Genomic DNA, 60,345 nt, shown 5'->3' with positions numbered 1-60,345 from the left:
TCAAAAGGAATTTTATATTCTTCACAAACGAAACTTGGAAAGGGGGTGGGGGGTGGGGGTATAGGAATCACCTTGTTCAGCCATCCATAAGTATGTAAAATTTTGACTTGTCCATAACATTTCAATGAAGTGCCACTGAAAGTTCATACTTGTAATTAAGATTGCTTATGATCTAGAGATGTGTCCAAAACTTGACCTTAGGTCATTCGAACAAGGTCAAGGTCATTGGTAGTGCAATCTGTGCCCATTTTGTAACATTCTAATGAAAAGTTTCATCTCGGGGATTACTTTTGAGCTGTGGTTTAAAAATGTCATGACCTTGACAAAAGTTCATTTGGACATGTTTGACCTTGTATCATGGACATAGCTTTTTCAAGGTCACTGCAGTAAAAGTGTACTATATGAGTTTAGCACATTTACATATTTAACTTCGAATGAAGAGAAATTGGAAGTTTGTGCTCAACACAATGGTTTTACTACCTATGACTTGAGTATATGTCATAGTCATTTGGGTATGTATATATATCTGCACTAGAACATTTTAGAAAGGTTTTAAATTAATATTTGGACCTTTTTGTAATAAAAAACATTTAAGGTAGTCCGATCCTCAGGTTCATAAAATTAGTTGTTAAGTAATTGAAAATACTCATAAAAATATCTCTGAATCCACAAAGTAATGTGAATTTACCCACAGTTTTTCTTTATAGTTAAACATTAAAGATAATCATGTTACATAGGGAAAATTGTCAAATCTCCAATATTTATGCAGAAAAGGCGATTATGAATATCAGTTATGCATTTTCTATTTGCATATTGATCAACAAATATATTTTAGGTTAAAAAAACAATAGGTATCCAGACATTCAGAGACATTGTCATGTTTTTTATACTTATTTGACATTCTATGTCTTCTATTTCCTTCATGTATTATACAATACACAGTGTAAAATGCTTCTGCTATCATTGCAAAACATTACAAATCACTTCTAATTCCATATCATGCTAATTAGCATTGGTATCTAAGGCTCAATTCAAGAAATCTTATTTCTCTAAAACTGTATTTATTTTTTCCTTTTATAGAATTAAAGTAAAATGAACTAAAATTATTAACTTTTGTATGACCTTTTCTAAGACTTCCAAAAAACCTTGAATCATATAAAGATGAATAAAATGAAAATTGTTGCATGAAAAAATTTCATTTTTAAGCTTCATAATTATGCATTTTAAATTTAATATTAATTTTTAGGAAATTTTTAGATTGAGGATCGGATATCTTTAATGCAATAGCAGGAGGGTGGGTATCATTTTATTAGCTTGCTCACAATAACTCTAATTTATGAAAGAGAGTCACTATATATGACAGCTAACATAATTTTTAAGTTAAACCATATCAATCAAGCGTGTAGCATCAGGTTTGGCTTGGGTAGGGGGGGAGGGGATGACATCCCCCATCCACCTTTTTTTCAAAATAACCTGATGTTTAACCCCCTCCCCCCCGAGTTTGGAGAATTTCCCCACTTTTTTTCTTGCAATTTTTTTATGCCTATCCCACTCTATGCACTTTCAAAAACGATACCATGTCTGTCAAGAACGAATGACTTTGGTCTTGAACCAATGATATATTCTCCTGCTGTCTTAATTAAGGAACAAAATGGCAAAACAGCTAAGGCCTCAGTAGCTACTGGTACCTAAAATAAAAATCTGGAAGGGCTATATATCTATATATATATAAATGTCTAAACTTGAAATGACCCTAAAAAATATTTCATAATAACCCTTATAGGTAATCTTTTGAATGGCATATAAAGAAATTTTTGTTGTACTTATATTTAAAAACATTTTGAAAACAATGTAGAAATCAGCAGAGAATGACAAAAATGAATATTTCTTTAAAAAATACCTAGAGATACAAAACATAAATTTGAAGATCGTGTCATCTGACTTTAAATTATAGCCCTCTTTTTTTTCTCCGAAAACATTTTGTCAGTTTTGAAATTAATTGATTGATCATTTTATATTGACATTGTTTTAATTATGATATTCAAAATGCAGAATATAAAGATATGTTTCAGATTCTTCTACTATCTAATTATGAATCTACATGCCAAAAATTGATGGTTCTTAGATTTACATCAATAAAAAAAAATGCTAACAGACAAACAAAAACGTTACTTTTAGATTGATCATTTTTATTAACACTTTCAGCATCAATGGTCTGTACTGTAATCAGGTATTCTCATGATCTGAAAAAGTGATAAAATTAAAATGTAATAATATTCTACAGCTTTGCCTTCATATACTAGGAACCATTTCTAATTGAGCTTAAGCAATGATGATGAATGCAAAGCATGTTTATTGGAATCAAATAAATTCCAAGAAATCTCAATGGTTTATCATTTTATTTTAAAAAGTTATCGTTTTTACTAAATGTATTATTTAAATGTTTTTCTTGTCTAATTTTATATCAGGTCATCCAGATCTGTTTCTGCTTCTTTCCGAGTTGGATTCAAAGTTGAGACCGTATTGATTTTAGATACTCTTTAAATTTAAAAACTTGTAATAAAAAAGGTCAACTGGTTTTAGGTTTTGTCAAAACTCTAAATTATGTTTTTTTATTTCTTTCCAATAACCCCCCCCCCCCACCCCCAAGAAAAAATGGAGTAAAGATATTCATTTTTATAAATTTACGTGCTTTAAATCTAATGTTTCTTATTATTTGAACCTAGGTAACTTAAAATTAGCTCAGTGGTATCGGAGAAAATGTTAGCTGAATATGAATTTCCTTTTATTAGTAAACACTGGATGACATCAGCAATTTTTTTTTAATTCATTATGTTACTGTGGTATATATATATAAAATTCAGTTACCACTAGTCCACTACATAAAACAGTTGTCTATATCACAATACTTCCAAGGTAATCCCCTTTCCTAAACTAAAATAAGTACAGAGTTAACCATCTGCCCCTTTTTCATTTTTTTACGGACGCCATAACAAAGGTCAATCCATTTTTCAAATATTTCATAATGGTGTTGGTTTTCATAAATTCATAATTTTTCATATAAAAGCAGGTATTATCTAAAATGGTAAATAAAGATATCTACTATACAAAATTTTTATTTACCCGACTATCAGTTATAATCATTATAGCTTGTGAGTGACTTTGGTTACATACACATACCGTGAATACAACAAATTCAAATCAAACTAAATTCAAATCAAACTTGATAATTTGGGATACAGTTATGTGACCGATCATGACCAACTTTTTCACGTTAGGCCTGCAGAAACAAGTTGGGGGGTTTAATTTCATTTGCTCAAATTATATAGTTTAATATCGGCAATTTTATAGGGGGGAGGGGGGCATACCCCCCCCCTACTTTTGGTTCCTCAGGCCATGCATAATCTTTTTTTTTTAGTTATAAAATACTAAAATATTGCTAACATATATAATCAATTAGAATTCAATTAAAATGTGCAAAAACACTTGCCAAGTGTTATATATTATCAATTTATGCTATACATTCTTCAGTAACTGTTGTAATCGCATATTGTAAAAATTGCAATCACTCACCATAATTAAGACCCATGAAAACGCCAAAACTGAGGCTCAGATTGCTCCAAATTTGTTATTTGCTGCTAGTTTTCTGTACTTTGTTATTGCAAACATTGTAAGCAAACTACCGTTTATTCCTCCTATGTTAGAGAGCTATACCAAAGGGGTAATTTGAAGCAAAAGTGACAGAAAATTATGGATTTAAATCAGTTATCATATATAAATGCGTTAGTTGCCTGCAGATTTTTTTTCTTGATTTTTCTAGAACAAATACTGCTTAATAAATATTTCATGTTGATATGCTTTAATGTGGTTGTAGATTTCTTATAGAGTACTTCAAATTCGCTGTTTTTTTAAAGCAAAATTAACCTCCAAAAACTAGTTATATTTATCAAAAGGTGAAGAGAATTTCAATAATCAACAGTTGCTAAAATAGAGTGTATTTATATAAATAAAATAATAGTTTAAAAAGCTTTTTTAATGACTATTAATAAAAAAGTATTTGTTTAACCATAAATTCAAGTGTCATGATAAAGTACAAAACACGCCATCTAAAAGGCGCGTGGTTTCCATAGCAACAATGAGAAAAATTATTTTTGCTTGCTTTTTTCTATCATACCCTTTGTTCTGAAAATTTATTTATGAGTTTTAACCAAATCTGTTTCTATGCCACTTTCCATATTCTTTAACTAAATGCTCGATGCTTGCTGATTTTGACTTTTAATAGCAATTGTGAAACATATTTTTTTTTATTATTAATACCTTATGTTTAAAAATGCATACGTTACAAACAGAAAGTCTAATTTCGATGCTCTTAATTTGTTTATATATAATAAATGAAAAAAAACGATTTTATAAAGATGCATGTTTACTTTACTATTTATAAATATCGAATTTCATTTTTACTTTCTCTGCAAGAGGAATCTCTCCATCCATCTGCACACCCTCTAGGGCAAGTACCATCAGTTTTATTGCATGTCATATTCCCTGCACAATGTCCACTGCAATTTCCCCTACAGTAGTATCCAAAAGTACCGGCATCACATTCTGAAATAGAACATATTGGTGATTTTAAGATTAAAAGCATAGGTTTTTTTTCAATCGTTATGTTGTAAGAGTAATAATAACTTCATTGGCATATATACCTTCATCACATTTCTTTTCATTAAATTTATACCCTGCTTCACAATGTCCAGAAGGACAGTGACCTGTCACGTGATCACAGCTTGTTTTGTTCAAGCAATGTCCACAGGGAATATTACAATTCTTGCCGTAAAAACCATTTGGACAGGCTGAAAGATATAATTGAAAACTTTCATCCAAGGTATGATGTACTTCTAAATATCAAAATTCTGGACTGGTCTTTATTTTTTTCAGATTTTAAGAGTAAACAATTATGCTGATGACACATGTAGGAAAATCATAAAGGTTTTCCGAGAAAAGTGTACAATATGTCTATATAAAAAACACAGTCGCAAAATATTGGAATCATAACCATTTAGATTGTTCTGTTAGTAATGCATTCAACAACCTTACTTTCATTGCACCGGGGTTTCATCCACCCATCTGCACATACTCCTGGACAGGTACCGTCAGTTTTATTGCATGGCACATTCCCTGCACAATGTCCACTACATGCTTCTCTACAGTTATTGCCAAAATATCCGTTTTCACATTCTGAAAAAAGAAATAATTGAAAATTATTTCTTTTTAATTATTTATTTTGATTGTCACATCTAGTATACACTTTACATGGATCACAATATTTACCTTCATTACATCCCCTTTCTTTATATCCTGGTTCACAGAGTTCATTTGGACAATAACCTGTCACGTGATGACAGGTAACTTTGTTTAAACAATGTCCACAGTGACGACTACAATTCTTGCCGTAAGAACCATCAATACAGCCTGTAAAAAAGTAGTACTATTTTACGGAAGATACCCTGTCATTTCAATTATACAAATGTTTGCTCGAACAGCATTTTCTATATAAGAAAGAAGGCAGATCTATGTCGTTGGAGTCAGAGCAGCGGTGTTTGACGTCACAAGAGCGGTTAAGCTTTTACGTCTTCATAAATGAAAGAATTTGTAGCTTATGTTTGCATTTCTGTGCAAACATGCGGTTGTACAATGAAAGTAGCTAGGCTTTTACACCTGTATCACTAATTGAAATATAACCATGTTTTTGTTGTAACCTAAATTATATATGTTATTGTAACTTGGGTTTTGAAGTACATTAATTTCAATTTCATATAAGATCAGAATGAAACTTTCTGTAAAGAGGAAGCTGTCAAAATTTACTAAATTAAGAACTCAAAACGGCTTTGCGCGTAAAGGTGTGGCCAAATGATTTTCTACAATGTTTACATAATTAGATAGCTCAAATATAAACGATATATGAAATAAAATGTACTTGCATTTATAATGTGTATAAACTTGTCAAGAAATGTCTTATGCGTGTTAGATGTCGGTTTAGGGAAAGCCTCCATACATCTTTTGAAATATTGTACAATTATATGTGGCAGAGTCATATTTATTTAAAATAATTTTTTATCTTTATTGAATAAATTACTGAGCCATAATTTACTTTATGCCATATTTGGTAGTAGTCTCCATTCATGAATTCTACTCACAAAATCTCATTGGCCAGTAAATGTGTACCGTCTTGTTTAACCGGTTTTTCTGCTATAAATACTGAGGCATGGGCCCATCCCTGTCAGTGCGGGAAATTTAACTTACCTATTACCAGCTGCCTGTTGTCACCACTTGAAAGGTAATTTTCTTAGTCTATTAAATTTTTGTATTTTATCTATTAAGTCCAAGTTATAATCTCAAGTATTTTTCATATTTTTGAGAGAAAGGTATTTGAAACTATGAAATTGACGTTTTGGGCTTAGTAAACTTAAATTTTCTTATTTTTGAAGTGAATAGGAAATAAAAGTATTTTGTCTATGTGTATTATGATATTGTATATATATGTTTTTGTATTTGTAGATCTGCCATTGCTTTTTCATTTCCAAATAAATCTATCAAACTGAACCTGCGTTTTCCATCTCCGCTTGGTTACATATATATTATTTCATCCGATTCGATGATTCGCAGATTATAAAGCGTAAACTGACCCAAAACAGATTATCATCGAATAATTTGGCCAAAAATTAGAGTCATTCCTTAAATATTTCTCTGTTGTTTGCGTATGAAGGGTTACTTTATTCTTTATCAAAACATTGAGAAGACAATCTCTTCAAAATATATTAATAACGAAAATTTAACACAAAGATTGTTTTAATATTCTCTTTAACCATAAAGTAATTGCAAAAAAATACTGCAGGGGAAAATAGAGTGACTTTTACGTTGTGCAAGAAATAGCAAGATGTCTGAAACTGAATGTAGATTATTAAACCAAAATATGAAGTTAAACATTGTTTATAATATTTTCCCCTGCTGAAAGTGGGGGATAATAATATCGGTCCGTCCGTCTGTATTTCTGCCTACTTTTGTTTTCGGTTGATATTCCGAGAAACCTTTGCGCTTTTTAAATGAAACTCTACAAAAATTTTTCATGACCTAAAAGGATACCTTTTGATTTTGAAGTAAAAAAAAAACAAAGACGAATTCATCAATTCAAAAATATTGTCCGTCTTAACACATTCGTTCCCATGCAATATCTCGAGAAGCCTGTCATTCTTTTGAATAACATTTTATACCAAAACTCCCTATAATTTAAGAAAGACTTTATTTATTTGAGGTCAAACGTCAAGATTATACATTTTTGCACTTAGTGGCGTCTGAGTAAAATTTTCATTTTCGGGCAACAAAGGTATTGAGACTTTGCAATCAAATGTTTAACCATATGATCATAGCTCTTCTCGACCGTTCAAAAAAGTATCCCCTTGCCTTACCACCTCCCCCCTCAAATCTGCGCATTCTTTTTTTTCTTTTTTTATTGACTGAGAGCAGATATTCCCTGAATAAGCTTGTTTTTGTTTAATTCACATCAAGTAAAGAGACTCAAGATTCTATGAGTTATTAAACAAGAGGCCCACAGGCCTTATAGGTCACCTGAGTTTCATGTAACAACTTTCCAACAATTGAATTTGGATTGTGTTTTAAACCAGAGGCCATGAAATTCACAATTTTGCAAAGAGGCACTACTGCTTATCATAATTATACACTTAGCAATGCTTACTAGATAGTCACTTAACACCCATAATTAGATCAGAGTAACTAAGAGAAAACTGCACTTCCATTCTAAACCATGCAATTGTGCACCCCATTCCACAGAAACCATGGACCCTGGCGCCACATATTTCAAAATTTTATCATCATAAATGTTATTTCATCAAATATGGTTGATTAATACTAATGAGTAAATTTCATAGCATTCATTTATTTTCAGACTATGTACCCCCCCCCCCGATACCCCTGACCCAGGGGGGCATGAAATTAACCTTTTTGCTAGATGCACCTCTCCTCATCATATATATATATATATATATATATATATATATATATATATATATATATATATATATATATATATTATATATATATATATATATATATATATATATATATATATATATATATATATATATATATATATATATATATATATATATACTTAGATCATTGGCATAATATCCAGGAGCAAAGGAAAAGATTTTCAAAGAATTTATGTAATGTAGAGCCTCCCTCTCCTTACACCAAATAGCTAAACCCCTGACATAGGGGCCATGAAATTAACATATTTGGAAGAGGCACTCTTGCTCATTATAACTATGTACTTAGTTTGTTTATTTAATACTCAGGATCAGAGGAGAATTTTTTTTTAAAAATAATGCATTTTCACTGAATAATCTATATAGCCCCGCCCTAGCACTAAAACCCCTGACCCCGGGGCCAAGAAATTCACAAATTTGGAAGAGGCACTCTTGGTCATCATAACTATGTACTTAGTTAGTTTATTTAATATCCAAGAGCAGAGAAGAAGATTTTCAGAGATTTAATGCATTTTCATTATATAATCAATAGAGCCCCGCCCTAAGACCAGGACCCCTGACCCTGGGGCCATGAATTTCACAAATTTGAAAGAGGCACTCTTGTTCATCATAACTATTTACTTAGTTAGTTTATATAATACCCCAGAGCAGAGAAGAAGATTTTCAGAGATTCAATGCATTTTCACTATATAATCAATATAGCCCCGCCCTAACACCAGAACCCCTGACCCTGGGGCCATGAAATTCACAAATCTGAAAGAGGCACTCTTGCTCATCATAACTATGTACTTAGTTAGTTTATTTAGTACCCCAGAGCAGAGAAGAAGATTTTCAGAGATTCAATTCATTTTCACTATATAATCAATAGAGCCCCGCCCTAACACCAGGACCCCTGACCCTGGGGCCATGAAATTCACAAATTTGAAAGAGGCAATCTTGTTTCTCATAACTATGTTCTTAGTTAGTTTATTTAGTAGACCAGAGCAGAGAGGAAGATTTTCAGAGATTCAATTTATTTTCACTATATAATCAATAGAGCCCCGCCCTAACACCAGAACCCCTGACCCTGGGGCCATGAAATTCACAATTTTGAAAGAGGCACTCTTGCTCATCATAACTTTGTACTTAGTTACTTTATTTAATACCCAGGAGCAGAGAAGAAGATTTTTAAGGAAATAATGCATTTTCACTATATAATCAATAGAGCCCCGCCCTAACACCAGGACCCCTGACCCTGGGGCCATGAAATTCACAAATTTGAAAGAGGCAACTCTTGCTCCTCATAACTATGTTCTTAGTTAGTTTATTTAGTACCCCAGAGCAGAGAAGAAGATTTTCAGAGATTCAATTTATTTTCACTATATAATCAATAGAGCCCCGCCCTAACACCACAACCCCTGACCCTGGGACCATGAAATTCACAATTTTGAAAGAAGCACTCTTGCTCATCATAACTTTGTACTTAGTTACTTTATTTAATACCCAGGAGCAGAGAAGGAGATTTTTAAGGAAATAATGCATTTTCACTATATAATCAATAGAGCCCCGCCCTAAGACCAGGACCCCTGACCCTGGGGCCATGAAATTCACAATTTTGAAAGAGGCACTCTTGCTCATCATAACTTTGTACTTAGTTAGTTTATTTAATACCCTAGAGCAGAAAAGAAGATTTTCAGAGATTCAATGCATTTTCACTATATAATCAATAGAGCCCCGCCCTAACACAAGAACCCCTGACCCTGGGTCCAAGAAATTCACAATTTTGGAAGAGGCATTCTTTCTCATCATAACTATGTACTTAGTTAGTTTATTTAATACCCAGGAGCAGAGAAGAAGATTTTTAAGGAAATAATGCATTTTCACTATATAACCTATTCAGCCCCACCCTAGCACTAGAACCCCTGACCCTGGGGCCATGAATTTCACAATTTTGGTAGAGGACTCAATTCTTATTACATTCATGTCAACAGTTAGCCTGCTTGATGTCCAGGAGTAAAGAAGATTTTTAAAGATTGCACTAATTTAAGTGGTTTTGGCCCCACCCCTCAGGCCCCAGGGGGGCGGGGACCATGAAATTCAAAATTTTTGTTCCCCTTCACCCATAGATGCTCTATACCAAATTTGGTTGAAATTGGTTGAGTGATTTCAGAGAAGAAGCTGAAAATGTTCAAATGTTAACACACGACACACGATACACGACACACGACGGACGACGACGGACGAAAACGGATAGCAATAGGTCACCTGAGTGACTCAGGTGACCAAAAAACACTCAGTATATATCAGTTATAGAGAACCTTCATTCAAACATAAGTAGATAAAAATGAAGGATTTTAAGTTTTAGATTTTGTGTTTTAAAAGAAAAAAAATCCTTTACTTTTACTGCAGTTGGGATATATCCATCCGTCTTCACACCCTCCTTCACAAGTACCGTTAATTTTGTTGCATGGCTTACTTTCTGCACAATGTCCACTGCAATTATATCGGCAATCTAAGCCAAAGGATCCATTTTCACATTCTAAAATAATTTTAAACACGCTTTTGTTTAGGAATGCATTCATGTGTAGACGTGAAAGCAGTTACATTCATTTTAAACTTTCACATTCAGAGTAATTTTCTTCATGGAATCATTTAAAAATGAACTGTGTTCAAATCTCTATAACACATATGAAAAGTTGTCACCGTTCGCTGTTCTGTTTGTTAGATGTTGTTACTTATACATGTGAAACAACCCCCCCCCCCCAAAAAAAAAAAAAATCAATGATTAAAATAAGTACATTAGTTAGTAACGCAGCAATCTTCCCAGATCATACTGGAGCAATTTTAACCAAAGTTCGATCAAGAGTATTTAAGTATTCAAATGAAGGGTCATGCCCTCTTCCTATATTTAATTAAAATTTAGTTATATCTTTAGGTCAAGATCTAGTAAATAGCTTTAGACTAACGTTTTGGTGCTAGATCCATTATGACGTCATAATCAATTTCAACTTTCTATTTCACGTACTTTACGGCTTTAGCATAATTATGTAGAAAATAGGGTATTTTCATGACATTCAAGTTGAAATCACGTGAAAAGTAAACCGGATACCTATATTAAATTTGATATTAATTTAAAGAAGAGGTCATGAACATAGTAAATACCGTTTTCTAAGAGACTGTAGGCAATCTGGATACATTTCCTTTGTCGAATATGAAAAAAAACTCCCATATTCATGAATGGTTTTCTTAATTTTTCATTGAAAATGACAGTTTAAAAAATAAAGTTTTTCATCTTGTTTATTTACTAATTATGCCCCGAAACACCTTATTTGACCTTTAAAATCCTTTTGCAAGAGTCAGTGTGTGAGAAAATTTTAAATTACAGATTAGACATGCGATATGTACTGATGGACGAAAATATTTGCAGTGAGAGTTGGTAAACATTGTCGCCAGCGACAATATGAACAAGAAGACAATATGTACAGTCATGAAATTGCTACAGGAATTGGCATAAGGGACACATCACTATTATTTACACATGACTATCAAAAAATCATTATATCGGTATGGCGACAATATGTGCAGTGAGGAGAAGACACATAATGTCGCCAGCGACAATATGTATACATGTGTAACTTTTCAGCCGGCGACTATATGTACCGATGAACGACAAAATGTGCAGCAAAGGTAGGTACATATTACCGCCGACGACAATACGTTCAATATAATATATACTGTCACAAGGTATCGATATCAACTGCACAACATATTTTTTTGTTATTGAGTTTAAATGCATACCTCGATTACATTTCCTGCCTCTTGTATTTTTCCACCCAGGTGCACAGTTTCCAGGGCAGGAACCAGTCGTGCTATTGCATGTAACATTATTTGCACAATGTCCACAGAGATGATCACAATCATTACCAAAATGTCCATCTTTGCATTCTTGAAATAAACAAGCATAGTTCTATACGTGTTAAACGTACAAGGACATATATACCCACGAAAGTATTTTTGCTACAAGATTACAAGGATTCAGTCAATTCTTTGATATTTATCACAAAGCTTCAATGTTCTTAAAGGATTAATTTTATTGCTTTTTTGAGTTCTATTTTCCCAATTCTGCCTATAATCCTTATCAGTAAACCATGTATTTTCAATTTAAAGGGAATTCACATCTATTTTGGATTTTTAATGATAACTAAATGAATGTCATTTTGAAATACAATATTTCATTAAGACAACTTCCAATTACCGGAATGCTGGTGGCAAAAGCAAAAACGCAGTTTATTTGTTTTTGACTTTTGTGAAAATGCTGTTGTCAGAAAATATTGATCTTTCATTAAGGAGAAATTTAGCTTATAGGTTCTAGTTTCTTTCTTGACGTACAAATTAATCAATCACTTAGTGATAAAAACAAAGCTAATCAACCTATGGACTTATCTTTTTACAAGGAGGTGGTTAATGAGGTGCGCCTGAGGAAGTTGATTACTAGTAACCTGAAGAATGTCTATATTATCACAAGTTCAACACCCTTTTCCCTTATAGTAAAGATTTTTTTTTTCTTGTTAGACTGGAATTCTGAATTCAGTAAAGTATGGGAAAGTTAAACAAAATTATAATCTTATAATGCATTACTTTTATTTCAAATGCAGATATTTATTTATAGGTGTGTTTACTTACCTTTACAAAATGGAGGAAGATAACCATTCATCATACAACCCTGTTCATCACATTCCCCATTGTCATTGCAGTCATTCCTACACTGGTTGCAACGCACACAAGGCCCACTACTTTCCTGGTACGAACAACCTGTTATTTAGAGGAAAGTAAAAAAAAAATATTTATGAAATGCTGCTGTAACTATTTATTGTGAATTGTATTTCAAGGGGATTTATGACACGATGTACAAGAACTGACGTTCAAAAAGAATTTGTAGATAAAATGTGAATCTATTTATTTACAGGCATAGTTGTTTTTTTTTTATTCTTTTAAGAAGACCGCTCTGAGGTTAGAGCGTCTCCTTTAGAGTTGCAAAGTAAGGAGTTGATCCTTACGTCGGGTGTTTAATTGAATCCCACTGTGGGACGTGGATACCGGTCCTTCGGTCCTGTGTAGCAGTAGATGCTGGCAAGAAAAAAAATCTGTCCCACCTCTATGACCCTGCATGAAACTTACTGTAGATTGAAATCCCAGCACTAACTAAACAAAAGTTATAGTCAAAAGTGTGGGAATCCAAAGGAATGACACGCGACAATAGATATGTGAAGTAAGTGGAAAGTCCCAGCAACAAGTGGGGCATATAAATATTTTTTATTTTTAGTTAAAACAAACATTTTAATCCTATAAATTAATGGCAAGTCAAATAATCAGGTTGTTCTTAAAGACCTTCAAATAACTTTATTATTAACAAAGATGAAAAAAGGTTGCGTTCAAAAATCCACAATCATAATTATATTAATATGACTGTAAGCCAAAGGTGAATATCGTTTACATTAACATTAGGGTTCTCCATATCTGAAAATTTAGACATAACTAAAACTAAAACCTGATGGCAATAAAAAACCTAAAATAATTGTTTGCTCTAGCTTTTAGACATCGGTTACATGTAGTCAATGATTCGCATAAATAATATTTCATTCATTATTATAACAGAAAGCTGTGATATTAAAACTGATCAAAATTCCAAAGCATACTAGAAGTTTAATCTAAAAAATGTAATAATGCATTGGATAAATCCTTTGCTCTAACGTTGTGAAGAAAGTAGGTGATCCTTTCGTCGCTAGTACGAATACAGCTATTGGTCTTGAAGACCGGTCCTTCTGATAAGACCGTAAAAAAACGATGTCCCGTGTCGCGGTAGGTGCTGGCAGAAAAGATCATACATGCTTAATGGCACGCAGTGCCGAGTATAGGACAAGATGTGCCGCTATCCTACAAGTAATTTTAGAGAGGAACTTTGAACAACATTTGTAACGAATTTTATAAAAATCAGTCAAACACTAGTTGGGCTTTCTTCGTGGGTGCCAGTTTTTTTTCTAACTTGCTTCTATTTCATTACTCTTGGTCAAATAGCTATTAATCTTGTCAAATTTATTTTTTTAAGTGTACTCTTCTTCTCATACAATTCGTTGAACAAGCTACCATGAAATCATGTTTACCAAAAAATCGGTTTAAATCCTTCCAAATTCTAGACGGACGACAGCATCGAAACATTTTCATAACTTCATGTATTCATTCATAGCATTATCCCTCAAAATCAATAGTATAATATTTCAATTTATCTACCCTTCACTAGAAAGTTGGTGTCAATATTTAAACAAACAAAATATAGCAATGGTTAATGCCAAATTTGACTGTTGTGCAAATCCTTATACATGTAACCATGGCACAAATAAATATAACTATATGACAAAAATGATTTAGAGGGCCTGTATGTTAAGCATACATTGCATTGCCGCCTTGGATTACGTAGTACACTGATTCCGCGCCTACTGTGACGTTTACAGCTCCTTGCTCTTATTTTTGTATACAAGTTGCAAACAAGGACAGACGTATTTCTGCCAGATATGTTATATCTAGAATTGTATTGTTTTTATCATTGGCCAATAAAATCTCCATTACCATATCTGGATAATAATGATTAATATAAAAAAACCGATAAAGATACTCTTTAATGGTTTAACATCTTGTGGAAAATCAAGTTTTATCAAATATTTCTTCTTTGCAGCAATCAGATTTTGAAGCCATGACAAAATAAAAAAGTAAAATAGATATTTGTTTTCCAAAAAAAAAAAAAAAAATAAATAAATAACAATAATAATAAAGTATAAAAAGTATCCCTAATTTGGCTTTAAATATAATTTGTGTGTATTTTACGTATAAAGACATTTGCTTTGCTTGTACAAAGTATCAACATAGTTTGAATGGTTATACCCGTTCAATAGATTAGCGAACATCTAAGTATATACGAGGGTTGTTCGTTAATTTAAATAGGTTTTAAAAAACTCAGTGTTAAACTTTGCCTGACGGTATAACATGAGAAATAAAACAACTGCATTTTTAATGGAACAAACAGCTTACCAAAGACCTGCACTTCACATATTTCCAGGACTATTCCATCGGTGAGACTTTTATTAGTGTAAATCCATACGTACTGCGCTTCTCCTTTGCAGTTGTTTTCGATAATTGATGGAAGGGTTTTATTTCCAGCGTCTTGAAAACATATTTGCTGACTGTTACTTTGGGTTGTGTTTGAGAGACGCATGTTATACCCTTGTATCCTTTTTGTTTTTGCTGAAACATTTTATACAGAATTTTATGTTCAACTATATCACAGATAGAATAAAGCATTTTTAAAACACTTATTGGTACCGGTGTTGTAGAAAGTTTTGGTGAAGGCAAAATTGTAGTAAGTAAATAATATAACTTTTTTGCACATGTAATATTTGAGAGGTTAAGCATTTGACCGTGTACGTCTACTTGTACGTGTAAACCTAGACGTGAGTTTACACGTACGTATAACTATCATCCTGTTCTGTTTAAAAAACAGCACGTGTACCGGTACGTGTAAAACGTCATTTCACCAAGGCACTTTACAATCTATTTGTATCAAGTAATTCTATGACTTGAAATAAAAAAAAAAATGCATTGGATGTACGTACTAAATTCTAAACTTCATACCAAACACCGGCTGAAAAATATATATTCTGTAGTTTGAGTTTAAAAAGCTACAAGTTCTTACCTACGTGTGCTTGCGAATCTACACATTGTGTACAACTTGTAGAATTACGCGGTATGCAAAACTGATGACGTAAATTGCATTAAATAAGGGGATTTTCCTAGCTACACGTACACGTAGACGTACACGGTCATCTGCTTAACCTCTCTATTATTTTTCATAGTGATTATATCATATTTACATCCGCTAAATATTTTCTCCTCTATTTCTTCAGAAAACACATTGCGTTAATCACTGCATGAACTACAGTAGGCATGTCGCCTGTACAGATTCCTTGATCGGTGGCTGTTCCATCGATGAAACGTATAAAGAGGTTTGCATCATTAATACAATACTTAATCTTTAACATCAATTCTCTGTAAGGACCAAAATTGCTTGGCCACGCACTATCATGGAATTTTATTTTATCAATATAATATTAAAGAGTGTCCTATATAAAGACTATAGGTGGGTAAATTTTGGACAGTGCTTCCTTGGTTTCCATAGCAACGGCCTTTAAATATTTTGCCATGGCGAAAATGACCTAATTGTCATCACCATGCAAAATAATTCCATGCTTCCTAAACGTAGAAAAGTTGAGAACGTAACATGGGTCTCATTTTATAACTAACTAATCAAAGTTTCTTGGCATATAAATTTTATTTAATTTAACTCAAGGGTTTTAATATAATACAGATCAATTTACACAAAGATTGTCATAAAATGAATACAAAGGTACCTATTTCTTCAAGTGCATAGAAATTTTTGCAGGCAATTTCAACCTATAAAAAAGGTTTTTTCAGTAAGATAGAACTTAGATCTAAAAGATTCAAAAAGATTTGAGGTGGGTAAATCACTTAAATGTTGTTTTCCATTCGCCTGAAATCCTCACTTTTCATGAAAGTTGACCGAGAGTTATTTCCCTTTGCTGACTCTTTTGCACTGAAGACAAAAAATGGTTGACTCTCCTTTCTAACAACATGTGCCATGATCATGTGGCTAAACAGACACCAGGAAAATAAACAATGAGAAAATGATGTTTAAGTTGTGAGTGACAAAGTAAGTCATCAATCAATTAATGAAAATGAAAGAGACAGGTCTTGTGAAATATTGGAACAAAATTTATGAAGTCTGACTAGAGGGATTCCATCTATTCTAATTTAAAACCCATACGTACATTATGATGCAAATGGAAGAAAACATTAAAAAGCAGTGGATACGGACACCGGGAAATCAGTAGGAATGGATCTACCCTAGGTACAGGTATAAAAAAAAGTAGAAATTTGTGTTTACTTTAGAAAGCAATATAATTAACTTACTCTTGAAAATCATACAACTATTGATTAGGAGGAGAATGTAATAGAAGATGTAACTTAGGTTTGTGTGTATGAAATGAAAAATTAATATGTGTTTTCGGGTACAGACTACATTGTTGTTAAGTGTGTGTGTGTTTTATTTGGGGGGGGGGGCTAAAAAATATTTAGGGAAGTGTGTATAAATTAGAGACGGACGTAAACACATGCATATTATAGGGCTCTATTCAGTTTGACTGTGAAAAAAACCCCATAATTTTTAATTAACTTTAGCAATATATACACACTTTGATAAAATACATGTATAAAAATGATATGCCCTAGCTTGAAGGTATGTATTCACACAAATTTATTTCATTTTAATAATTAATAATAAATTTATTTTTAGATGTACCAATACAGTTCGAACTATGAAAATAAAGATGAAAAGATACATTGAGAATTCATTTTCAGTAAAAAGCAGGTGAGAATTTTTTTTAAATATTAAAATTACCTGGTAAGGAAATAAACATTCATCATAATTTGATGCTAATAAAATAAACATTCATCATAATTTAATGCTAATAACTACATGTACCACAGCAAAATTAAATCTTTTATTAATGTCATGATTTATAGGTCACCTGAGCCGAAGGCTCAAGTAAGCTTTTCTGATCACATTTTGTCCGGCGTCCGTCTGTCCGTTTGTCTGTCTGTCTGTAAACTTTTCACATTTTCAGCTTCTTCTCAAGAACCGCTGAGCCAATTTCAACCAAACTTGCCACAAAATATCCTTGGGTGAAGGGGATTCAAGTTTGTTCAAATGAAGGGCCACGCCCTCATTCAAGGGGAGATAATTGGGAATTAATGAAAATTTAGTGGCACATTTTAAAAATATTCTTCTCAAGAACAACTGTGCCAGGAAAGATGAAACTTATGGGGAAACATCCTCAGGTAGTGTAGATTCAGATTTGTTCAAATCATGACCCCCCGGGGTAGGGCGGGGCCAAAATGGCCGACCAAAGTTTTACATAGAAATATATAGGAAAATTCTTTAAAAATCTTTTTCTCAAGAATGACAAAGCCATAATTCATCATATTTATATGGAAGCATGCTCAAGTAGTGTAGATTCAAATTTGATCAAATCATGACCCCCAGGGGTAGGGCGGGGCCAAAATGGCCAACCAAAGTTTTTAAAGATATATATAGGAAAATTCTTTAAAAATCATTTTCTAAAAAATAGCCAATCCATGATTGGTCATTGGACTTCTTTTGGATTTAAACTTTACAATAAAAAAACATTTTCTACTTTTTCCTACCCTTAGTGCTCAGGTGAGCGATGTGGCCCATTGGCCTCTTGTTTCTTATAAAGTTTTGGGATACAGTAATTTAAAAAAAGAATCAAAAATTGGTTGTAGAACCTACTATGATTGTATTGTTACATTTTAGAACTGTGACACAGGAGCATCACCTGTGAAAGGTTACAAATGATACAAATGACACCAATAAAGGATATATGAGCAACTGTAAGTACACTGTTACTTAAATTAATTCAATTTTCTCAACAAAGTCAACACATGATGTATGTTTTAATAAAACTTTTAACAAAGAGGTTTTAGAATTTTTTTTTTCTTCTATATATTAAAAGAAATATACTCTTAACATACTTAATTCACAAGCAAATTCAAAATTAATTGTGGGAACACCATATAACTTACAAGTAGTCAATCAAAATTTTATCAGGAAAGTTTTTCTTGTATTTACAAATTCATAAATTGAATATGTATTAAGCTATTATGCAACTGTACTTGGATACATGTACATGTATATATGAAATAGTATGAATATCCCTAACATACATGATGCATATATGTATGATTTATGCAAGAAAGTTGCATATAAGGCACTATAAATAGAGGAACCCTAAATAGAAATACTAGTATCCAGTATACAACAATGAACTATATAGTTGCAACTTATTAGGAAATAATCTTTGTTTTTATGTTTTTATTATCTTTTTTTTAACACAAAGGTTATATACCAGAAACAGGAGGCAGTTACAAAATTAATAAACAAAGACAGAAAACTTGCAAGTGATCCTGCATGAGAACTGAACTCCAGACAGTATCGTTACCAAACAGTATTCTTTTGGAGGGAATTCTGTTTAAAGAAATTGGAGGTCAGAAGTTTTGAAGTTTGTGATGGTAAATTCACTAAATTTTTTAGGTTGCTTTTATCTTCCATTGTTTATACTTAAAATATTTTTGAGGTATTTTTTTCAAGGTGTAAATACTAACAATTGGTTTATAATTAAATACATGATAGTGAAAAAAATATCAATTTTGTTTTCACATGAAAAAAATGTTGTAGATAAATAATGAATTTAAATTAGGGTATAGATATATGTTATTTTTTATTTCAGGGAAAAAGTCGAAGATGATTATTTCAAGTGTCACTTTTTAAACCCACTTTCTTCACTGGACAGCCATAACACCACATACAGCAAAACTCGTTTAGTACAAACACGGATATTGTGAATTTACGGATAAAGCGAAGTCATCTTGGATCCCCAACTATATAAATTTAAAACATTCCTTATACAGATGTAATAAATAACAGATATAGCAAAGCAATTTCGAAGGTCCCCATGCCTTTGTTATAACTAAGTTTAATTACTGTAACAGTAAACGTCTGATTTAAAAAAAAAAAAAAAAAAAAAGGGTAATGTTTGAACTAAATTGTTATGTAACAGATTTTTTTCTCTCCATATTTTGACATATAAATACACATTTTAGATAATATTAACATTGAAGATTTTCTTGATTAATAATTTGAAAAAAAGACTGTATTAATATTAAAGTTGTTATATATACATGTACTGTAGATCACATAATTTTGCAATTATTTTACCTTATTTTCACAACATTGTCATTGACTCTTTTTTTAAATAGACACATTTTTCACAAATTGGTGTCAATACTCTTTTTAATCTCAAAAAATACTATTTTCTGTGAGAATTAATTTTCTGAGAGCACAAAGTCTTGTTTAAAAGTGGGAAAATAATGTTCTCGTGAATAAAACTGATAAACAGAATACAAATGAGTATGTGTATGTTTACAGATTGTAAGTGATATATTAATGGTTTTTTTCAATGTGTTGTTAGTTTTATAGTCAATTTAAATTCAGCACCTTTTCTCCATTTTGTATCTAGTATTTGAAAATATTGATTACTGGGCAAAGTTCCTGTGAAAAGTTTTCAGTATGTTGTTGGTGTTGCAAGGTCTTAAAGATGCATACTAGTATGTGCCAGTCTAGAATTTTCTTGTTTTTCCTCAAGATAATAGCATTAATCCAAACTTAGAATTTTATTTTGCTTGGTTTTACTGTGTAACTGTGGAAACCCTAAAAGTTATTTATAGAATGATTTTGCTAACACCTATGTCTTTGAGATCAAACATTTTATTGTTTTTCTTAAGTTATTATTAAATTTTGGTCAAGTGATGCCTAGAATTAGTGAATACTTTGCATTTTTCAGTATTTAAATTGGCTTTCAAATATACCCATATTTACCACTGACTTACATGTACAAATAATTTTCTAAACATTTTCTGTGTAACATAAAATTAAAACAAGGTGTGTAGTTTTTGTGACAATAATTTGTTGGTTTTTCTTAGATTTTATTAAATGTTCAGTTGAGATTTCAAGTAGCCAAAAGTCTCAATTTTTCAAAATTTTTTGGCTGTTTCCATAGCAACCAAGATACCTTGCAACCAAATTTTATTTGATATTTTTATTTCTGGTGTCAAGTAGTACTAATGGGGAAAGTTTCATCAGAATCAGTGCATGACAAAGAAGTTTAATTATTTATAAAAAATGGCTATCAAAGAGCTAATTTTTGCTAGATTTTGAGTTATTTGCGCTTTGTAAGGGATCATTGAGAAACAATAATAAAACAATCAATTTTGATTTATTTTAATTAATAGCTTTAAAAAAAGATTGAAAACATTTATTATTCATTTGATTTCTCATATTTTAAAGAAAAAACTGATTGAAAAAGAAATTTTATCAAACAACTAGTGTCTGGTAAAATTTTGAAAAAGAAACAAATTATTTGGCAAAATGCCAATTTTCGAAGTTAAAAATATTTTAAACGAATAAAATACCCACTCTACTTTTTATAAAAGTTGAATAACATTATTATAGTGTTTTTAAAATTTCAGTTGATTTTTTCTCATAGTGGTTGCAATTTTTGATAGACCTCTTGAAAAACAGGGTAAAAATGTCCATTTTCGAAATGTTAGAATTTGGTCATCTTTGAGCCATCAATTGAAGAATTTGCTGTGACATTTACAATTTTTTTTTATTTGTGTAATATATTGCTCCATGTGTTCTGTTCATATAATGTATTATTTATCTTATAAAAATAAAGATGATTATACCATATGAAATGAATTATATAGCATTTTTATGTGTGAAATGGGCATAAATGGGGTCAAAATCTATTTTTGTCCGTTACCATGGCAACCAAGGTGGTAACCTTAATTTTGAATGTTGATTATGTCATACTGTATGGGCATTAATCACCTGAAAAATTTCATTGAAATCGCCCATGGTGTGTGCCACAGCCCTACAGTAAAACTTTGGTCCTTACAGAGAACTGATGTTAAATCCTACTTTAAGTGATTATTTCAACAGATAAAAATATAAACAATAAAATTTCTTTCTTTGTTAGTTATTACTAGAATTAATGATCGCAGCTAGTGCAGAAAAAATTTACATAACCGCTTACGCGGTTTATTTTTTTTTCTGCAACAGCTGCTTCCGTTAATTCCAGTAATAACAAACAAAGAAAGCATTTTATTGTTTAATTTATCATCTTCAAATGCTTGTGAAAGGGAAAGTCCTAAAAATAGAGAAAACAGACAAAGTCATTTAATTCGAGAATTTGTCAGGTTTAGTTCGTCACAACTTTAGCTAGTGTGGACTTCATTACATAATACGACTCTATATTAAATTTTATAGAATAACAATATTCGATAATACTACTGTAATACTAGAAGAAATTCTATTGTCTTTTATGACGTCACTAGCCTCGACATGACCCAGTTCAAGTAGATTCACTGGTTTAATAATAACTGACATGATTAAATGAATATGAAATCAACTCTATTTAACCTAACTATTAAAACTAAAAGAAAATAATTTATTTCATACAATGTATATCATACTAGACAGTATTAATAAATGTGAATTCATCTTATAGCATTGGAGCTGTTAGGGACAAGGAATGCACAGACTATGGCGAGAACCATAAGCGTATGTGTGAATTACATCAAAAGAACAAGGGTATTGTTTGAGCTGAAATTTTAATATTACATGTAATTGCTTATAATAAGGTACAAGTAGTTTATATTTTGAAAAGTGTTGGGTGCTGATTCCGTTCTGCATATAATTATTGGTATTTATAATAGAATTTGACGAAATGGAAATTTTTAGCTTTTGTACGCATTTTTGGTAAACTTTTCAGTACTTACCTAAACAGCACAGAATAGCTCGCAGCACTTTTAGGTAGAGGAAGTTAATATCTTTTAATGTGTATTTTTTTCTTCAAAAACAAGCATATGCCCTTGTACTAAACTATTTTCCCTCTATTAATATCTATGTTAAAATTATTTTTGTTTACACTAGTTACGTGATACACAGCTGCTACATGCGATATATCTGGTACTGTGTGCAACCCAGCCCGCCCTTTCAATTACATGTATGGATAGGTGTATTACATTTTTTCTATGAATTCATCTACTTTGTCACATAGTTTTTTAAAAAAGAAATACATCTTGAACGGTGCTAAAGTCACATTTTCAATTTCTGACCTTAACACAACTCAATAAAGGTAAATTTTAATAAAAAAAATAATCATGTATTAGACAGAAAAAGAATAATGTAATAAAACGTAATATACAACTTACCTAATCCGTCATTTCGATACCAAAACTTGACAGAGCTGATATTGTATAGCTTCCTAAGGTCAATCCTAAGCCAGGCATCTGTGTATCCGGGTGTTGTATGCATGCAGTATATATAGGGGTTTTGTCTGAAGTCTCCATCCACTGTCTTGCTTGGTTATCCACCGTAATCAACAGAACTACTGTCTGCCCTGGTAAATCCGGGTCTTACAAGCTCATCTTTGTAAGAAAAATTTTAATTTTAAAAAATAATTTTATTACTTCAGTGATTAGTAACAAGGTCTGCTCGAAAGTCATGGAGATATGTTCATTTACTTTATAAACGAAAAAAACCCATAAAAATTGATAATTCGTTTACGAAAAATAAGATAAATTGAAAAAAAAATTATGGAATTTTCTAAGTATTAGCCAGAGTGAAAATATTGAAAAATAGAGAGGTAGCGGTTAATTGCTAACTTGCATATGTCACATATAAATTTAAAAAAAAGCGTGTTGTTCCTTCTCCAATAAAAGCTATTTTAAGCATCATACATATTTACATGTTGAGTTAGTTTCTAAAGTACGTATAGCTATAAATATTTTATATTTGGCGTATACGATATCTGGCAGAAATCAATTTGTCAAGAGGTTAGCGTAAATCTGATCTAGCTCTATCACTATTTGAATGTGCTAGATATAGGTATAATTTACAAGACAAAGCACTTAGCGATTTTGAATTATAGACTTCCGCTTTCTTCGAAAATCGGAGGGTTCTCCTTGGGTCGTTAAACAGGGCAGACCCGTCGCAGTTAAATTCTGTAAAGCCACAGTTAAAAAATCAGCGCCATGATTCCGCCACAGTTAAAATATTAGCGCCATAGCTATATTATCGTCAGTACGATAAAAATATAAAAAGTCATAAACCTTATGAACATCTAATTCATGAACACTTAATTCAGTTTTTCATTCTAAACTGTTAATTTGCTGTTATTTTACTCTAATTAGGGCTCTTCGTTTGGTTTTCACAACCAATGATCTTTTAGACCTCATTCGACACAAAAAATTAAAAAAGACAAGCCATTTTTTCACGTTCCATGAAAATCACAAAAAGTTGATATATCAATTAAATCATGCCTTAATACAATAGTTCTAAACATGATAAAGATAAGATGACAGATTTAGTGTTCAACTTACATGTATCCCTGGGTATATATTCATTTTTTTTTAAATTTGTTGACATATAATTCATGACTTTTTAAGACTTTTTAAACCATTGTGTTTTATTTTAAATTTTAAAATGGTAATTGATAGATATTTGACAATTCTTATTCAAAGCTTTTTATACACATTACATTGAATTTTTTTTATTATAACATTGTATTATCATTATTATTATTATTATTATTATTAAACCTTGGAATATTTTTCATTAAGGTTTTATTGGCTTTACGGATATTATTTTTTCTTCTGTAGTTTTGTGCACGCAAATTCTCAAAATACCGGATGTTTTTTGGTGAAATTTGCATTAACAATATATGTGTTGTAATCTGAAGTTATTTAATCCGGGGGAAGTTTCTGGAAATTCCTAACCGGTGCAAAGATACCAATTTCTGATTTTAAAATGAAAATTGTCTATAAATAATCTCTATTTAGAGAAATAGATATAAATGTGAAACTGGTAGGAATTATAAATCATAACTCATTGATCATTGTCAGTACTCCCTGTCGTTACTTGATTGCAGCACAGTTAAGGTTGCTAGTTGAAATATCGGCGATTTTTAAAGTTAAAAAATACATACTTTATAAGGATAGGTGATTCTTTTTCGGACTTCACACTGATATAAAAAATGTAATGTGGTTTAAATCTTCATGTTTAGATTTTTTCACATTTAGATTTTTTATTTAGACTTGTCACGTCGACGTCACATGATTTAGCAATTATAATTGCAGTTTAGAGGTCATCTATAAATTTTATATTGCAAGGGCATAACCAAGTTAAAAATCTTAGTTTAATTTATAATTCTTCTCAAGACTATGTGTAGTTTGTGAAAAGTGCTGCTAACCTATATATATTCCCTATTTTAATTGCTAAAATTTAATTTGTTGGACGTCAGGTTGAATATTTTGCTGGTAAACTACATGAAATATCACTATAATTAATTTATTTTTAAGGTTTCATAAGGTTCGCAGCGCTTTTCAAATAGCTTAATGCTTCTTGAGCTTATTTGTAAAAAGAATGACGATACATTGAGCGTATGCCCTTGCAATAAATCGATTTATTAGGGCCCTTCCATTACTTTTTCAATGATTCTTCATACAAACAGATGACAGTATCATTTTTATGGAGAATGTACGGATAGTTTATAAATAAAATACAAAAATAGACATCGCATCCAAGTTAAAGGCCTTATATTTAGTTGCAAATAATATTTTTTTTGAGAATAAAAGACATTTTTCTTTGTAAAAAATGTGACTTGATCAGCTTACTGACTACAAACATCGTCATTTTTTCAAGATGACGTTACATTGACAAGTGCAATGCAATCGATTCATCGTTTATATACCGTTGTGTGGGATTTAACAAACGACAAAACTGCATGTAATAGTAAGTTTGTATTTATTTTACAGTTATCCAGCTGGTCGAATTAGCAAATAATTTCATTTTGTGGTATTTTTAATACCTTATATTGTGTGTGACGCCATTGTAAATATTTCCTGTACAAATTAGGCCCCGACTCCTTACTTTAACCTAAACTTTGCTGCGATGCCAATTTTAGGAATCGATTTTTGAATCTTTTTTTTTGTTTTTCAAAATATTTTTTAAATTATATTAGTAAGGTTAAAAGAAGACCTTTAATAATTCCTAATGAAGTTTTTGTTGAAAAATTATAATATCTGGACGGTGCAAAATTAGGATGGGTACAGTTATACTTCTAATATTTTAATCTATACCGAGTAAAGGACAAAATTGACAGCTCTCAACTGGCAAAAGGTGGTGTCTCCATATGAGTAAAATATCCTCTAAAGGGATGTTTAACAATAATGTAATGAATATTATAAAAAACAGACAAACACGAGCAATCAATAAATTAAACTGATTTTGTCACTCTTTCAAACTAGAAAAGGACAAGAATCCATTTGCAAATTAAAATACGATAATAACGACCTTTTGTTTTGCAACACGGAAAAAAGATTTTAAATCATGGTCATAGAAATAGCTTTTTCAGTTAACAATATAAGATTATGTAATACGCGACCACTTTTTGTCATGCAGGCTTGTGTCATATTAAATGAATTGAAAAGACAAAAAAAAAATATAAGAAAACCCATTTTTGAAAGATTGTTAAATGAGGTTTAAATAAACAATTTTTTTTAATATATTTGATGCAAGTGGCTGAACATACCGGTAAATGGTATTGAACGTAAATTAGGGTGAGAAATGTTTTTCAACAAACGTACTAGTCTAACTATTCGGTCAAGTCCACGTTAGGGATAAAAAGGACATAAAAAGTCATAGCCATTTCACTGCTTAAGTGTAAACTTCTCCCTAAACGATATGTTATATGTACAGTGTGTTAAATATACTTTTTTAAACCTCAAAATATAGACTATAAAACATTTCAAAGATATTTCATAATTCTAAGACAGATCGACTAGTGCAGTCTTGAAAAAATGAAAACGTGAAGGAAAAAAAATGTCATCGACATATCTTATCTTCAAAAGAAATTGCAAGGGGAAAAGTTGCAAAACATAAAGAATAAATAAAGTAAACAGTTACATCATTTCGCCAGGGACAGATAATTGCTTCTTTATGTTTACGGTTACTGATAAACTCATGCTCATGTACAATGTAACAAGTTCAAGTGTGAATCTGCTTGAAAAAATATTTCCTGGCTATCACTCATTCTATAATTCAGTACAAAGTAAACATCGATGATGTCTGGTAAAATCGTGCTGATTGTTTCCAAATTAAATTTTAGCGCAGGCGATATGGGTTTAACCCTACATACATCTTTATTGGTCTTATTTATTTTTAGCTCAAATTTATGCTTTCATCTTTATAAATAATGATTGACATTTCATTTTTCTTTCTGTGAGTATTATGGGCTATTATCATAAAAAAATTATTTTTATTTTTGATCCCCGCACTTTTAAAGTTTACGTCTCTCATCTACGAACATTAATAAGTTAATGTAAATTTATGTGCAAGAATACTATATATAAGGTTTGTTATTTTGACGGAAGACCTCTCGTTGCTCTCAAGGAGTTTCTTGGTTTTATTATTTTGATATTTTAAACTACTTCAGAGAGCAGGAGTTTCCACTTTGAGTGAATAGTTGGTTAAAATATTTTCTTGACCAGTGGTATATTTTTTGGTTTGGTAGAATGATACATTTCGGATAAAATTTCTTGCCTCGATCAGCTGAACTGTATTAGTTTTATTTGATTAATGAATCATTTCTAAGTCATTTAGACTGAAATTAAATTATTTTGTTTTCTTTGAAACTAACTTGTACATTTATCTTCAATGCTTTTGAGGAACTACAATTAAGGTGGAATGCCACACCAACTTTTTTTATTTTATAAATCTTTGAGTCGTCCTTTTTAAACAATGGTTTCAGCATTGAAAGGTCGATATAAGCTCTTAATAATTTTAGAGCTAATGTCGGCCAGTCAATGCTGAAACTATTGTTTTATAAGGTTGACTCAGAGATCTATAAAATGGAAAGTTGGTGTAGATTTCCACCTTAATTGTAGTTCCTCAAAAGCATTGAAGATAAATGTACAAGTTAATTCCAAAGAAAACAAAGTACATATCCCACAACAAACACTTTATACTAATTCAATTTCATTAAAGCTGATGAAGAATCATTCATAATGCATCTATATATATATATATAAAATTAAACGTCTTTAGTTTTTAATTTAAAGCCCCCCAATAAAACTTTAATTAAAACAGTGTATTTTTATTTCCCTTTACATTTTTATTACATGTACAATCTAAATATAGAAATGTAACAGAGAAAATTAAAGAAGACATTGTACAAGCAGTAGAATTAAATAAACAGAAATCAAGGAATTTCAAAAGTTTTCATCAGTTATGATTTATGTTACGAAACAAAATTGTGTTCTTACTTGTTGGACATTTATCCATATAATATCCACGATCACACGACCCAAAACAGTGTCCATTGATTTGATTACATGACTCGATTTTTTCACAGTGACAATCCTCTTTGCAATCTGTACCATATCTTCCTGGAGTACATGCTGAAAAGATACTTAAAAAGTGTCAAATACAGAAAAGTAAATCGGTCACTTGATTGTCTAGAATTGTACAATTGCTAAACATTTAGTCACCGTTCAGGTTAAAGTTGACAAAAGAGAGACAAAAAAAGATAAACAGATACAGACAGACATATAGACAGGACAAAAGCAATATACCCCTTGTATCTTTGGTCCCAGGGACATAGCAAAAAAGTAAGGAAAAGTAATTGTAATGGTGTTCAAATGATTCATATCGATGGCGCAAAGTTTTAAACTCTAAGACAATTTTTATTGTTATATGATACTGTATATTACCCCGGCATAATGGTGGATGATATCCTTCTTTACAACCATTTGTATCGCATTGTCCAAATACGTCGCATTCGTATCTGCACATACCACATCGAACACAATCTTCACCATATTTATGTCGTGGGCAACCTTATATGAATAAGTGATTTATATAAATATGATAATTTTTTCTTGAAACATAACCAATTTAGATAGAAGGTTATTTTATGTGTTTCAATGTCAGAGATCTGATGATAAACAAAGGTCCGTAATTAAGCTTATTTTTTAAAACTTATTATGTATTGTAACATCCATAAGACCCAATAGATTCTTCATAAAGATAAAAAAATATTAAACTTACCCGTATTTTCAAACATTACATACATACATACATAACACACATACATACATATAAAAAGCCTCATTGATTCCCTTTAAGCATCAGGAAATATAGTTTTTATATTCTATAATATGAAAAACTACACATCTGTTAAATCAATATGAGCTTCAACTTTGATGTCGAAATTTTTTGTGACAAAATTTAAACAACTATTTGAAAAGAAAAAAATAAGAATGTTTATAAACTTCCATTGTTCATATTTTCGATGTAAGAAGTATCTTTTATAATTAATTGCATTTTGAAGAATTTCTTTCATAATTTTTAAAAGATATATATTTTTGTAATTCATACATTGTCTTAAAAGATGATATCAACCCACCTAAGGAGATGTTTCTGATTATACATTTGTAGAGATAAATATGATGTTTTAATTTATTTATAAGGCAGTGATATTTTAAAGCTTATCAGTTTACTTCACAGAGCCCAATATAAATTCTTTTTTTTTTTTTTTTGAAAAAGTTATAGTAGTGTGGATTTTATCGAAACAATGCTTTACAAAATTCTCTAAAAGAGACTGAACATGTTCTCAATTTCACAAAAAATGTTCTATTGTTTCAGTTTCTTTTTCATAGAAGGTACATGTAAATTAATTCTCTCCTATTCACCATTGCTCAAATCAAATATTCTATTCCAAGCGGTTTTACCTAAAGGTTCAATTTTTCGTCAAATCGTATTTCATATAAATCATGTGATTTTTAGGCATTCAGGGGCGTTTATTTTGATCTCTGTTTATCTTTCTCGCTCATTTTAATTTTGAATATGCCTTTATACAATTAGATTCAAGAAAAAGTGTTTTTATCCGTATTTCATATGTAGGTCATTCAAACTCACAAATGTCGCATCTTCATTGAGTCCATCAATTATACATAAAATGTAACAAGAAATCCATCTATCATAGAAGAATGGCTTTTTAGTAATGGTTAATTTTTTGTAAAGAAATAATGGTTCTAAAGAGGTAAGTGTGTCATTTTGTAACGATCTGTCACAAAAGCTTAGTCATGCATGAAACACGTCCCTCCAAAAACTATTTATAAATTATGCATTTTTGACAACATGCTCTTGCCTACAACATACAATTTTTTTAATGTCAATATCTAAAATCGAATCTAACCTATTGTCAGACAGTAACATTTTTTTATATCCAAACAAGTTTTAAGAACATAATGAACGCTCTTATACTAATCATCTTTAAGCCCCCTTCTATGTAATTCATTACAAGAATTTTTCTTTTTAGTCTTGAAATATTACTTCCCAATACAAATGTATAAAATAGATTTTCTAATTGTTTCATTTGAATTTCAGAGGGACTTGGGAGAGATGCAAAAACACCATTTAAGGTTCGCAATATGAGTTTTTAGAACCGTTAGCCGACCAAGAGGAGTTAAATTTCTCTTGTTCAGTGTTGCATTGATTTTTTTATATTACTTATTTTTAATGCATAATTAAGCATAAATATATTTTCAAGATTTGTGTCAAAGTCAATGCCTAATGATTGAAAGGTTGCTTTCCCCCACTCTAACATATAATCTGTTCTTAGAATATCATTGCTGCCTTTTTTTTTACCAAATCCAGTCTATTTGAGTTTAATGTTATTCATATGCAAGCCTGACATATTCCCAAATCGTTCAATTCCATCTAATATTAAAGAAGTATCATCTGCCAACATACTTAACTTTTTTTTCAGAATTCATAAACCAAATCCCCTCTATATCCTTATTGTTTCGAATGCTGATTGCAAGGATTTCTGCATAAATGACAAATAGATATGGAGACAAAGGGTCTTTTTCTTTTTGTTTGTTAGTTTCTTTTTGTATGAGGAATAGGAAATACATTTTTGTCTTATTTCCAAAAGTAGGCTTTCTAAAAAAACTATTGATCATTTTTGTAAAGACTAATTTTTCATCATCAACTTGATGTTTGTTTTCCATTGAATATATAGGTACAGAATACTGATTCTAGACATTCTTAATTACTTCGTTTATAGTATTAAGAAATTTCTCATCACTAAGAAGGGAATTATAAAATTTCCAAAGACCTTTACCTTTTTCCAAAGATAAACTAATTATGGAATGATCAGACCTATAACATGTTTCAATTATTACATCCTATTGCACTTGGCAATAAATTTTCTGAGATCAGAAAGAAATCAATCCTGCTTTGTTCTAGTGTTTTTTTTTCTTAATGTGCATCTTAGACTTTTTGGATGAAACTGTCTGTATATATTGATATAACCCCATCTTCCATAAAATCAAGAACCTTTTGCTTTGCGTTTGGATTATTTATATGTTTGTAATTATAATAATCGATATCTGGGTTCAATACAACGTTAAAATGACCAAAAATAATGACATTATCACAGTTAAAATCATTTATACAAGTTTGTATGTTTTCATAGAAGTCTGGATTATCATTATTTGGGCCATAAATATGACAAAGAAGCAGCTTTTTTCCTCTTTTTTGAATTCTAGAAAGAGATAGTTTACGTCAGATCCTCTTTTTGTTTTAAAGTTTGTATATCAGAGTTATTATTAACAAGAATAGCTACACCCCTCGAATTTGAGGAAAATGAGCTTTAGTATGTAATGTAAAGAGTATTTATAAGCTTTGATTGAATCAAAATTACATTAGTGTCGTCCTGTACAATAATGATTTCTTATATAATACTAAATATTTGATTGTATTGAAGTCTTTCTTCTGAAACAGTTTAATGATTTATTTTAGTCTTATTGATCAAAAGTTTTAATTATTTACAAATTTATCATAATAAAACATTTTAACATCAAAATGAAATTTCAAAAATGCAGCTCATATTGCTTTAAAACATTTTTCTACTCCTTACTGTTAAATAAATTTATGTGTCTTGTAAGAGAACTGAGGGTTTCCTTTTATATTTGTATACTGTTTAACACATAAAGTCATACCGTAAATCTCCACTTCACAGATTTCCAGAAATACTCCGTCTGGGTCGTTCTTCTGAGCATTATAAATCGTGACATACCGTGCTAAATGTGTACAGTTTAATTCAAGCACTGTATCAAGCGCCACATTTCCTGGATCTTTATAACATTGAAACCTCGTATCTACTCTTGAAGTGTATAAGGTCACAACTGGCTCATATGACGCAAAAATGGAAAATCCTTTGAGTCTTTTTGTATTTTGGTCTTTTCCCCCTGAAAAGAGAAACAGTAAATGAATATTTGATTCTTCAAAAGAGAAGTCAATAACACATAAAACAAGCTTATAAACTTGTATTTAAATACACATAAGCAAATGAAATGAATAATTATTAATCTTCTCTTTAGTTTTCTTAGTGCACCGAGGGTTATTATTTGTGGTATATTGTAAATGCCTTGTTTTTGTGCACTGTCAAGTCTGTCCATCATATTGAAAAGTCAAATTATTGAATAAATAACAGTTATGTGAAAGCTTATAGGTTCTTAAAATTAAATCAAACTGGATAATAAATGTTACGTCATCATACAATCCGAAAGGTTTGATATAAGTAAGCAAATGTAAATATTTAACAAAAAGTATAAATAAAGTATAAGGGTGTGTTATGAAAACATTCGATTCATTTCTCGGGAACATGACAACAGGCATTAAGCAGGATAATAATTAATGTGCGGAGGCATGTATTTTTTTCCGAACTATGAGATCAGGATGTACGGATGTGAATGTACATATTGTCGTTCTGTGTATTTGTCGTCAGCGACAATCTGCACATATGCTCACTGTCTGCGACAATATGAACCGAGAAAAGTTTTTTATGCCCTCGTTATCAAAGATCTGGAGGTATACATTTTATGCCCAATGAGTTTGCCTGTCTGTCTATCTGTATGTCTGCCTGTCTGTGTTAATCTGTTCGCCCGCAGAAACTTAAACAATGTCCATATTTTGGATTGATTGTATCTGTTGCGTTTGCATATCACATGCCGTATGTTGTTTTCCTCGTGACAATGTCTTTTTGGTACCAACATTTTTGACTTATACACCCCTGATCCTGGACAATAACTCTTGAAAAGTTGGTGCTAGGGATTTCATGTCTCCTCCTTACTTGGAGGAAGGTTATTAGTTGAACTGTAGGAAAGAAATTTTTTTTTCAAGAATTTGTTGAAGGATTGTTGGAGGCATACAAGAGAAATTTATACCCCTGGTATATCCTGAAATATATGACAAGAGGCCCATGGGCCACATCGCTCGTCTGAGAAGCTTTGATCATGCTATTCTTTACCAGATTTCCCCAATGTAATACATATTGTGACCCAACCCTACCCCACTAATCATAATTTGGACAATTTGAAATCTACACTATCGCAGGAATCTTCCATATAAGTTTCAGCTTTTCTTGCCAAGTGGTTCTTGAGAAGAAGATTTTTAAAGATTTTTCATATAAATTTCTATGTAAAACTTCGATTCCCCATTGTGACCCTGCCATACCCAAGGGGGTCATGATCTGAATAATTTAGAATTAACACTACCCCAGAATGTTTCCACATCAGTTTCAGCTTTTTTGGCTCAGTGGTTTTTGAGAAGAAGATTTTTTAATGACGCCAACCTATTTTTGTCTTTCCTTAATTATCATTCCTTGTGAGAGGACTTGGCCCTTCATTTTGGCAATTTAAATTTTCCGTCATCCAAGGATGCTTTGTACCAAGTTTGGTTAAATTAGCCCAGTGGTTCTTGAGAAGAAGTCAAAAATGTGAAAAGTTTACAGACAGACCGGTGCCAGACAAAATGTGATCAGAGAAGCTCACTTGAGCCTTCGGCTCAAGTGAGCTAAAAAAGTTTTGAGCCGTGTCATTCTTAGTGAGTCGAGAGAGCAACCAATAATTCAAAAGAATATTTCTGGCCAAACAGACAAAAACTCACAGCGAGAGAAAATTAAGTTACAATATAAATAGGATGAAAATGTACCGTCATACTCAAGCTACTTTCGATTCGAAATCATTCGAGACTTGTCTGTGTGATTTACACAAAATCTAAATTAGTAAAAATACCAAACAATGTTCAAGCACATGCATAAATATGATCTTTGAGAGCAGTGTACAAATACATGTACATGATTATTTTTTTTCAGCTGGTGACACTATCTGCTGATACATGTAAACAGTATGTGAAAAACACACGCACTTTAAAGAGGGTTCTTCAAAGAAAAATTAGTACAGCTAGGTAAACTTTTTTACTACTGTTAATTCTTTAATAATGAACAAAGAAAATAAATGAAATATCTCACTGTTTTTGTCGCCTCTGTACCATATTTTTACACTTTTCAAATTGAAGTTTCTCCCAAGATCAATTTGTATCCAGGCTTCTGACTTTTCAACGTCTGTATGCATGCAGCTTGTATACTCTTGATCGAAATTCCTGTCGATTGCTTTGTCAGCAGACCCAGTGTAAGATCCAGCTGAATATGTGGAACTGCTACTCACTACTGCACTCGCTGTATTTACAAGCTGGTCTTTGCAAAAAAAAAAATACATAACATAAAACTATTGGACATTGTATACAGAATTTAAAGTATACTGATTTTCTTAATTTGTATCTTCATATTTTGGTATTGTAAACATAAAAAGCCATATTTAGCATACTTTGTTCTTTTTATTCGAAAAATATGTTTATGGAACACTGAAATGCAAACATCATAAACTCATGTATATGTATCTATGACCTTTCAAACGTGCGAATCTCATTTTTCATTGATAGAATATAATAATAAAAATGTTGTTTTCAAAAATTTCTGCCAATTTAACCAATGAACCAATTGCCATTTTAAAGTTATGAGTGGATGAGTGGAAAAAAAGTACCTACCATAACTAATAGCAAACGGTAGGATATTAATCCAAACGTATAATAACCATGGATTGCTAATATAAAATCTCATACTTGATTAAATGCAATCGTAAAGAGCAGGATACTTCATGTACAACTGTCGGATTATAAATTGTTTTAATATAAAATCTGATTTTTTTTTTCTTTCCTTGTTTAATTTCATCCACTGAGATATTATTTTTTCATTTACGTCCTTTTTTACAAGCTAAAAGGATGTCTTTTTTTTAAAAAAGATAGTGACAACTAGATTTCATACACATCGTTATAAGTGGACACCATTTGTATCTTCGCCTATTTCATGCTCTTTTAAAAATCTTTTCTTAGACCAGGAAGACATTTATTTTACTTCTGCTATAATATAATGTAAGCACTACCATTAATGCTAAAAGAAATGAATGATGAGCTATTTTGTAAATGAATTTCAAACACGCTTGTATTTATAGTCATCAGTCAAAATGCAGTTATCTAAATACACGTATTTGTAATAAAACACTTCATCACATTATGCAAATTTGAAGTCATAGCAATCAAATAATTATTTGTTATTTATATTTCATTATACCATGCTACTCGAAGTGAATTTATCACTTCATGAAGCTAGGATTTAAGATCTTTACTGGGACGATTGAGGGAGACGTGAAAGAAAAAGAAATATGCACATTTTTGAAATGTTAATCGGATATTCTTTTATTCGTATCTAATTGTAAATCTTAAAAACGGTGATTTAGAGAAAAAACACGGACTCTTGGTCAATTTTTTGTGGTACATATAGTACACTATAACTTGTTTAGTACGAACACGGATATTGCGAATTCATGTATATAACTTGTCTTGAATCCCCAATGATATAAATTCAATGATTTTTTGGGGTATGACGAATAACGAATAACGGATATAGCTATGTACTTTCATAGGTCCTCGTGACTACGTTAAAGTCGAGTACTGTACAGATAAGTTTAATCAACAGATAATACTTGTGATAATGAAAATCGCTTTAAGTTCAAATCTGCATGTCTTACATAATCTTTTTCCCTAAGAATAACTCATATATCATCACATTATGCCTATATATTATTTTACAATGCAATTTGTATCAATATATATTTTTAACTCACAAGCATATCTATACTAAATAAGAATCTGTGGGAAAAAAAACTCAATTTGGAAATGTTACAAATTTGACCAAAAAAATATGGCATTACATGTATATGAAAATAATTTTGCTTCAGTGAAGATATTTTTTTTCGAATATGTATCAATTGGGGAACAAATATATAGAAACATCATCATAATTGTTATTATCTTAAATCTTAAAACATTATCATTAGTATCTTGAGTTCTAAAATGAGGAAGGATGAAGAAGAGAAGTAGGCTTGTCCAGTTAGATACAGAAAAGATATTCTTCTAAGTGCAAAACATGCTTAATTCACAATGAAAACAGATTTCAAAGAGTGCGTTATTAATAAAAGGTCATAATAAACAGAGATAATTTGTCAAAGATACGATTATCTGGACTTGATAAAGTTGAAGATTAAAAAAAAAAACTAGACATAATATGAATAAGTGACCACCTTCCCCCCAGAACAAAATCTTTGAAAGTGAAATTTATCAATATTTAAAATGACTTATCTACCTACATTGTACGCAGAGTTAGGAACGGGGGGGGGGGGGAGGGGATTCACAATGCAAATCAAGTATTCTTATCTCTTTTTTAAATGCTGGATTAGTGATTTATTTCTGCATAAACGAAGTTATTGAACATTTTTCAACCTCAGAGCACACACAGACATCCAAAACATCAGAGTCGGATCAGGTGCCATGGCAGTGTTAGTATCTCCTCTAGACCGATCATATCTGCCGTGTGCTCCATGTCATGATTGAAAAATAATCAAGAGCATAAAAAAATGTCTACTATAAATAACTAAAACGGCAGTCAGTATTTGACTAAATGATGAATTGTATTTGCTGACAATTTATAAAACTTTGACTTCAAACAAAACTTCTAATTTTCTTGTTTTGTCAACTCGCCTGCAAAGAAACATATTCGTTATAGGAATAGATAATACAAAGAGCATACTCTTGCGTTCCCGTTCTTGCAGACGATAAAGGCACATGGCTGCATAAGATAGGGAAGTTGCGGCTTAAAAAGTTAAAGTTATCACATTCATCATTATGATTGGTTGTTAGATTACCATTAACGCCCTTTTCAAGTGACTTAAACTAATATGAAACAGAAGTGGTATCAGAGGATGGATATGTAATTGACTATACTTGTACGTCATCGATACATGTAAATGTCAGAAAATTATGCATCTTTACTTCAGAGAACTTGTGTCATGTCAAAATAATAATTTTGAGGTTGGTTGTATAGAAATCTAAAAATCTGCAAGTTCTTATTTTGTAGATTTTGTTAAAATGTTGTGATTTCCAAATTCCCAAAGGTTTCTTGAATTTTTTAGCATCAATATCTGATTTACACAACTTCTCAAATGAATTGTTGCACACTACTTCTAGTGTTTCCTCTTCACTACATTTAAATTCTAGTAAAAGGCGTTTGGTTGGGCATTTAGCCGAACTCGCTCTGTATCTTTGTAAAATTTACTCATTTACATGTAAATGTTAATCGTGTTTGTTTAATAACTCATGCAACACTAGCGAAGCCATTATAGCAATAACATCGTTTGGTTTGTGCCAAAACAAATATATATAGAATATATAGGAAAGTATGAGATGACATACGGCCCCCCTTGTAAGTAGACAAAACTTAAATGTCCAAATTTTACTTAAATTTTTTGCATGCAACATATCACTGAATTGTGTACCCTAATGAAATGGTACTTTTAACAAGAACAGAAGATATCGAAAGGTATAAATCTTTCATTTAAGTAGGGGTAAACGTATTATGTTTACATCCAATTCCTAGTTTTGCCGCCTCGTAATATTTGAAGGTCTTATTGATTTCATTGATTTTTTAGAATTGGGCATGAAAAACAAATTACAAGTACATGTACGTCTTCCTGTATATTTTTGAAAAAAAAATATTGCAGCAGGCTTATAGAAAACAATTCGAGTATGGGATTTTGAGGACGACTCATAGAAATTTAAAAACAAAAGTCACTAGGCTTTATTATTAAAATCAGTCTAATTATGGAAGTTAATAAAGTTAAGATATCTCTTTCTCTCTCTCTCCCTCTCAAAGATTTAAACTACGATTTTGCAAAACTTAAGGAATAAAACATACAATTTTAAAGTATATAACGCATGAATTTGAAAGGTAGTTTGTTTAGATGCTAACTTCAGTTTCACTTGTACACAATTGGATACATTGGAAATCAATTCAACACCTTTTTCATCCTCTTCTGTTTTCATGTTATAACTAAAGAAAAATGAATGCCTAGTAACCAGCTGTTAAATAAATTTAGATTTTTGGGATTGAAATTCCGAGATCGGAGAAATCAAGAAAATCAATGATACATTTGTACATGCAAATCGGCGTCGAATGTACAGTTGAATTTTGGAAAATTTATCAATGATCTCCATAATGTCACTGTTTACATGTACAGTGTACATGTATCGATCGCCGCATAAACAACAATGATCGATCAACAATCCTCTTACTGTATCGGAATATACAAAGGGCGGGGCTTAGTGGCGGCGAGATTAAAACGGGGTCCGCTTCACGCATCAGAGCGTAAATCGGTCCCAGAAAGCGAACGCCGGGTTAGCTCTAGCGGACCCAGAGCTTACCCCGAGCGAATGCGGAGCGAACCCCGAGTGCACCCAAAGCGCACCCAGAGCGTTCCTAAAATTTCTGAAAGCGAACCCGAAGCTGACCCCGAGTGAACCCGGGATGCGATACCGGGGTCCGCTTCGGATTTGCTCTGGTGTTAGGTTGTGTCCGGTCGGTACTGTACCTAAATGTGAAAGAACAAAAATGTTCCTAAATGCGCTCGAATGTTTGGTTTTTTTTTAACGGAATTTTTTTTTAACTGGAATGACTTTTTCCATTCTAAACAGATGGACGGAACTTTTCTGACGTAAGAATTAATTCAATGCATATGCTTTTCGAGGTACCGGCGAAACGTTTTATTTGACCAACCAGCTAAACTAAATGAAATGTATTACGAGTGAGAACCGCAAAAATACTATGAACATTTTATGTTTGGAAAAAAGATACCTGCTTTCCTATAAGCATTTTAATGCATTTCATATCAGCATTTGAATGTATTGAGTCAGAGATTAGGCGATTTATTTTTTTTTTTTTTGGGGGGGGGGGGAGAATTCTATAGGTCTACACGTACCTCCGAGTATCAGTGAATGTAAGTTTCAAGTGCATTTCTTGACCCATATGGTAAACATTGAGTTTCCATGCATATTACATTATGTATTTATGTATAAACAACCTTGGCTGGCCATTAAAGTTTGAGATGTGGTAGAAATAATCTGTAAATTGACCTAAAACTGTCAGTGATAAAATGCAAAAATGTAGTGGAACAGCAAGTCGTGTACTTTCTTCTTCGTATTAGACAATTATTCTCTATAAAATAAAAAAAAAATGAAAAAAAAATACAATCGCCATATGAAGAAAACTCCTCGGACATGCATACCCGCTAATGTACAGAGACCTAAAATAATCATAGATAATTCAGTAGATAAAATATAATTCGTCGCAGAAAAAAGGATACGATAAAAAAGTTATGTCATGTAATCGTTTTCAAACACTTTATAATCCGTTACTTAACATGTCCTATAAAATGGGCGCCCTTTTCATTCAGGAAGATGTGCACTTGAAATACTCAAAAAAGTATGCACTTAAGAAATATGAGTAATGAAAAGACACTCTCTTTAAATAATGCCCTAAATCGTAAAGTACTGTTATTTATAAGTAAGAAAGACTTCTTAAAATGATATATGGTTAAGCCTCTGTATCTAGAACAACAAGATCTCGAATACGGAATGTATGTCAAATTGAAGTCCAAATCCTGTATTCTCTCAGTTTTTTTCTCAATTTAATTTTAAATATATCGAAGTTTTTCACTTTACTTTGTCCGTACTCATGATACAAAAATTATCAAATTACATCGTTCAAACTTAAAATTTGTTTATTTCCAAATGTTTAATATTTGTGAATCATGCTGTTGAATTTAATGTATCGTTAATGATATTTTATCTTTACACTATTTACTTTTAAAGGGGCATGGACACAGTTTCAACTGAATTTTTTAAACCAATTTTAATGTTTACAATTCCCATCTAAGGCATCATCTAATGATTAGCAAAAAATTTAACAGCATTTGTTGATTAACAAACGAGACACAGAACTTAAAATTCTTCATAATGTATACAAGGCTCGTGCCTTGTTTTTGTTTACATATAGAAAATATCATATTCATAACAGAAAGAAATTTAGTAAATCGAAAGAAATTATCGAATCGTATTTAAAATTAACTTTGTACTTGGAATTATCTATTTTGAAGTAACATATAGTAGTATATTAACCCATGTAAACAACAACTCAACACGAACCTTGTTTACATAACAATGGTTTGGAGTTCTAAATCTGTCTTTCACAAAAACAAGGAAAAATAAATTTTGAAATTTTATCTGAAACTGTGTCCATACCCCTTTAAGTAATGCACAAGTTTCTTTTTCAGCTAGTAGTATATAAAACAGATATGACATTTTTAAAAATTGTTAACCAACTTCACTGGGAGACAAAAATTTCTTTTGAACAATTATTATTTAATTACAATTGTTCATCTACTTGAAATCTCCTCCAGATAAGATCAGAGTATAATATTAATGCTGCTCGAATTTCAAAACCCTTTTAGAAAATATATTAATGTACACAACAAACTTTTATCAATAAAATATCTTTGTTAATGAGAACTTACCGTATTAAAGTTTATAGGAGATTAAGGTTAAGTTAAGGTTAAGTTAAATAGATGACATTGATATTACACATGTATTTGATCTAACATTGATTCACTTCATGCAGAACTCTAACTGGAATGACACATCGTAAGACAATTTATATCCACAATAATTTCAATGATGTCTTTTGACTTTGCGGTAATTGTTTCTGAAAGAAATATGTCTTCTAAGTTTGTTTTTTTTTTATTCTTTTTATACATCTTATCCCTTGTAGTTGTAATGTAATTTCTTTTGCAGTTGTGTTTCAAGCAAATAGAATATATAATTGTGAAATAATGCTTGAGATCCTTCCAAACTAAGTCATAAATACTTCCTTGGTAATAGCAATGATTTTAAACCGAGAAACCATTTCAAAAATGAAACACTAAGAGCGTGTTGTGCAATCGTTATTTTAGAGGGTCTTCTTACGGGATAGTTGATTGACGTCCCTCTTGAGAATTCTTCACTCATATGGAGACGCCACTATTGCTGGTTGAGGACTACTAATTCTATCATATACGCGGCACTTACGACCATTGAGCACTGAGGTATCTTTTCCAACTGTAACACAGGGCCTAAGTTTATACAGTTTCATCCGAGTATCCGGTCACAGCATCCCACAGTGGGTTTGAACCGTCGAGTTAAGGATCAACCCTTTAATCTGAGACTATAGAAAAGACACTGTAACTACTGCTTCATGCGGGCGACTTTATGGGGTGAGGAAACCCACAAATTTATGTACATAAGGAACTTCATGTACCAGTATATTAATGCTAAACAATTATTAACACATGGTAAAAAAATTTCCAAATTTTTGCATTCATATGAAGCAGAATTTATGCAAAATCTTATGCGTGATCAGACAGGTGGGACATATATATATATATATATATATATATATATATATATATATATATATATATATATATATATATATATATATATATATATATATATATATATATATATATATATATATATATATATATATATATATATATATTTAGAAATAAATAACAAGTTTATAAACTTCAATGGGAATTGAAGTGGGTCGGTCACGTGATCAAATCCTATGAAGGCCGAAGGCCTTCTCAGAAGATTTGATCACGTACCACCCACTTCAATTCCCATTGAAGTTTATAAACTTGTTATTTATTACTTATATATACATTTGAGACAGACAATTGAATATTTTCGAATTTAAATTATTGCACTAACCGTCCGTCGTAGATTTTGAAAAATGACGCAAGGTGTAAATCGGCTTGCATGGCGGTTACGCTTCAAATTCAGTTGGGCTAAGGAATCTATTTCGAAGGGAATATTTTGTGAAAGGCTACTTGTGATCAGTAATAGTGAACAGATTGTTGTCTGGGAATATTTTATTCGTGAAAAATGATAATCGATGCTGAAAAGACACAAGAAACACGTCCGAAGTTTGATGATAAAAAGTTGGAGGAATTTCGGTCGCTGGAAGGGGATGGATGGATCTGATGGACTGAGACACTTGTCCGAGCCAGTTAATTTGCAATTTGATCAAAAACATTCCACGGTTTCAGTAACTAAAGGCATACTTATGGTAAAACACTGATAAACACGGAGACACTGGCGACAGCTTTACTTTGAACTACGAAAACGCCGAGGTGTTTGGCAGCTGTACATTGCATGATTGCAACGATATTTTCCAACAGATTTACACATTTATCGTGAGTAAAATTTAAAGATAAAATAAAAGCTTATCCAAAAAAAAATAAGGATGAACGTTAGAGACTGTGCAGCTGACAAAAGTGAAGAAAAATGTAAACAAACGCTAGATATCTATAGGCTCCTAGCTTTCTCTATGTACACAGGTTGAATCGATAGCCCAAAAACTGTATGAAATACTTGTTTACATTTAAAATAGAATAGTTATCATTTAGGCTAACTTGCTTATTTTATTCATTTTTATACATGAAAACCAAGTAGAGCAGGTCATTTTATAATTTATGTACCGGTAGATATTATTGCGCCGTGTGATTAGGTCACGTATTGACCTCTGACCTCTGACAAACTTCATACAGAATTGAAGATATTTTCTCTCTGTATGTTTATATAATGGAGAGATACCACAAATGTATATATATATATATATAGTATAAATCCACACACGTATTGTTATAATAAAAAAATCACAACACCGAAATAAACTCAACCGGTTTCATTTCCAATCTTCAGGAGTTTGACAATACAATGCTTAGTTACACAAAATCAACATTCATATTGTGACGTCATAAAGCGTCAATACTTAGTCGCGCTTTAGCAAAGTTCATTATGACGTCATGATAATACGTACATAAGTTATTACGGGAAATTAGATTTTTTTATACAAATAATACAGTTATATTATGCGGGTAAAAGTATATTTCTTAAATGAAATATAATTATGTTGCATTTAAAACAGGTTTATGTCTGTTTATAAAATGTTTTTCTTTAGTTTCACGTTCTTTTTCTGTAGTATCCCTTCGGAATTTGTAGAATGGAAAGACAGTAAAATTAGGGGTTTTATTTTTGGCACAGTTTCTGATGTGTTCGCTTACGGCGGTACACTGGTATTTTGGTTCCCTAATTTGTTGTCGGTGTACGGTCATTCTGTGTCTCAGGGTGTCTCCTGTCTGGCCGATATAATTTTCACCACAACCGGCGCAGGTTATTACATAAATAAGATTAGAACTGGTGCATGACATTGATGTTTTAATAGTAAATACGCTTCCAGTTTTAAATTGAAATTTGGATCCCTCTGTCAGGTATGGGCAAGTACTGCATCTTGGCTTGTTGCATCTATTGATGTTTGCTTGTTCATTGTTGTTAGTAGAAAAGGACGCTTTTGTAAGAATGGATTTGAGAGACGGACTTTGTCGTTTACTCTTAATGATCTGTGAAGTTTCTAATATTTTTTTCATGTCTGGATCGTCCTCTAAAATTGGCAGATTGTTCCTAATAATGTTGAAAATTTCCGGATTTCTTGGGTTATGTGTAGACACGTATGGTATAACATTATTTACTTGTTTATTTTTCACTGTAAGTAGATCTTTTCTTTCTTGAGATTTGGCTTTGTTTATTCCGTTTTCAATCAATTGTATAGGGTAGTGTCTTTGAAGGAGTAGTTCTTGTAGTTCTGTAAGGCGAGATTCCAAGATTTCTGCATCGGAAATTATTGTGCAAAGACGTCTGGCTAAATTGTATGGGATATTATTTCTGGTGTGTCTAGGGTGACAAGAGTCAAATATTAGGTATTGTTTGGTATCTGTTATTTTGTAGAAAACATCCGTTATTAAACGGTTTTCTTTTTTAATAATAACCATTACATCGAGAAAGGATAACTTATTACTATCCGATCCCATGGTGAATTTCAAAGTGGGGCTCAGGTTGTTGAGAATATTAAAAAATTCCATTAGTTGATCTTCACTTTTGTCCCATATGACGAAACAGTCATCTAAGTAGCGTATCCACGACTTCCTTATAAAATTTTCAAAGTCCTGCCCGAATTTTTCTTTCACGGTTAAATACAGTTTTTCTTCTAAGAATCCTAGGACAAGTGTAGCATAAGTCGGCGCAACTTTGGTTCCCATTGCCGTGCCTAATTTTTGTCTGTAGACCATGTCATTAAAATGCATAAAATTATTTTCCAAGATTAATTGAAGGCTTTCTAAAACAAAGTTTTTTGGAAATCTGTCATTCAAAAGACTAGGAAATCTGTCTATCCAGTGTTCTATTGCGATGAGTCCAAGATCATGTGGAATGTTAGAATAGAGATTGGTGACATCAAATGAAACCAAAATGGATTCAGGGTTGACTTTCTCAGGAATTGTATTAAGAAAATCTACTGTGTCTCGTATATAACTTTGAACTTTGGTAACATACGGTTTCAATAATATATCCAATAGATTTCTTATCCTGTGAGTTTCACATGTTGGTCCCGCAACTATGGGTCTAATTGAGAGATCAGCTGGACTTGCAACACTTATATATGTTGATCCGGAAATTTTGCATTCATCTTTAATTGTCTGGCTTTTATGTATCTTTGGCAAACCATAAAAGTTACTGGTTTTAATGTTAAATGACAAAAGATATGCGGTTTCCTTGGCAGTAAGTTTTTGTCCGTATTCATCTATGATAGTCTCGAGTTTTTGCATGACCTTCTTACTTTCGTACGTAAGTTGTTTTTCATAGTATGAACTATTTTCTAGCACAGAAAGACACATTGATTTATAATATTCACGATCCATTATGACTACAGCGCTCCCTTTATCCGCTTCCTTAATGATAATGTTTTCATCATGTCTTAAATTATCAATCGCATTCCATTCTAATTTGTTCAAGTTATTTCTGGTGGTATTATTTCTGCCGCATTGTTCGACAGGAAAGGTTTTCACCGTATTAATAAATTTATCTAAATTTTGGTTCCTACCTTTAGGTGGCATAAAATCACTTTTATTGGCTACAATAGATTCGTCATCATTTTCTTTATCCAAGAAAAATTCAGCAAGTCGTAATCTTCTACAAAATGCGTCCGTATCATTTGTAATTTCCTCTATGTTTTTAGAGCGTGGTGTAGGGGTAAATTTTAATCCCTTTTCGAGAATTTTAACTTCAGTATCCGTAAACATTCGACTAGATAAATTAATAACTTTTGGTTCGTGTTTTTGGTCTGGTCCTTTGTTTTGCGCTACGTTATTATGTTTTGTCTTGGGCCATATCCTAAAAAAGAATTTCCCGGCGTTGTATAATTTTTTCTTTGTTTCCCGTTCTGCTTGTATGGTCGTTCGTGATAGGGAATCACTGGGCGTCCTTGGTTTCCGTTGTATGTCCTGGGATTACTGTTTGACGGGTAATTGAAATTGTTTGAGTTGGAATCTGTTGTAGATCCGTAATTCCTTGATTCAGGTCCACTTTGTTTTTTGGGATTGGTATTTCCTGATTTCAGGAATGGATTTTTATCTTGATGTTCCTGTTGAAATTGTGCCGCATATTTTTGGAACCATGCTTCTGATTTTATCCATCGTTGTATTGATTTTTGTTCTTCTAATAAACATTCATCTTCCCACATGCGCTTTAATATGTTTAAAGCTGAACTGGGTACCTTATTTCCTAAGAATGTAAGGACTTGGTTGTCAATGGATTGGTATTTGTCCTCATTATATTTTGCCCGCATCTGTAGTAGATCTATTTCTGCTTTGAATTGTTCTAAGACTAACCTTTCTCGTCTTACTCTCTGGTTTTCTGGCTCTCCTTTTATTGTCGGAATTTGTAATTTCCGTGGTAAGGTTTTGGGTCCGGAACTCAGCCAGGTGTCGTAGATTTTCGCCTTTTCCGCGTTTTTCATCATATTCCAAAAGGCTATCCTTCGGAATTTTAATTTCTCATTCCAGAATTGAATGTGCCGCTGTTTCTCCGAAATTGCCTTAATTTCGTCAGGATCCTTTTCAGGAGTTGTATCCGTAGTTACGATGTTATCACTGGGATCTGTGCTGTTTCTCAATGAAGTGGCTGTCCTCGGAAGCGGCTCGCATTGTTGAATAATATTTGATGACTTGAAATTTTCCATGAAATCCTTAATATCTGATGTATCACTTTGGATTTTTTCAAGTTTTTCATTTTGGTTTTCACTTACTTCAATTTTAAGTTTGATTTCCCGCAGATCATTTGTAAGTGAATCAAGTTTTTCTGCAATCATCTTGAGGCTGTCTTTTGTAAATTGTACAAAATCCTCTTCCATCGTGTAACTTTTCAGCATTTTTTCTTTCGGCATCTTGTGTAGTGGTAAATAATCCAAAAAACTTATAGTATAAATCCACACACGTATTGTTATAATAAAAAAATCACAACACCGAAATAAACTCAACCGGTTTCATTTCCAATCTTCAGGAGTTTGACAATACAATGCTTAGTTACACAAAATCAACATTCATATTGTGACGTCATAAAGCGTCAATACTTAGTCGCGCTTTAGCAAAGTTCATTATGACGTCATGATAATACGTACATAAGTTATTACGGGAAATTAGATTTTTTTATACAAATAATACAGTTATATTATGCGGGTAAAAGTATATTTCTTAAATGAAATATAATTATGTTGCATTTAAAACAGGTTTATGTCTGTTTATAAAATGTTTTTCTTTAGTTTCACGTTCTTTTTCTGTAGTATCCCTTCGGAATTTGTAGAATGGAAAGACAGTAAAATTAGGGGTTTTATTTTTGGCACAGTTTCTGATGTGTTCGCTTACGGCGGTACACTGGTATTTTGGTTCCCTAATTTGTTGTCGGTGTACGGTCATTCTGTGTCTCAGGGTGTCTCCTGTCTGGCCGATATAATTTTCACCACAACCGGCGCAGGTTATTACATAAATAAGATTAGAACTGGTGCATGACATTGATGTTTTAATCAATCTCTATTCTAACATTCCACATGATCTTGGACTCATCGCAATAGAACACTGGATAGACAGATTTCCTAGTCTTTTGAATGACAGATTTCCAAAAAACTTTGTTTTAGAAAGCCTTCAATTAATCTTGGAAAATAATTTTATGCATTTTAATGACATGGTCTACAGACAAAAATTAGGCACGGCAATGGGAACCAAAGTTGCGCCGACTTATGCTACACTTGTCCTAGGATTCTTAGAAGAAAAACTGTATTTAACCGTGAAAGAAAAATTCGGGCAGGACTTTGAAAATTTTATAAGGAAGTCGTGGATACGCTACTTAGATGACTGTTTCGTCATATGGGACAAAAGTGAAGATCAACTAATGGAATTTTTTAATATTCTCAACAACCTGAGCCCCACTTTGAAATTCACCATGGAATCGGATAGTAATAAGTTTTCCTTTCTCGATGTAATGGTTATTATTAAAAAAGAAAACCGTTTAATAACGGATGTTTTCTACAAAATAACAGATACCAAACAATACCTAATATTTGACTCTTGTCACCCTAGACACACCAGAAATAATATCCCATACAATTTAGCCAGACGTCTTTGCACAATAATTTCCGATGCAGAAATCTTGGAATCTCGCCTTACAGAACTACAAGAACTACTCCTTCAAAGACACTACCCTATACAATTGATTGAAAACGGAATAAACAAAGCCAAATCTCAAGAAAGAAAAGATCTACTTACAGTGAAAAATAAACAAGTAAATAATGTTATACCATACGTGTCTACACATAACCCAAGAAATCCGGAAATTTTCAACATTATTAGGAACAATCTGCCAATTTTAGAGGACGATCCAGACATGAAAAAAATATTAGAAACTTCACAGATCATTAAGAGTAAACGACAAAGTCCATCTCTCAAATCCATTCTTACAAAAGCGTCCTTTTCTACTAACAACAATGAACCAGCAAACATCAATAGATGCAACAAGCCAAGATGCAGTACTTGCCCATACCTGACAGAGGGATCCAAATTTCAATTTAAAACTGGAAGCGTATTTACTATTAAAACATCAATGTCATGCACCAGTTCTAATCTTATTTATGTAATAACCTGCGCCGGTTGTGGTGAAAATTATATCGGCCAGACAGGAGACACCCTGAGACACAGAATGACCGTACACCGACAACAAATCAGGGAACCAAAATACCAGTGTACCGCCGTAAGCGAACACATCAGAAACTGTGCCAAAAATAAAACCCCTAATTTTACTGTCTTTCCATTCTACAAATTCCGAAGGGATACTACAGAAAAAGAACGTGAAACTAAAGAAAAACATTTTATAAACAGACATAAACCTGTTTTAAATGCAACATAATTATATTTCATTTAAGAAATATACTTTTACCCGCATAATATAACTGTATTATTTGTATAAAAAAATCTAATTTCCCGTAATAACTTATGTACGTATTATCATGACGTCATAATGAACTTTGCTAAAGCGCGACTAAGTATTGACGCTTTATGACGTCACAATATGAATGTTGATTTTGTGTAACTAAGCATTGTATTGTCAAACTCCTGAAGATTGGAAATGAAACCGGTTGAGTTTATTTCGGTGTTGTGATTTTTTTATTATATATATATATATATATATATATATACATATATATATATATATATATATATATATATATATATATATATATATATATTTATATATATATATTAGATAAATTGAATCGTCGATATACTGGTTTATTATGATAACTACATGATTGTCAAAATGCACTCTGCATCTCGAGAATAACCAAGTTAATGTAAAATTGTAACAAAAAAGAAAATACCAGTGCCGATGTGAGACTTTTTCAGACGAGGGAAGAGGCATGGACCTACGGTACACATGCATCTGTCGAAGTCTGATCATTGCACGTCGGCAATAAATGACACATTGATTCTTTTCCTTTTTATAGCTTCAAAAAACCCATTAACTTTTTAAGAAAATGTTTGTACAATCAAAGAAAATTGTTCACTTTTTATACAGACCACGACATTTCTTTCGTTTTCAAGTAACCTATAATTGAAAGTAGATTTGTAAACATGCATAGTTGAGATTGATAAATCATCAAATGCATTCACTGCTTAACATTATCATCTTTCTATAACATAAAGTAAATTATGAAAGCCATAAATATCGTTCATTTATTTATGCACGTTTGTATACAGAAACAACCTGTCCCACCTCCAGGCTGAAATGGATACTTTTTGCACCTGTATTGTAGTAGAGTTGCAATCTCGAAACTCGCATCTTAATAAACGTTTACTTTTTATCTACTCTCAATTTATGTATAATGTTGTTTAGTTTGCAGTACGACAATATATGTTGTGTTATTATTATCTCTTTCACTTTCGTATAAACCTTCTTTTTTTACAACATGTTGCTAAAAAATAGTTTCGCTTAGATTTGACGAATTTCATTACATTAGGTACCATTTTAATCCTGAAACTCTTAAGTGTTCTCGGACCTAGTATTCAGATTAGTTTTTTAATCAGGCAATACGAAATGCACTTATTTTCAATCCTATTACTTCATTCTTCTATAAAAAAACAAACCAAGGCAAAATAGTTGAGTTTGACAGTTAGCGTAAAAAAGCATTCAAATTTTACCAATAATAAACAAATAAAAGTTTATAACTAAAGATCTTTTTTCACAATTATCTGTTCATCTTCAAGACTACATGTGAATAGCTTGAATCAATCTGTATTTCATGCAGAAGCTCTGATTTGTTTTATAAAATACCTATAACATGGGTAAATTGACAGGATCGCTGTAAAAAGTGTACAGGTAACTGAAATGTTAAAAGATATAGAAGTGAATTATGCAGTTAATTCGGGCATAAAAGAGGGCCAACATTTTACACGAGAATCTTGTAATATCTCCGAATCAACGATGTTCATATAATTTTATAAGGATTTGTCGATTTCTTGCTGAATTCTTTCTACATTCTTTTGTTTGTTGCTTATTAAATGATTGCTGTCAAAAGTAAAATGTAAAAACACTCGGTTTGGTCATAAATGAAACGTAATAGAGTCAAATTTTTAAATCAGTCATTGTGTATGTAATTTTTATGCACCTGGATCGATAGATCCGAGGCGTACTTTGTTTTTGTCCTGTCTGTTTGTCCGTTTGTCTATTTATCTGTTTGTCTGCCTGTTGTCAACTTAAACCTTTGATATAATAACTTTTGAGTTATGAGAGATAGAGACTTCATGTTTGATGTGCATACTCCACTACTTACGTTCTTTCAAATAACACCAAGGTCAATGACCTTGTAATCTTGACTGTGACCAATATGCTATAAAAATAGTTTTTGAAACTTTGTTGCCGACCGGCACATCTTGTTTGTATTTTATGTAATTTACAGTCTTTTACTGCTTCGAAACTGAAACATGAGATGCAGCTTTCTCATAACTGATCCTGTTTAAACGTAATAGGAACAATTAATATAGAAACATGGTCACATTTAATCACAATTTTGTTTAAGTTACGTACTTTAAGCCTATTTTTTTTATATTTGTATATTTTCAAAAGTCTTCTTTTTGTGCCGATTTGTAAATCTATTAAGATGGTTTGCTTCATTTTCAATTTCAGATATATGGGCATTATAATCTTCACATATGCAGTAATCGTGTAATTCAAGGACAATAGCTTCCAAGGGTGAACTGCATACTACACTCCAGGGGCGATATACACTGGGTAACCTCACTGCTGTACACCAACTTTGACGTATGGCTGGAACCTGCTTCAACATATACACACAGGTTTTACTTACAAGCTCTATTGGTTTCAAACAAATATACTTTATTGTCAGATCATTATGAACATGTCTTGGATAAGACTTTTAAGTTTTTGAAATATTCAGATACATGTTACTAAACATAGATAGCATATTAAACGAAAAAAAAAAACATGCTAACATGATGAGAAATGCGGCTACTGGATGTTTTAGGAAAAATGAATTATATTTTACACTGCAAATAACTAAAATGAAATTATAAAATACCTTAGCTCAGAAACGCTGAACCATAACTTTCTTTAAAAAATGGAATACCAGAGCAAGCCCTGCAAGAGATACTCTATACATGCAAAATATCAATGCTGGATACCCAAATATGTGAGAGGGGTTAAAACGTCCTTTGCACGGACAGATAAAAACAGATAATTGTAATAAAATCTGACAATAAGAGTTTTGTTACGACAGAGTGCGTGTCTGTCCCTTATTCAAAATCAGTTGGAGATGTGCCCTTTTCTTTCAGGTCACTTTTTCGTCTTCGGTGTGAAATTAGCTCCGTCATTAAATTAAGCAATTCCCTCACGCCAGCAAGAATTTGATACGATACACCGTTTTCACAATTCTCCCCATGGAATCCAGGTTCACATAATCCAGAACAAGATCCGGTCACGTGATGGCATGGTTTGTTACCTCTACAGTAACCACATACCCCATTACATTCTTTGCCAAACCAGCCATCCTTGTATTCTAATAAAATTAAAAGGAGCATAAAGAAACTTTTTATCTGTACATCTTTATACGTAATTCAATGACATTACTTCGGAAGCTTATTTAGGACCTATCGAAAAATATTTTTGAATTTCATATAAAAAAATGTCGAATTTGTTATAACGAATTTAATAATTTAATTTCTAACAATTTCGTTATAACGAATTCAATTTTTTAATACGAATTTAACTCATTGAAAAGGAGTCTAAAACTTGTTATAGCGAATTGAATTCGTTCAAACGAATACTATTATTTGTTATAATGAGTTAAATTCGTTAAAATGAATCGTTATATCGAATTCATAATTATATATTTTTCTATAGACCTTGATTATTGAATTTGATTAAACAAATTTTATTCGTTATAACAGACTTTGGAAATTTGTTTTAACAAATTTATTTGTTATAACAGACTTCAGAATTTGTTTAAACGGATTTAATTTGTAATAACAAATTAAAGAAATTGTTATAATGAATTCAACAATTTCGCTATAGCAGATTAAAATCCTAATAGGGAATTCAAAGAAATTGCTAAACTTAATTAAATTCGTTTGAACAAATTCGACTATTCGTTTTATCGAATTTCAAAAATATTTTAGAGGTCGTAAATGGGCTTCCATAGATTACATAGAGCGTAAAATAAATATTTAAGTTACAATAATAATCATATTTGAAATTCAAAGAATTCATATTTATAACCTTAGCAAAAAATACTAGATTTAACTATTTTGATAACTATATTTAGCTTAAAAAGTTGATTCTGAATTTAAATGGAAAAAGAAACTGTACAAATAAGATTTTTTTTCAAATCATGAGGATTTAATCTGAGTTTCGAAACGGTTATAAATGAAGAAAGACATGTCTTTGTACTTATAAATGACTCCGTTTATCATGAGTATTCATTAACTTTTATTCATTTTTGCTTAAATACGTATAAGTAATTAGAAAAAGAAGAGTCACCTAGCTGAATTACGTATCTTAGTATTCTTGATTTATTAATATCTTACTTGTTAGGCAGTTCTCCCCATGATATCCAGGTTCACATAGCCCGGAACAGGATCCATTGACATAATTACAAGTTTTATTGCTTTCACAGTGACCACATATTCCCTTACAGCCTTCGCCATACCTTCCAAACGTACATGCTACAAAAGACATATCTGGGATCAAAAACTTGCTTTTAGATCTAAGAAGTTGATAGTTTTCAGACAAATGATTTCATTGCGGTTTCCATGAATGAAAACATGGAATTTTTTTTTTATAAGGAAATGACATTTTTTAACATTTTTAAGACAAAAACGCTTATTATGCAGAATATATATGGAAGTCCAATTGATTCCAGGGCATATAGAACAGTTCCCATTGTTTCAGTATCTTTACTGTTTCATTATTTTGTCAAATTTTACATATTACTCTTTTTATCATCTGCTTTTTTTTAAAATCATAAGTACAATAGACCTTCAATGTTTTTTTTTGTGTGTTTCTTTGTGATAAAGCAAAAAAAAAAAAAAAAAAAAAGAAAGAAAGAATATATATATATATATATATATATATATATATATATATATATATATATATATATATATATATATATATATATATATATATATACAAATTGAAAGTTAATAATTTAACAAAATTATTAAGAAATGACCTTTTTAGCAGTTTATAGACAAAAACACTACTTATGCAGAATACATAATGATATTATTAATAAGCAGAACAGCGCATTTCTTTCTAGTGAATTCATGAATACACCTAAGAAATGCAAATAATGTAAAAAGAAATTGCGCTTCATTTCAAAATGTAGAAATAAATTCAAAGAGTTATACACAATGTACCTCGTATTGGAATTACCTAGCAAATAATCAAACTGACCCTTTTGCAATTAAGTCAAGAAATTTCGAATCACCTTTTGGGCATTACGTATAGTTTACGCTAGCACGATACAAATGATGAGTTTGCCGAAAGTAAGATTTTTTGCCGATTTTATGATATCATAAGGTAATTCATCTTTTTCGAATATTTAAACATCCAAAAGTAAAGTTGATCAGAAAGAAATAGTCAAATAGATTAAAAAAAAATTGGATAAACAGAAGATTCTACAAAAAGTAAGTTAAGGGGTGACCTTTGTCCGAAAGCACGTGCAAAAACAGTGTTAAATGCTAAAAATAGATTATTTTAAGACATTATTGTTCTATCCCAAATACGCGCTAAAAAGAACCAAAAATGTCAAATCACATTCAAAATCAACAGGTATTAAAGAACTATATGCGGTATATTGCATATGTTTGCCCCCACAAAAGTCAAATTTTGAAAACTTCCTGAAATGTGCTGAATTCAATAAATTGTACGAGAAATATAAGTTAACAGAAAATATTATAGTTCCAGAGCAGTGTATTCACAATTTCTGTTTTTATGACGTCACAAACTAGTCCGATTTTATATCCTTTTTCAGAAAGAGGACAAAATGGACAAAATTTCAACAATTTAAGCTTTAGAATTTATAGAGCGCATGTGTGTTCAGGAACAATATTTACATATTTCATTGATATTATCATTCTACACATTATATCAAAATATTAATCCTGAACACACATGCGCTCGGTGACTTTTATTCAAAATATCGACGAAATATGTACATTTTTCTGCAAAATTCATAAAAAACTGAAATTTACGTCATATTTGTGACGTCATTACGTACATATGACGTCATTACTTATGAAATTATTTAGTGCTTTGAAGTCAGCATACACTCCCCTGTTTAAGGACTTAATTAAATATTACTCCATCAAAGTTTGATTTTGGGGGGCAAATGTTGGTTAATACCGCATATAGTTCTTTATATGACTTGTATCAGGATCAGTTGGAATAAGCAGTCTATAAACCTTTTTCGGGGGGTGGGGGCTGGGGGGGGGGGGGGGGGAGTTGTTAAAGGATTTTAAGGCAATGTTTTTCTTACGTGTCAGACATTTTTCTCCATAATATCCGGGATCACACAATCCAGGACAGGATCCAATGATATGATTACATGGCTCATTTCTTTCACAGTAACCACATATCTCTTTGCAATCTTTGCCATATCTTCCAGGAATACATGCTACAAAAATATTAGAAAGATGAAACTGTAACTTTCAATCAGATAAATTTGTTACTGCAGGGTATGGACAGGTTGCTAATTGTAGACCTCTGTCAGTGAACTTCCAAATTTCAGTTGTATGCCCCCGCAGTTTTTGTCACCATGATGAGAGGAAAAAAAAACACCATTAAATTTCTTCAAGTGTATTTGTACATGTACATGCGTAGCCTATCGATCTATGCCGTTTGCTAACTATGTTGCAAAAACGGTCCTGAAGATTTCATTTCCGGGTACAAGCTAAGATGACCTTGTGCATCTTGATTATGACGTAGGTTAAGCAGAACGTTCTTTATATATATATATATATATATATATATATATATATATATATATATATAAACACAGTTGCAAAGTATTGAAACCTTAAAATTTTAGATTCTATAAAATAAATGCAAAAAATAAATTTACTTTCATTGCAGCGGGGTGTTATCCATCCATCTGCACATTCTCCTGGACAAGTACCGTCAGTTTTATTGCACGGCATTTCACCTGCACAGTGACCACATTCTTCTTTACAGTTATTGCCAAAATACCCGTCATCACATTCTGAAAAAAATGGATTAAAAACACATTTTTTTCTAATAATTTATTTTGATTGTTACAGGTAGTATCTACATGTATCACAATATTTACCCTCATTACATTTCTTTTTTTCATATCCTGGTTCACATAGTTCATCTGGACAATGACCTGTCACGTGATTTCAGCTTACTTTGTTCAAACAATGTCCACAGCTACGACTACAGTTCTTGCCGTAAAAACCACCACGACATGCTGTAAAAAACAGTACTATTTTCACCCAAAGTACGGTGTCCTTTCATATATCTGAATGTTTCTTTGAATACTAAAGAATACATATTTATGTTAAGGACAGTTGAAGGAAATACTGCCCCTAAAAGTGTACAGAATCAATTTTAAAAAATAATTTCGCTAGTCTAGAATAAAATGTTTCAAACTGCAGTTTTATATACCGAATTTCTTCAAAGTTATATCGAATTCATAATTATATATTTTTCTATAGACCCTGATTATTGAATTTGATTAAACTAGCAATACATTGTTTTACTAACACTATATAAATCTCTCTCTCTCTCTCTCTCTCTCTCTCTCTCTCTCTCTTTTCGTTGAAACGTAATACGGAAAAATACTAGTTTAAGATTTTAAAAAAATGATCAAGATTGTTTTTCTAATTAGAAAATTAAGTACATTAAGAAACTTTCATTAATTCAAAATTTATTTTGCTTGCACATAATTATGTTAAATAAATGAGGACCAATTGAACCACACAGAGGTGTAAACTCATGATCAGTTGGAATAAGCAGTCTATAAACCTTTTTCGAGGGGGGGGGGAGTTGTTAAAGGATTTTAAGGCAATGTTTTTCTTACGTGTCAGACATTTTTCTCCATAATATCCGGGTCCACACAATCCAGGACAGGATCCAGTGATATGATTACATGGCTCTTTTCTTTCACAGTAACCACATACCTCTTTGCAATCTTTGCCAAATCTCCCAGGAATACATACTACAAAAATATTTAAAAGATGAAACTGTAACCTTCAGTCAGATAAAGTTGTTACTGCAGGGTATGGACAGGTTGCTAATTGTAGACCTTTGATTTTTTTTAACGTTCAATAAACCTCCACTTAACCTCCAAATTTCAGTTCACTGTTTTATAATTACATACTACTGCAGTTTTTTGTCACCATGTCGAGAGAAAGAAAAAAAACTTTAAATTTCCAAAAAATAGAAAATAAGAAAGGATGGTATCTTCAGGTGTATTTAAACACACGAAGCCTATATGGATTTATAACGTTCTATAAATTTTATAAAAACAGTCCTGACGATTTCAGGGTACAAGCTAAGATGACGATGTGCATCTTGATTATGATGTAGGTTAAGCAGAACGTTCCCCGTCTTCGCTATGTTAAGTAAATGTCATGTATCCCTTCTTAGTTCAAACAATTTTTTTGACATTATGAAGAAAAAATCTAGTAATATATGCTGAGCAAATATGTTGGGGAAGGGGAAAAACAATCAACACAAAATCCACATGTCTTCAATTGAAAATGCATGCAATTAGTCAATGAGTAAATGAGTGAATGAATCTATGATATTCGTTGCCATATTTTGAACTCGTGATTTGGAAACAATATTGGTCTACTCACTAAACTGAGAGTAAAGCGAACATTTATGCATATTTAACAATGACTAATGAGTCAGGTTACATGTAACTGCTTATTGAGGTTTAGTTGTTAAGAATTTGCAAGCTTGTGAACATAAAGTTGCATAAAATACTGTCAAACACTGCTTAAATTTGCTGTAAGGTGTGTTAATTAAAAAAGGCACCAGGTCCAAACTTTAATATTACTAATGAACTGACAATATGTTTTGTATGAATGATTATAGGTAAATATATGTCAGTATATAGTAGTATCAAATGAAATGATACATAAAAATGTCGTGCTACTTTATGTTCACTCGTATCAAATTTTAGACAAAACCAGTTGTTAAATAATAAAGTATTGCAAAATCCATTTTCAGTAGATTTTCAGGACTCATTGTATACAGTATATGTCAATGCTCGCACAATTACTCCAGCGTTCTAGAAGTTTAAATTCAGATACTTTTGACTTAGTTTTGCATTATATGAAAAGCACAGGAATGTTAATGGTGATTCTAAATTGTGTACATGCACAACAGGACTATATGTAAACAAATCAACTGATGTCTTCCCTACAAGCAATATTTTAAGATAAGTGATGCATAATAAAATACACATTACAAGATCCTTCAACTGCAGACTTGAGTAAGTAAAATTAATACATGTATCATAATGTACTTACGGTAGTCCGATCATCAGGTTTATAAATGTAGCAGTTAAGTAATCAAAAATACTCATAAAAGCATCTCTGAATCCAAAAAGCTATGTAAATTTATCCATAGTATTTTAAAGATTCAAGTTAATCATATTATATAGGGAAAATTGTCAAATCTCCAATATTATTGCAGAAAAAGCGAATTGGAATATTAGCAATGCATTGTCTAATTGCAAATTGATAAACAAATATATATTTAAGGTTAAAAAACGATAGGTATCCAGGCCTTCAGAGATATTGTCATTATTTCTTTTACTTATTTGGTATTTTTGTCTTCTATTTTCTGTCATTTATTCTATAATACATAGTGTAAAAGGCTTTTGCTATCATTGCAAGACACCAAAACTTACCTTTCATTTCATATCATGCTAATAAGCATTGATATTTTAGGCTGGATTCAGGAAAATCTCATTTCTCTAAAACTGTATTATTTTTTTTCCTTTTGAAGGTTACAAATGTCTAAGGCTTCCAAAAACCTTGAATCTTATAAAGATGAATAAAATGAAAATTGTTGCATGAAAAAAAATCATTTTCAAGCTTCATTTTGATGTATTTCAAATTTAATATTATAGAACTTTATTCGGTAATAACCAATATTTGCCCCCAAAATCAAACTTTGATGGATATATATTTAATTAAGTTCTTAAAAAGGGGAGTATATGACTTCAAAGCACTGAATATTTGCATAAGTAATGACGCCATATGTACGTAATGACGTCACAAATATGACGTAAATTTCCGTTTTTTATGAATTTTACAGAAAAATGTACATATTCTGTCGATATTTTTAGTAAAAGTCACCGAGCGCATGTGTGTTTAGGATCAATATTTTAATATAATGTGTAGAATGATAATATCAATGAAATATGTCAATATTGTTCCTGAACAAACTTGCGCTCTATAAATTTTAAAGCTAAAATTGTTGAAATTTTGTCTATTTTGTCCTCTTTCTGAAAAAGGATATAAAATCGGACTAGTTTGTGACGTCATAAAAACAAAAATTGTGAATACACTGCTTTGACACTATAATATTTTCTGTTAATTTATATTTCTCATACAATTTATTGAATTCAGCACATTTCAGGAAGATTTCAAAATTTGACTTTTGTGGGGGCAAATATATGCAATATATCGCATATAGTTCTTTGTATTTAATTCAACCCTGTATTAAACATTAGCGAATTGTACATGTCCTATAGAAGATTTCACTAAACAATGTCGATTCGGGGAAAAGTAGACAGGGCTTATTTCATCTTGTTCAGTGTGAAACTGCAACTTCCATTGAGCAGATCAAAACAAACTTAAAAAACCCTTTCCTTCTTATAAATCTAATCTACACTGTATTTAAGTGTACATATTCCTGGCTGAGGATCGGATATCCTTAATTGAGCCTCATACGTATTGATAAGGAGTTTTTTCCTTTGAAAAATGACTTGTAATTTTTCAAGATGATCAACAGAATTGTTTTATGTATTATAATATCCTTGAAAATTCTTGAACTTCCTACTTTCACTTTCAATTTCAGAGGTACATATGGATAGACGCATTTTGCCGCAAAACGAATCTGACATGCCACATCGAGATTTTAACCACGAGAGGGCAACTTGATAAGCGTTTATTTGTTGGGTCACCCACTGCTGAACGAAAATGAAGGATATTGCTTTGAGAAGAAATGTTAACGTAATCCACTTATGGGAAAACAATTAGTGAGCTGAAAAAAATTATATTCTTTTGTGTTTATTGATGATTCTTGTTCATGAGACTGTTTACTGCAAGCATTCATTTTTCAGACTGACAAGAAGGACATTCACTAAAGAAAAGAAAATAACGAATGTGACATTTGTAAAAAAAAAATAATAATAATTTTTCTTGGGGGGGGGGGGGGGGGGGGGGGGGTAAAAGGTAAACAAGTAACTGTTTCCATTAAGAAAGAGGATTTTCTATTCGTGTCCTCTTTTTTCAATGGAATATGAAAAATGAGTACAAGGCAATTTAAGAAATGAAGATTATTTTTATTTCATTTTTGTATTTAACACAACGAAAAATTGGTGAAGCCACCACTTTTTTGCAGCAAAAGCAGATTCTAAGTTATTAGAATATCACATCCAGGCTAAAATGTGGTGATTACACCATTTTATTTGAATGAATATATCTGAGATGAAAAATATCAACAATGATCTTGGTGGTTCCACCAAAACTGAAGTCATCTGAAAATGAATTGACAAAAATTGGTGAAGTCACCAAGATTACACAATATGGTTTTAAAAACATTTTTCGCAAATCTTAAGTGAATACACAATACTGAACAAAGCTGGTGGAACCACCAAAAATATTTTAAACCAATCGCTTAAATGCATTCATAATTTAGGACTTGGTGAAGCCACCAATTTCCTGTCGTGAAATAAGATTAAATCAGACGTGAAGGCTAAACCATTCTTAATATTGAATTAAAAAAATCCCAGAGGTGGAAAAATCTAAACATGATCTTGGTGGTTCCACCAAATTCCGCCGTAAAAATGATGAGCAAAAGAATTCAACAATTTGAACTGATGCTGGTGTAACCACCAAAAAATGACAAGGCTAAATCACACTAATTTCAGTAAATACACAGTACTGAACAAAGCTGGTGGAACCACCAAAAATATTT

At 31.5% G+C, this 60,345-nt stretch overlaps 2 protein-coding genes and 1 long non-coding RNA gene across 5 annotated transcripts; 1 reads left to right on the top strand and 2 right to left on the bottom strand.

Moving 5' to 3' along the window:
* Nucleotides 1-4,202: 4,202 nt before the first annotated feature.
* LOC134240639 (multiple epidermal growth factor-like domains protein 10) lies at nt 4,203-28,257 on the bottom strand. The gene is made up of 10 exons (XM_062722713.1): nt 28,134-28,257; nt 23,022-23,237; nt 15,123-15,335; nt 12,723-12,851; nt 11,838-11,984; nt 10,438-10,578; nt 5,326-5,466; nt 5,092-5,232; nt 4,701-4,847; nt 4,203-4,602 (listed from the first exon to the last, which is right to left on the bottom strand). The coding sequence occupies exons 2-10, from the start codon at nt 23,122-23,124 to the stop codon at nt 4,436-4,438; spliced, it is 1,329 nt and encodes a 442-aa protein (XP_062578697.1). The 5' UTR covers nt 23,125-23,237; nt 28,134-28,257; the 3' UTR covers nt 4,203-4,435.
* LOC134240640 (uncharacterized) lies at nt 16,925-19,691 on the top strand. Of its 3 annotated transcripts, XR_009986489.1 has the most exons (5): nt 16,925-17,022; nt 17,461-17,535; nt 18,502-18,578; nt 19,085-19,231; nt 19,475-19,691. It is a non-coding gene; the product is annotated as an uncharacterized LOC134240640 (long non-coding RNA). The 3 variants fall into 3 exon arrangements; XR_009986487.1 differs by lacking the exon at nt 16,925-17,022 and having other exon boundaries at nt 17,255-17,535; XR_009986488.1 differs by lacking the exon at nt 16,925-17,022 and having other exon boundaries at nt 17,255-17,535; nt 19,085-19,256.
* Nucleotides 28,258-51,398: 23,141 nt separating the features above from the next.
* On the bottom strand, nt 51,399-56,502 carry LOC134240641 (protein draper-like). Its single transcript, XM_062722714.1, has 5 exons — nt 56,207-56,502; nt 55,454-55,594; nt 55,229-55,366; nt 52,689-52,826; nt 51,399-51,661 (listed from the first exon to the last, which is right to left on the bottom strand). The coding sequence occupies exons 3-5, from the start codon at nt 55,302-55,304 to the stop codon at nt 51,399-51,401; spliced, it is 477 nt and encodes a 158-aa protein (XP_062578698.1). The 5' UTR covers nt 55,305-55,366; nt 55,454-55,594; nt 56,207-56,502.
* Between the last annotated feature and the right edge of the window lie 3,843 nt (nt 56,503-60,345).

The sequence above is a fragment of the Saccostrea cucullata genome, unplaced genomic scaffold (genome assembly GCF_032062105.1).
Source record: "Saccostrea cucullata isolate Sc308-1 unplaced genomic scaffold, CSIRO_AGI_Scuc_v1 ctg6642, whole genome shotgun sequence".
In the NCBI taxonomy this organism is placed as follows: Eukaryota; Metazoa; Mollusca; class Bivalvia; order Ostreida; family Ostreidae; genus Saccostrea; species Saccostrea cuccullata.
This window is presented reverse-complemented; position numbering and strand designations above follow the sequence as displayed.

Excerpts from the sequence above, each read along its gene's own strand:
- LOC134240639 (XM_062722713.1), bottom strand. The coding sequence starts at position 23,124 with ATGCATACAACACCCGGATACACAGATGCCTGGCTTAGGATTGACCTT. Across the intron at positions 11,985-12,722 it reads TCTTCCTCCATTTTGTAAAG|AATGCAAAGATGGACATTTT; the intron begins GTAAGTAAACAC and ends GTTTATTTCAAG. Across the intron at positions 5,467-10,437 it reads ATATCCCAACTGCAGTAAAA|GCTGTATTGATGGTTCTTAC; the intron begins GTAAAGGATTTT and ends ACTTTTTTACAG.
- LOC134240641 (XM_062722714.1), bottom strand. The coding sequence starts at position 55,304 with ATGCCGTGCAATAAAACTGACGGTACTTGTCCAGGAGAATGTGCAGAT. Across the intron at positions 52,827-55,228 it reads AACACCCCGCTGCAATGAAA|CATGTACGTTTGGAAGGTAT; the intron begins GTAAATTTATTT and ends TGTCTTTTGTAG. Across the intron at positions 51,662-52,688 it reads TGGGGAGAACTGCCTAACAA|AATACAAGGATGGCTGGTTT; the intron begins GTAAGATATTAA and ends TAATTTTATTAG.